Source organism: Tachypleus tridentatus, chromosome 13 (assembly GCF_004210375.1).
Source record: "Tachypleus tridentatus isolate NWPU-2018 chromosome 13, ASM421037v1, whole genome shotgun sequence".
Taxonomy (NCBI): domain Eukaryota; kingdom Metazoa; phylum Arthropoda; class Merostomata; order Xiphosura; family Limulidae; genus Tachypleus; species Tachypleus tridentatus.
This window is the reverse complement of record NC_134837.1, coordinates 202810103-202882191: the sequence shown is the minus strand read 5'-3', so window position 1 is coordinate 202882191 and position 72089 is coordinate 202810103. Positions and strand designations below refer to the sequence as shown.

Sequence of the window (72089 nt, the reverse complement as noted above, 5' to 3'; positions counted from 1 at the left end):
CTTTTACGTATAGACTTAAGGCTTACAGGTTAAACTGTTTCATATAGACAGTACAAGGACAAGAAAGTCATAAAATACTTGTACTTATAAACTCATCTCTTTCAGGTTAAACTATTTTATATAGACTGTATAAGGAGAAGAAAGTCATAAAGGAATTTTACTTATAGACTTAAGGCTTAGAGTTTAAACTGTTTCATATAGACTGTACAAGGACAGGAAAGTCATACAATACTTGTATTTATAGACTTAAGGCTTACAAGTTAAACTGTTTCATATAGACTGTACAAGGACAAGAAAGTCATAAAATACTTGTACTTATAGACTTAAGGCTTACAAGTTAAAACTGTTTCATATACACTATAAAAGGGCAAAAAAGTCATAAAACACTTGTTTTTTAGACTTAAGGCCTATAGGTTAAACCGTTTCATATAGACTGTATAAGGACAAGAAAGTCATTAAATACTTTTACTTATAGACTCATCTTTTTCAGGTTAAACTACTTTATATATAGTGTATAAGGACAGGAAAGTCATAAAGGAATTTTACTTATAGACTTAAGGCTTAGAGTTTAAACTGTTTCATATATGCACTATAAAAGGGCAAGAAAGTCATAAAACACTTGTTTTATAGACTTAAGGCCCACTGTTTGAAACAGAATGTATAAGGACAAGAAAGTAATAAAACACTTTAGTTTTGGATTTAAGGCTTACAAGTTAAACTTTTCATACACACCGTATAAGAACAAGAAAGTAATAAAACACTTATTTTATAGACTTAAAACCTGTAGGTTACATTGTTTCATATAGACTGTATAGAGAACAAGAAAGATATAGAACACTTTTACGTATAGACTTAAGGCTTACAGGTTAAACTGTTTCATATAGACTGTACAAGGACAAGAAAGTCATAAAATACTTTTACTTATAAACTCATCTCTTTCAGGTTAAACTATTTTATATAGACTGTATAAGGACAAGAAAGTCATAAAGTAATTTTACTTATAGACTTAAGGCTTAGAGTTTAAACTGTTTCGTACAGACTGTATAAGGAGAAGAAAGTCATAAAATACTTGTACTTATAGACTTAAGGCCTATAGGTTAAACTGTTTCAAATAGACTGTACAAGGACAAGAAAGTCATAAAATACTTTTACTTATAAACTCATCTCCTTAAACTATTTTATATAGAGTGTATAAGAGCAGGAAAGTCATAAAAGAATTTTACTTATAGACTTAAGGTTTAGAGGTTAAACTGTTTCGTATAGACTGTGTAAAGACAAAATAGTCATAAAACACTTTTACAATAGACTTAAGGCTTATGGATTAAACTCTTTCATATAGAGTGTATAAGGACAAGAAAGTCATAAAACACATTTATTTATAGAGTTACGGCTTACAGGTTAAACTGTTTCATATAGACTGTACAAGGACAAGAAAGTCATAAAATACTTGTACTTATAGACTTAAGGCTTACAACTTAAACTGTTTCATATAGACTGTATAAGGACAAGAAAGTAATAAAACACGTTAGTTTTGGATTTAAGGCTTACAGGTTAAACTTTTCATATACACCGTATAAGGACAAGAAAGTAATAAAACACTTATTTTATAGACTTAAAACCTGTAGGTTACATTGTTTCATATAGATTGTATAAGTACAAACGAGTCATAAAATTCTTGCATTATAAACTTAAGGCCTATAGGTTACACTGTTTCATATAGACTGCATGAGAACAAGAAAGATATAGAACACTTTTACGTATAGACTTAAGGCTTACAGGTTAAACTGTTTCATATAGACTGTACAAGGACAAGAAAGTCATAAAATACTTGTACTTATAGACTTAAGGCTTACAATTTAAACTGTTTCATATACACTATAAAAGGGCAAGAAAGTCATAAAATACTTTTACTTATAAACTCATCTCTTTCAGGTTAAACTATTTTATATAGACTGCATAAGGAGAAGAAAGTCATAAAGGAATTTTACTTATAGACTTAAGGCTTAGAGTTTAACCTGTTTCATATAGACTGTACAAGGACAGGAAAGTCATACAATACTTGTATTTATAGACTTGAGGCTTACAAGTTAAACTGTTTCATATAGACTGTACAAGGACAAGAAAGTCATAAAATACTTGTACTTATAGACTTAAGGCTTACAATTTAAAACTGTTTCATATAATCTATAAAAGGGCAAAAAGGTCATAAAACACTTGTTTTTTAGACTTAAGGCCTATAGGTTAAACCGTTTCATATAGACTGTATAAGGACAAGAAAGTCATTAAATACTTTTACTTATAGACTCATCTTTTTCAGGTTAAACTACTTTATATATAGTGTATAAGGACAGGAAAGTCATAAAGGAATTTTACTTATAGACTTAAGGCTTATGGATTAAACTCTTTCATATAGAGTGTATAAGGACAAGAAAGTCATAAAACACATTTATTTATAGAGTTACGGCTTACAGGTTAAACTGTTTCATATAGACTGTACAAGGACAAGAAGGTCATAAAATACTTGTACTTATAGACTTAAGGCTTACAACTTAAACTGTTTCATATAGACTGTATAAGGACAAGAAAGTCATAAAACACTTGTTTTATAGACTTAAAACCTGTAGGTTACATTGTTTCATATAGACTGTATAAGTATAAACGAGTCATAAAATACTTGCATTATAAACTTAAGCTCTATAGTTTACACTGTTTCATATAGACTGTATGAGAACAAGAAAGATATAGAAAACTTTTACGTATAGACTTAAGGCTTACAGGTTAAACTGTTTCATATAGACTGTACAAGGACAAGAAAGTCATAAAATACTTGTACTTATAGAGTTAAGGCTTACAATTTAAACTGTTTCATATACACAATAAAAGGGCAAGAAAGTCATAAAACACTTGTTTTTTAGACTTAAGGCCTATAGGTTAAACCGTTTCATATAGACTGTATAAGGACAAGAAAGTCATGAAATACTTTTACTTATAGACTCATCTTTTTCAGGTTAAACTACTTTATATATAGTGTATAAGGACAGGAAAGTCATAAAGGAATTTTCTTATAGACTTAAGGCTTAGAGTTTAAACTGTTTCGTATAGGCTGTAAAAGGAGAAAAATGTCATACAATACTTCTATTTATAGACTTAAGGCTTACAAGTTAAACTGTTTCATATATGCACTATAAAAGGGCAAGAAAGTCATAAAACACTTGTTTTATAGACTTAAGGCCCATAGGTTAAACTGTTTCAAACAGAATGTATAAGGACAAGAAAGTAATAAAACACGTTAGTTTTGGATTTAAGGCTTACAGGTTAAACTTTTTATATACACCGTATAAGGACAAGAAAGTAATAAAACACTTATTTTATAGACTTAAAACCTGTAGGTTACATTGTTTCATATAGACTGTATAAGTACAAACGAGTCATAAAATACTTGCATTATAAACTTAAGGCCTATAGGTTACACTGTTTCATATAGACTGCATGAGAACAAGAAAGATATAGAACACTTTTACGTATAGACTTAAGGCTTACAGGTTAAACTGTTTCATATAGACTGTACAAGGACAAGAAAGTCATAAAATACTTGTACTTATAGACTTAAGGCATACAATTTAAACTGTTTCATATACACTATAAAAGGGCAAGAAAGTCATAAAATACTTTTACTTATAAACTCATCTCTTTCAGGTTAAACTATTTTATATAGACTGTATAAGGAGAAGAAAGTCATAAAGGAATTTTACTTATAGACTTAAGGCTTAGAGTTTAAACTGTTTCATATAGACTGTACAAGGACAGGAAAGTCATACAATACTTGTATTTATAGACTTAAGGCTTACAAGTTAAACTGTTTCATATAGACTGTACAAGGACAAGAAAGTCATAAAATACTTTTACTTATAAACTAATCTTTTTCAGGTTAAACCACTTTATATAGACTGTATAAGGACAAGAAAGTCATAAAATACTTTTACTTATAGACTTAAGGCTTAGAGTTTAAACTGTTTCGTATAGGCTGTAAAAGGAGAAGAAAGTCATACAATACTTGTACTTATAGACTTAAGGCTTACAACTTAAACTGTTTCATATAGACTGTATAAGGACAAGAAAGTCATAAAACACTTGTTTTATAGACTTAAAACCTGTAGGTTACATTGTTTCATATAGACTGTATAAGTACAAACGAGTCATAAAATACTTGCATTATAAACTTAAGCTCTATAGTTTACACTGTTTCATATAGACTGTATGAGAACAAGAAAGATATAGAACACTTTTACGTATAGACTTAAGGCTTACAGGTTAAACTGTTTCATATAGACTGTACAAGGACAAGAAAGTCATAAAATACTTGTACTTATAGACTTAAGGCTTACAATTTAAACTGTTTCATATACACAATAAAAGGGCAAGAAAGTCATAAAACACTTGTTTTTTAGACTTAAGGCCTATAGGTTAAACCGTTTCATATAGACTGTATAAGGACAAGAAAGTCATTAAATTCTTTTACTTATAGACTCATCTTTTTCAGGTTAAACTACTTTATATATAGTGTATAAGGACAGGAAAGTCATAAAGGAATTTTCTTATAGACTTAAGGCTTAGAGTTTAAACTGTTTCGTATAGGTTGTAAAAGGAGAAAAATGTCATACAATACTTCTATTTATAGACTTAAGGCTTACAAGTTAAACTATTTCATATATGAACTATAAAAGGGCAAGAAAGTCATAAAACACTTGTTTTATAGACTTAAGGCCCATAGGTTAAACTGTTTCAAACAGAATGTATAAGGACAAGAAAGTAATAAAACACGTTAGTTTTGGATTTAAGGCTTACAGGTTAAACTTTTTATATACACCGTATAAGGACAAGAAAGTAATAAAACACTTATTTTATAGACGTAAAACCTGTAGGTTATATTGTTTCATATAGACTGTATAAGTACAAACGAGTCATAAAATACTTGCATTATAAACTTAAGGCCTATAGGTTACACTGTTTCATATAGACTGCATGAGAACAAGAAAGATATAGAACACTTTTACGTATAGACTTAAGGCTTACAGGTTAAACTGTTTCATATAGACAGTACAAGGACAAGAAAGTCATAAAATACTTGTACTTATAGACTTAAGGCTTACAATTTAAACTGTTTCATATACACTATAAAAAAGCAAGAAAGTCATAAAATACTTTTACTTATAAACTCATCTCTTTCAGGTTAAACTATTTTATATAGACTGTATAAGGAGAAGAAAGTCATAAAGGAATTTTACTTATAGACTTAAGGCTTAGAGTTTAAACTGTTTCATATAGACTGTACAAGGACAGGAAAGTCATACAATACTTGTATTTATAGACTTAAGGCTTACAAGTTAAACTGTTTCATATAGACTGTACAAGGACAAGAAAGTCATAAAATACTTGTACTTATAGACTTAAGGCTTACAAGTTAAAACTGTTTCATATACACTATAAAAGGGCAAAAAAGTCATAAAACACTTGTTTTTTAGACTTAAGGCCTATAGGTTAAACCGTTTCATATAGACTGTATAAGGACAAGAAAGTCATTAAATACTTTTACTTATAGACTCATCTTTTTCAGGTTAAACTACTTTATATATAGTGTATAAGGACAGGAAAGTCATAAAGGAATTTTACTTATAGACTTAAGGCTTAGAGTTTAAACTGTTTCATATATGCACTATAAAAGGGCAAGAAAGTCATAAAACACTTGTTTTATAGACTTAAGGCCCACTGTTTGAAACAGAATGTATAAGGACAAGAAAGTAATAAAACACTTTAGTTTTGGATTTAAGGCTTACAAGTTAAACTTTTCATACACACCGTATAAGAACAAGAAAGTAATAAAACACTTATTTTATAGACTTAAAACCTGTAGGTTACATTGTTTCATATAGACTGTATAAGTACAAACGAGTCATAAAATACTTGCATTATAAACTTAAGCCCTATAGGTTACACTGTTTCATATAGACTGTATGAGAACAAGAAAGATATAGAACACTTTTACGTATAGACTTAAGGCTTACAGGTTAAACTGTTTCATATAGACTGTACAAGGACAAGAAAGTCATAAAATACTTTTACTTATAAACTCATCTCTTTCAGGTTAAACTATTTTATATAGACTGTATAAGGACAAGAAAGTCATAAAGTAATTTTACTTATAGACTTAAGGCTTAGAGTTTAAACTGTTTCGTACAGACTGTATAAGGAGAAGAAAGTCATAAAATACTTGTACTTATAGACTTAAGGCCTATAGGTTAAACTGTTTCAAATAGACTGTACAAGGACAAGAAAGTCATAAAATACTTTTACTTATAAACTCATCTCCTTAAACTATTTTATATAGAGTGTATAAGAGCAGGAAAGTCATAAAAGAATTTTACTTATAGACTTAAGGTTTAGAGGTTAAACTGTTTCGTATAGACTGTGTAAAGACAAAATAGTCATAAAACACTTTTACAATAGACTTAAGGCTTATGGATTAAACTCTTTCATATAGAGTGTATAAGGACAAGAAAGTCATAAAACACATTTATTTATAGAGTTACGGCTTACAGGTTAAACTGTTTCATATAGACTGTACAAGGACAAGAAAGTCATAAAATACTTGTACTTATAGACTTAAGGCTTACAACTTAAACTGTTTCATATAGACTGTATAAGGACAAGAAAGTAATAAAACACGTTAGTTTTGGATTTAAGGCTTACAGGTTAAACTTTTCATATACACCGTATAAGGACAAGAAAGTAATAAAACACTTATTTTATAGACTTAAAACCTGTAGGTTACATTGTTTCATATAGATTGTATAAGTACAAACGAGTCATAAAATTCTTGCATTATAAACTTAAGGCCTATAGGTTACACTGTTTCATATAGACTGCATGAGAACAAGAAAGATATAGAACACTTTTACGTATAGACTTAAGGCTTACAGGTTAAACTGTTTCATATAGAGTGTACAAGGACAAGAAAGTCATAAAATACTTGTACTTATAGACTTAAGGCTTACAATTTAAACTGTTTCATATACACTATAAAAGGGCAAGAAAGTCATAAAATACTTTTACTTATAAACTCATCTCTTTCAGGTTAAACTACTTTATATATAGTGTATAAGGACAGGAAAGTCATAAAGGAATTTTACTTATAGACTTAAGGCTTAGAGTTTAAACTGTTTCCTATAGGCTGTAAAAGGAGAAGAAAGTCATACAATACTTGTACTTATAGACTTAAGGCCTATAGGTTAAACTGTTTCAAATAGACTGTACAAGGACAAAAAAGTCATAAAATACTTTTACTTATAAACTCATCTCCTTAAACTACTTTATATAGAGTGTATAAGAGCAGGAAAGTCATAAAAGAATTTTACTTATAAACTTAAGGTTTAGAGGTTAAACTGTTTCGTATAGACTGTGTAAGGACAAAATAGTCATAAAACACTTACAATAGACTTAAGGCTTATGGATTAAACTCTTTCATATAGAGTGTATAAGGACAAGAAAGTCATAAAACACATTTATTTATAGAGATACGGCTTACAGGTTAAACTGTTTCATATAGACTGTATAAGGACAAGAAAGTCATAAAATACTTGTTTTATAGACTTAAAACCTGTAGGTTACATTGTTTCATATAGACTATATAAGTACAAACGAGTCATAAAATACTTGCATTATAAACTTAAGGCCTATAGGTTACACTGTTTCATATAGACTGCATGAGAACAAGAAAGATATAGAACACTTTTACGTATAGACTTAAGGCTTACAGGTTAAACTGTTTCATATAGACTGTACAAGGAAAAGAAAGTCATAAAATACTTGTACTTATAGACTTAAGGCTTACAATTTAAACTGTTTCATATACAGTATAAAAGGGCAAGAAAGTCATAAAATACTTTTACTTATAAACTCATCTCTTTCAGGTTAAACTATTTTATATAGACTGCATAAGGAGAAAAAAGTCATAAAGGAATTTTACTTATAGACTTAAGGCTTAGAGTTTAAACTGTTTCATATAGACTGTACAAGGACAGGAAAGTCATACAATACTTGTATTTATAGATTTAAGGTTTACAAGTTAAACTGTTTCATATAGACTGTACAAGGACAAGAAAGTCATAAAATACTTGTACTTATAGACTTAAGGCTTACAATTTAAAACTGTTTCATATACACTATAAAAAAGCAAAAAAGTCATAAAACACTTGTTTTTTAGACTTAAGGCCTATAGGTTAAATCGTTTCATATAGACTGTATAAGGACAAGAAAGTCATTAAATACTTTTACTTATAGACTCATCTTTTTCAGGTAAAACTACTTTATATATAGTGTGTAAGGACAGGAAATTCATAAAGGAATTTTAATTATAGACTTAAGGCTTAGAGTTTAAACTGTTTCATATATGCACTATAAAAGGGCAAGAAAGTCATAAAACACTTGTTTTATAGACTTAAGGCCCACTGTTTGAAACAGAATGTATAAGGACAAGAAAGTAATAAAACACGTTAGTTTTGGATTTAAGGCTTACAGGTTAAACTTTTTATACACACCGTATAAGAACAAGAAAGTTATAAAACACTTATTTTATAGACTTAAAACCTGTAGGTTACATTGTTTCATATAGACTGTATAAGTACAAACGAGTCATAAAATACTTGCATTATAAACTTAAGCCCTATAGGTTACACTGTTTCATATAGACTGTATGAGAACAAGAAAGATATAGAACACTTTTACGTATAGACTTAAGGCTTACAGGTTAAACTGTTTCATATAGACTGTACAAGGACAAGAAAGTCATAAAATACTTTTACTTATAAACTCATCTCTTTCAGGTTAAACTATTTTATATAGACTGTATAAGGACAAGAAAGTCATAAAATACTTGTACTTATAGACTTAAGGCCTATAGGTTAAACTGTTTCAAATAGACTATACAAGGACAAGAAAGTCATAAAATACTTGTACTTATAGACTTAAGGCTTACAATTTAAAACTGTTTCATATACACTATAAAAGCAAAAAAAGTCATAAAACACTTGTTTTTTAGACTTAAGGCCTATAGGTTAAACCGTTTCATATAGACTGTATAAGGACAAGAAAGTCATTAAATACTTTTACTTATAGACTCATCTTTTTCAGGTTAAACTACTTTATATATAGTGTATAAGGACAGGAAAGTCATAAAGGAATTTTACTTATAGACTTAAGGCTTAGAGTTTAAACTGTTTCATATATGCACTATAAAAGGGCAAGAAAGTCATAAAACACTTGTTTTATAGACTTAAGGCCCACTGTTTGAAACAGAATGTATAAGGACAAGAAAGTAATAAAACACTTTAGTTTTGGATTTAAGGCTTACAAGTTAAACTTTTCATACACACCGTATAAGAACAAGAAAGTAATAAAACACTTATTTTATAGACTTAAAACCTGTAGGTTACATTGTTTCATATAGACTGTATAAGTACAAACGAGTCATAAAATACTTGCATTATAAACTTAAGCCCTATAGGTTACACTGTTTCATATAGACTGTATGAGAACAAGAAAGATATAGAACACTTTTACGTATAGACTTAAGGCTTACAGGTTAAACTGTTTCATATAGACTGTACAAGGACAAGAAAGTCATAAAATACTTTTACTTATAAACTCATCTCTTTCAGGTTAAACTATTTTATATAGACTGTATAAGGACAAGAAAGTCATAAAGTAATTTTACTTATAGACTTAAGGCTTAGAGTTTAAACTGTTTCGTACAGACTGTATAAGGAGAAGAAAGTCATAAAATACTTGTACTTATAGACTTAAGGCCTATAGGTTAAACTGTTTCAAATAGACTGTACAAGGACAAGAAAGTCATAAAATACTTTTACTTATAAACTCATCTCCTTAAACTATTTTATATAGAGTGTATAAGAGCAGGAAAGTCATAAAAGAATTTTACTTATAGACTTAAGGTTTAGAGGTTAAACTGTTTCGTATAGACTGTGTAAAGACAAAATAGTCATAAAACACTTTTACAATAGACTTAAGGCTTATGGATTAAACTCTTTCATATAGAGTGTATAAGGACAAGAAAGTCATAAAACACATTTATTTATAGAGTTACGGCTTACAGGTTAAACTGTTTCATATAGACTGTACAAGGACAAGAAACTCATAAAATACTTGTACTTATAGACTTAAGGCTTACAACTTAAACTGTTTCATATAGACTGTATAAGGACAAGAAAGTAATAAAACACGTTAGTTTTGGATTTAAGGCTTACAGGTTAAACTTTTCATATACACCGTATAAGGACAAGAAAGTAATAAAACACTTATTTTATAGACTTAAAACCTGTAGGTTACATTGTTTCATATAGATTGTATAAGTACAAACGAGTCATAAAATTCTTGCATTATAAACTTAAGGCCTATAGGTTACACTGTTTCATATAGACTGCATGAGAACAAGAAAGATATAGAACACTTTTACGTATAGACTTAAGGCTTACAGGTTAAACTGTTTCATATAGACTGTACAAGGACAAGAAAGTCATAAAATACTTGTACTTATAGACTTAAGGCTTACAATTTAAACTGTTTCATATACACTATAAAGGGCAAGAAAGTCATAAAATACTTTTACTTATAAACTCATCTCTTTCAGGTTAAACTATTTTATATAGACTGTATAAGGAGAAGAAAGTCATAAAGGAATTTTACTTATAGACTTAAGGCTTAGAGTTTAACCTGTTTCATATAGACTGTACAAGGACAGGAAAGTCATACAATACTTGTATTTATAGACTTGAGGCTTACAAGTTAAACTGTTTCATATAGACTGTACAAGGACAAGAAAGTCATAAAATACTTGTACTTATAGACTTAAGGCTTACAATTTAAAACTGTTTCATATACACTATAAAAGGGCAAAAAAGTCATAAAACACTTGTTTTTTAGACTTAAGGCCTATAGGTTAAACCGTTTCATATAGACTGTATAAGGACAAAAAAGTCATTAAATACTTTTACTTATAGAGTCATCTTTTTTAGGTTAAACTACTTTATATATAGTGTATAAGGACAGGAAAGTCATAAAGGAATTTTACTTATAGACTTAAGGCTTATGGATTAAACTCTTTCATATAGAGTGTATAAGGACAAGAAAGTCATAAAACACATTTATTTATAGAGTTACGGCTTACAGGTTAAACTGTTTCATATAGACTGTACAAGGACAAGAAGGTCATAAAATACTTGTACTTATAGACTTAAGGCTTACAACTTAAACTGTTTCATATAGACTGTATAAGGACAAGAAAGTCATAAAACACTTGTTTTATAGACTTAAAACCTGTAGGTTACATTGTTTCATATAGACTGTATAAGTACAAACGAGTCATAAAATACTTGCATTATAAACTTAAGCTCTATAGTTTACACTGTTTCATATAGACTGTATGAGAACAAGAAAGATATAGAAAACTTTTACGTATAGACTTAAGGCTTACAGGTTAAACTGTTTCATATAGACTGTACAAGGACAAGAAAGTCATAAAATACTTGTACTTATAGACTTAAGGCTTACAATTTAAACTGTTTCATATACACAATAAAAGGGCAAGAAAGTCATAAAACACTTGTTTTTTAGACTTAAGGCCTATAGGTTAAACCGTTTCATATAGACTGTATAAGGACAAGAAAGTCATGAAATACTTTTACTTATAGACTCATCTTTTTCAGGTTAAACTACTTTATATATAGTGTATAAGGACAGGAAAGTCATAAAGGAATTTTCTTATAGACTTAAGGCTTAGAGTTTAAACTGTTTCGTATAGGCTGTAAAAGGAGAAAAATGTCATACAATACTTCTATTTATAGACTTAAGGCTTACAAGTTAAACTATTTCATATATGCACTATAAAAGGGCAAGAAAGTCATAAAACACTTACAATAGACTTAAGGCTTATGGATTAAACTCTTTCATATAGAGTGTATAAGGACAAGAAAGTCATAAAACACATTTATTTATAGAGATACGGCTTACAGGTTAAACTGTTTCATATAGACTGTATAAGGACAAGAAAGTCATAAAACACTTGTTTTATAGACTTAAAACCTGTAGGTTACATTGTTTCATATAGACTATATAAGTACAAACGAGTCATAAAATACTTGCATTATAAACTTAAGGCCTATAGGTTACACTGTTTCATATAGACTGCATGAGAACAAGAAAGATATAGAACACTTTTACGTATAGACTTAAGGCTTACAGGTTAAACTGTTTCATATAGACTGTACAAGGACAAGAAAGTCATAAAATACTTGTACTTATAGACTTAAGGCATGCAATTTAAACTGTTTCATATACACTATAAAAGGGCAAGAAAGTCATAAAATACTTTTACTTATAAACTCATCTCTTTCAGGTTAAACTATTTTATATAGACTGTATAAGGAGAAGAAAGTCATAAAGGAATTTTACTTATAGACTTAAGGCTTAGAGTTTAAACTGTTTCATATAGACTGTACAAGGACAGGAAAGTCATACAATACTTGTATTTATAGACTTAAGGCTTACAAGTTAAACTGTTTCATATAGACTGTACAAGGACAAGAAAGTCATAAAATACTTGTACTTATAGACTTAAGGCTTACAAGTTAAAACTGTTTCATATACACTATAAAAGGGCAAAAAAGTCATAAAACACTTGTTTTTTAGACTTAAGGCCTATAGGTTAAACCGTTTCATATAGACTGTATAAGGACAAGAAAGTCATTAAATACTTTTACTTATAGACTCATCTTTTTCAGGTTAAACTACTTTATATATAGTGTATAAGGACAGGAAAGTCATAAAGGAATTTTACTTATAGACTTAAGGCTTAGAGTTTAAACTGTTTCATATATGCACTATAAAGGGCAAGAAAGTCATAAAACACTTGTTTTATAGACTTAAGGCCCACTGTTTGAAACAGAATGTATAAGGACAAGAAAGTAATAAAACACTTTAGTTTTGGATTTAAGGCTTACAAGTTAAACTTTTCATACACACCGTATAAGAACAAGAAAGTAATAAAACACTTATTTTATAGACTTAAAACCTGTAGGTTACATTGTTTCATATAGACTGTATAAGTACAAACGAGTCATAAAATACTTGCATTATAAACTTAAGCCCTATAGGTTACACTGTTTCATATAGACTGTATGAGAACAAGAAAGATATAGAACACTTTTACGTATAGACTTAAGGCTTACAGGTTAAACTGTTTCATATAGACTGTACAAGGACAAGAAAGTCATAAAATACTTTTACTTATAAACTCATCTCTTTCAGGTTAAACTATTTTATATAGACTGTATAAGGACAAGAAAGTCATAAAGTAATTTTACTTACAGACTTAAGGCTTAGAGTTTAAACTGTTTCGTATAGACTGTATAAGGAGAAGAAAGTCATAAAATACTTGTACTTATAGACTTAAGGCCTATAGGTTAAACTGTTTCAAATAGACTGTACAAGGACAAGAAAGTCATAAAATACTTTTACTTATAAACTCATCTCCTTAAACTATTTTATATAGAGTGTATAAGAGCAGGAAAGTCATAAAAGAATTTTACTTATAGACTTAAGGTTTAGAGGTTAAACTGTTTCGTATAGACTGTGTAAAGACAAAATAGTCATAAAACACTTTTACAATAGACTTAAGGCTTATGGATTAAACTCTTTCATATAGAGTGTATAAGGACAAGAAAGTCATAAAACACATTTATTTATAGAGTTACGGCTTACAGGTTAAACTGTTTCATATAGACTGTACAAGGACAAGAAACTCATAAAATACTTGTACTTATAGACTTAAGGCTTACAACTTAAACTGTTTCAAATATACTGTACAAGGACAAGAAAGTCATAAAATACTTTTACTTATAAACTCATCTCCTTAAACTATTTTATATAGAGTGTATAAGAGCAGGAAAGTCATAAAAGAATTTTACTTATAGACTTAAGGTTTAGAGGTTAAACTGTTTCGTATAGACTGTGTAAAGACAAAATAGTCATAAAACACTTTTACAATAGACTTAAGGCTTATGGATTAAACTCTTTCATATAGAGTGTATAAGGACAAGAAAGTCATAAAACACATTTATTTATAGACTTAAGGCTTACAGGTTAAACTGTTTCATATAGACTGTACAAGGACAAGAAAGTCATAAAATACTTGTACTTATAGACTTAAGGCTTACAACTTAAACTGTTTCATATAGACTGTATAAGGACAAGAAAGTAATAAAACACGTTAGTTTTAGATTTAAGGCTTACAGGTTAAACTTTTCATATACACTGTATAAGGACAAGAAAGTCATAAAACACTTATTTTATAGACTTAAAACCTGTAGGTTACATTGTTTCATATAGACTGTATAAGTACAAACGAGTCATAAAATTCTTGCATTATAAACTTAAGGCTTACAGGTTAAACTGTTTCATACAGACTGTATGAGAACAAGAAAGATATAGAACACTTTTACGTATAGACTTAAGGCTTACAGGTTAAACTGTTTCATATAGACTGTACAAGGACAAGAAAGTCATAAAATACTTGTACTTATAGACTTAAGGCTTACAATTTAAACTGTTTCATATACACTATAAAAGGGCAAGAAAGTCATAAAATACTTTTACTTATAAACTCATCTCTTTCAGGTTAAACTATTTTATATAGACTGTATAAGGAGAAGAAAGTCATAAAGGAATTTTACTTATAGACTTAAGGCTTAGAGTTTAACCTGTTTCATATAGACTGTACAAGGACAGGAAAGTCATACAATACTTGTATTTATAGACTTAAGGCTTACAAGTTAAACTGTTTCATATAGACTGTACAAGGACAAGAAAGTCATAAAATACTTGTACTTATAGACTTAAGGCTTACAATTTAAACTGTTTCATATACACTATAAAAGGGCAAAAAAGTCATAAAACACTTGTTTTTTAGACTTAAGGCCTATAGGTTAAACCGTTTCATATAGACTGTATAAGGACAAGAAAGTCATTAAATACTTTTACTTATAGACTCATCTTTTTCAGGTTAAACTACTTTATATATAGTGTATAAGGACAGGAAAGTCATAAAGGAATTTTACTTATAGACTTAAGGCTTAGAGTTTAAACTGTTTCGTATAGGCTGTAAAAGGAGAAGAAAGTCATACAATACTTGTACTTATAGACTTAAGGCCTATAGGTTAAACTGTTTCAAATAGACTGTACAAGGACAAAAAAGTCATAAAATACTTTTACTTATAAACTCATCTCCTTAAACTACTTTATATAGAGTGTATAAGAGCAGGAAAGTCATAAAATAATTTTACTTATAGACTTAAGGTTTAGAGGTTAAACTGTTTCTTATAGACTGTGTAAGGACAAAATAGTCATAAAACACTTTTACAATAGACTTAAGGCTTATGGATTAAACTCTTTCATATAGAGTGTATAAGGACAAGAAAGTCATAAAACACATTTATTTATAGAGTTACGGCTTACAGGTTAAACTGTTTCATATAGACTGTACAAGGACAAGAAGGTCATAAAATACTTGTACTTATAGACTTAAGGCTTACAACTTAAACTGTTTCATATAGACTGTATAAGGACAAGAAAGTCATAAAACACTTGTTTTATAGACTTAAAACCTGTAGGTTACATTGTTTCATATAGACTGTATAAGTATAAACGAGTCATAAAATACTTGCATTATAAACTTAAGCTCTATAGTTTACACTGTTTCATATAGACTGTATGAGAACAAGAAAGATATAGAAAACTTTTACGTATAGACTTAAGGCTTACAGGTTAAACTGTTTCATATAGACTGTACAAGGACAAGAAAGTCATAAAATACTTGTACTTATAGACTTAAGGCTTACAATTTAAACTGTTTCATATACACAATAAAAGGGCAAGAAAGTCATAAAACACTTGTTTTTTAGACTTAAGGCCTATAGGTTAAACCGTTTCATATAGACTGTATAAGGACAAGAAAGTCATTAAATACTTTTACTTATAGACTCATCTTTTTCAGGTTAAACTACTTTATATATAGTGTATAAGGACAGGAAAGTCATAAAGGAATTTTCTTATAGACTTAAGGCTTAGAGTTTAAACTGTTTCGTATAGGCTGTAAAAGGAGAAAAATGTCATACAATACTTCTATTTATAGACTTAAGGCTTACAAGTTAAACTATTTCATATATGCACTATAAAAGGGCAAGAAAGTCATAAAACACTTGTTTTATAGACTTAAGGCCCATAGGTTAAACTGTTTCAAACAGAATGTATAAGGACAAGAAAGTAATAAAACACGTTAGTTTTGGATTTAAGGCTTACAGGTTAAACTTTTTATATACACCGTATAAGGACAAGAAAGTAATAAAACACTTATTTTATAGACGTAAAACCTGTAGGTTACATTGTTTCATATAGACTGTATAAGTACAAACGAGTCATAAAATACTTGCATTATAAACTTAAGGCCTATAGGTTACACTGTTTCATATAGACTGCATGAGAACAAGAAAGATATAGAACACTTTTACGTATAGACTTAAGGCTTACAGGTTAAACTGTTTCATATAGACTGTACAAGGACAAGAAAGTCATAAAATACTTGTACTTATAGACTTAAGGCTTACAATTTAAACTGTTTCATATACACTATAAAAGGGCAAGAAAGTCATAAAATACTTTTACTTATAAACTCATCTCTTTCAGGTTAAACTATTTTATATAGACTGTATAAGGAGAAGAAAGTCATAAAGGAATTTTACTTATAGACTTAAGGCTTAGAGTTTAAACTGTTTCATATAGACTGTACAAGGACAGGAAAGTCATACAATACTTGTATTTATAGACTTAAGGCTTACAAGTTAAACTGTTTCATATAGACTGTACAAGGACAAGAAAGTCATAAAATACTTTTACTTATAAACTAATCTTTTTCAGGTTAAACCACTTTATATAGACTGTATAAGGACAAGAAAGTCATAAAATACTTTTACTTATAGACTTAAGGCTTAGAGTTTAAACTGTTTCGTATAGGCTGTAAAAGGAGAAGAAAGTCATACAATACTTGTACTTATAGACTTAAGGCTTACAACTTAAACTGTTTCATATAGACTGTATAAGGACAAGAAAGTCATAAAACACTTGTTTTATAGACTTAAAACCTGTAGGTTACATTGTTTCATATAGACTGTATAAGTACAATCGAGTCATAAAATACTTGCATTATAAACTTAAGCTCTATAGTTTACACTGTTTCATATAGACTGTATGAGAACAAGAAAGATATAGAACACTTTTACGTATAGACTTAAGGCTTACAGGTTAAACTGTTTCATATAGACTGTACAAGGACAAGAAAGTCATAAAATACTTGTACTTATAGACTTAAGGCTTACAATTTAAACTGTTTCATATACACAATAAAAGGGCAAGAAAGTCATAAAACACTTGTTTTTTAGACTTAAGGCCTATAGGTTAAACCGTTTCATATAGACTGTATAAGGACAAGAAAGTCATTAAATTCTTTTACTTATAGACTCATCTTTTTCAGGTTAAACTACTTTATATATAGTGTATAAGGACAGAAAAGTCATAAAGGAATTTTCTTATAGACTTAAGGCTTAGAGTTTAAACTGTTTCGTATAGGTTGTAAAGGAGAAAATGTCATACAATACTTCTATTTATAGACTTAAGGCTTAGAGTTTAAACTGTTTCATATATGCACTATAAAAGGGCAAGAAAGTCATAAAACACTTGTTTTATAGACTTAAGGCCCACTGTTTGAAACAGAATGTATAAGGACAAGAAAGTAATAAAACACTTTAGTTTTGGATTTAAGGCTTACAAGTTAAACTTTTCATACACACCGTATAAGAACAAGAAAGTAATAAAACACTTATTTTATAGACTTAAAACCTGTAGGTTACATTGTTTCATATAGACTGTATAAGTACAAACGAGTCATAAAATACTTGCATTATAAACTTAAGCCCTATAGGTTACACTGTTTCATATAGACTGTATGAGAACAAGAAAGATATAGAACACTTTTACGTATAGACTTAAGGCTTATAGGTTAAACTGTTTCATAAAGACTGTACAAGGACAAGAAAGTCATAAAATACTTTTACTTATAAACTCATCTTTTTCAGGTTAAACTACTTTATATATAGTGTATAAGGACAGGAAAGTCATAAAGGAATTTTACTTATAGACTTAAGGCTTAGAGTTTAAACTGTTTCCTATAAACTGTAAAAGGAGAAGAAAGTCATACAATACTTGTACTTATAGACTCAAGGCCTATAGGTTAAACTGTTTCAAATAGACTGTACAAGGACAAAAAAGTCATAAAATACTTTTACTTATAAACTCATCTCCTTAAACTACTTTATATAGAGTGTATAAAAGCAGGAAAGTCATAAAAGAATTTTACTTATAGACTTAAGGTTTAGAGGTTAAACTGTTTCGTATAGACTGTGTAAGGACAAAATAGTCATAAAACACTTTTACAATAGACTTAAGGCTTATGGATTAAACTCTTTCATATAGAGTGTATAAGGACAAGAAAGTCATAAAACACATTTATTTATAGAGATACGGCTTACAGGTTAAACTGTTTCATATAGACTGTATAAGGACAAGAAAGTCATAAAACACTTGTTTTATAGACTTAAAACCTGTAGGTTACATTGTTTCATATAGACTATATAAGTACAAACGAGTCATAAAAGACTTGCATTATAAACTTAAGGCCTATAGGTTACACTGTTTCATATAGACTGTATGAGAACAAGAAAGATATAGAACACTTTTACGTATAGACTTAAGGCTTACAGGTTAAACTGTTTCATATAGACTGTACAAGGAAAAGAAAGTCATAAAATACTTGTACTTATAGACTTAAGGCTTACAATTTAAACTGTTTCATATACAGTATAAAAGGGCAAGAAAGTCATAAAATACTTTTACTTATAAACTCATCTCTTTCAGGTTAAACTATTTTATATAGACTGCATAAGGAGAAAAAAGTCATAAAGGAATTTTACTTATAGACTTAAGGCTTAGAGTTTAAACTGTTTCATATAGACTGTACAAGGACAGGAAAGTCATACAATACTTGTATTTATAGATTTAAGGTTTACAAGTTAAACTGTTTCATATAGACTGTACAAGGACAAGAAAGTCATAAAATACTTGTACTTATAGACTTAAGGCTTACAATTTAAACTGTTATATATACACTATAAAAAAGCAAGAAAGTCATAAAACACTTGTTTTTTAGACTTAAGGCCTATAGGTTAAACCGTTTCATATAGACTGTATAAGGACAAGAAAGTCATTAAATACTTTTACTTATAGACTCATCTTTTTCAGGTTAAACTACTTTATATATAGTGTATAAGGACAGGAAAGTCATAAAGGAATTTTACTTATAGACTTAAGGCTTAGAGTTTAAACTGTTTCGTATAGGCTGTAAAAGGAGAAGAAAGTCATACAATACTTGTACTTATAGACTTAAGGCCTATAGGTTAAACTGTTTCAAATAGACTGTACAAGGACAAAAAAGTCATAAAATACTTTTACTTATAAACTCATCTCCTTAAACTACTTTATATAGAGTGTATAAGAGCAGGAAAGTCATAAAATAATTTTACTTATAGACTTAAGGTTTAGAGGTTAAACTGTTTCGTATAGACTGTGTAAGGACAAAATAGTCATAAAACACTTTTACAATAGACTTAAGGCTTATGGATTAAACTCTTTCATATAGAGTGTATAAGGACAAGAAAGTCATAAAATACTTGTACTTATAGACTTAAGGCTTACAACTTAAACTGTTTCATATAGACTGTATAAGGACAAGAAAGTCATAAAACACTTGTTTTATAGACTTAAAACCTGTAGATTACATTGTTTCATATAGACTGTATAAGTACAAACGAGTCATAAAATACTTGCATTATAAACTTAAGCTCTATAGTTTACACTGTTTCATATAGACTGTATGAGAACAAGAAAGATATAGAACACTTTTACGTATAGACTTAAGGCTTACAGGTTAAACTGTTTCATATAGACTGTACAAGGACAAGAAAGTCATAAAATACTTTTACTTATAAATCGAGCTCTTTCAGGTTAAACTATTTTATATAGACTGTATAAGGACAAGAAAGTCATAAAGGAATTTTACTTATAGACTTAAGGCTTAGAGTTTAAACTGTATCGTATAGACTGTATAAGGACAAAAAAGTCATTAAATACTTTTACTTATAGACTCATCTTTTTCAGGTTAAACTACTTTATATATAGTGTATAAGGACAGGAAAGTCATAAAGGAATTTTACTTATAGACTTAAGGCTTAGAGTTTAAACTGTTTCGTATAGGCTGTAAAAGGAGAAAAAAGTCATACAATACTTCTATTTATAGACTTAAGGCTTACAAGTTAAACTGTTTCATATATGCACTATAAAAGGGCAAGAAAGTCATAAAACACTTGTTTTATAGACTTAAGGCCCATAGGTTAAACTGTTTTAAACAGAATGTATAAGGACAAGAAAGTAATAAAACACTTTAGTTTTGGATTTAAGGCTTACAGGTTAAACTTTTCATATACACCGTATAAGGACAAGAAAGTAATAAAACGCTTATTTTATAGACTTAAAACCTGTAGGTTACATTGTTTCATATAGACTGTATAAGTACAAACGAGTCATAAAATACTTGCATTATAAACTTAAGCTCTATAGTTTACACTGTTTCATATAGACTGTATGAGAACAAGAAAGATATAGAACACTTTTACGTATAGACTTAAGGCTTACAGGTTAAACTGTTTCATATAGACTGTACAAGGACAAGAAAGTCATAAAATACTTTTACTTATAAATCGAGCTCTTTCAGGTTAAACTATTTTATATAGACTGTATAAGGACAAGAAAGTCATAAAGGAATTTTACTTATAGACTTAAGGCTTAGAGTTTAAACTGTTTCGTATAGACTGTATAAGGACAAGAAAGTCATTAAATACTTTTACTTATAGACTCATCTTTTTCAGGTTAAACTACTTTATATATAGTGTATAAGGACAGGAAAGTCATAAAGGAATTTTACTTATAGACTTAAGGCTTAGAGTTTAAACTGTTTCGTATAGGCTGTACAAGGAGAAAAAAGTCATACAATACTTCTATTTATAGACTTAAGGCTTACAAGTTAAACTGTTTCATATATGCACTATAAAAGGGCAAGAAAGTCATAAAATACTTGTTTTATAGACTTAAGGCCCATAGGTTAAACTGTTTTAAACAGAATGTATAAGGACAAGAAAGTAATAAAACACTTTAGTTTTGGATTTAAGGCTTACAGGTTAAACTTTTCATACACACCATATAAGAACAAGAAAGTAATAAAACACTTATTTTATAGACTTAAAACCTGTAGGTTACATTGTTTCATATAGACTGTATAAGTACAAACGAGTCATAAAATACTTGCATTATAAACTTAAGCCCTATAACTTACACTGTTTCATATAGACTGTATGAGAACAAAAAAGATATAGAACACTTTTACGTATAGACTTAGGGCTTACAGGTTAAACTGTTTCATATAGACTGTATGAGAACAAGAAAGATATGGAATACTTTTACGTATAGACTTAAGGCTTACAGGTTAAACTATTTTATATAGACTGTATAAGGAGAAGAAAGTCATAAAGGAATTTTACTTATAGACTTAAGGCTTACAACTTAAACTGTTTCGTATAGACTGTATAAGGAGAAGAAAGTCATAAAATACTTGTACTTATAGACTTAAGGCCTATAGGTTAAACTGTTTCAAATAGACTGTACAAGAACAAGAAAGTCATAAAATACTTTTACTTATAAACTCATCTCCTTAAACTATTTTATATAGAGTGTATAAGAGCAGGAAAGTCATAAAAGAATTTTACTTATAGACTTAAGGTTTAGAAGTTAAACTGTTTCGTATAGGCTGTAAAAGGAGAAAAAAGTCATACAATACTTCTATTTATAGACTTAAGGCTTACAAGTTAAACTGTTTCATATACACTATAAAAGGGCAAGAAAGTCATAAAACACTTGTTTTTTAGACTTAAGGCCTATAGGTTAAACCGTTTCATATAGACTGTATAAGGACAAGAAAGTCATTAAATACTTTTACTTATAGACTCATCTTTTTCAGGTTAAACTACTTTATATATAGTGTATAAGGACAGGAAAGTCATAAAGGAATTTTACTCATAGACTTAAGGCTTAGAGTTTAAACTGTTTCGTATAGGCTGTAAAAGGAGAAAAAAGTCATACAATACTTCTATTTATAGACTTAAGGCTTACAAGTTAAACTGTTTCATATATGCACTATAAAAGGGCAAGAAAGTCATAAAACACCTGTTTTATAGACTTAAGGCCCACTGTTTGAAACAGAATGTATAAGGACAAGAAAGTAATAAAACACTTTAGTTTTGGATTTAAGGCTTACAGGTTAAACTTTTCATACACACCGTATAAGAACAAGAAAGTAATAAAACGCTTATTTTATAGACTTAAAACCTGTAGGTTACATTGTTTCATATAGACTGTATAAGTACAAACGAGTCATAAAATACTTGCATTATAAACTTAAGCCCTATAAGTTACACTGTTTCATATAGACTGTATGAGAACAAGAAAGATATAGAACACTTTTACGTATAGACTTAGGCTTACAGGTTAAACTGTTTCATATAGACTGTACAAGGACAAGAAAGTCATAAAATACTTTTTTACTTATAAATCGAGCTCTTTCAGGTTAAACTATTTTATATAGACTGTATAAGGACAAGAAAGTCATAAAGGAATTTTACTTATAGACTTAAGGCTTAGAGTTTAAACTGTTTCGTATAGACTGTATAAGGACAAGAAAGTCATTAAATACTTTTACTTATAGACTTATCTTTTTCAGGTCAAACTACTTTATATATAGTGTATAAGGAGAGGAAAGTCATAAAGGAATTTTACTTATAGACTTAAGGCTTAGAGTTTAAACTGTTTCGTATAGGCTGTAAAAGGAGAAAAAAAGTCATACAATACTTCTATTTATAGACTTAAGGCTTACAAGTTAAACTGTTTCATATATGCACTATAAAAGGGCAAGAAAGTCATAAAACACTTGTTTTATAGACTTAAGGCCCATAGGTTAAACTGTTTCAAACAGAATGTATAAGGACAAGAAAGTAATAAAACACTTTAGTTTTGGATTTAAGGCTTACAGGTTAAACTTTTCATATACACCGTATAAGGACAAGAAAGTAATAAAACGCTTATTTTATAGACTTAAAACCTGTAGGTTACATTGTTTCATATAGACTGTATAAGTACAAACGAGTCATAAAATACTTGCGTTATAAACTTAAGGCCTATAGGTTACACTGTTTCATATAGACTGCATGAGAACAAGAAAGATATAGAACACCTTTACGTATAGACTTAAGGCTTACAGGTTAAACTGTTTCATATAGACTGTACAAGGACAAGAAAGTCATAAAATACTTTTACTTATAAACTCATGTCTTTCAGGTTAAACTATTTTATATAGACTGTATAAGGACAAGAAAGTCATAAAGGAATTTTACTTATAGACTTAAGGCTTAGAGTTTAAACTGTTTCGTATAGACTGTATAAGAGCAGGAAAGTCATAAAAGAATTTTACTTTTAGACTTAAGGTTTAGAGGTTAAACTGTTTCGTATAGATTGTATAAGGACAAAATAGTCATAAAACACTTTTACAATAAACTTAAGGCTTATGGATTAAACTCTTTCATATAGAGTGTATAAGGACAAGAAAGTCATAGAACACATTTATTTATAGAGTTACGGCTTACAGGTTAAACTGTTTCATATAGACTGTATAAGGACAAGAAAGTCATAAAACACTTGTGTTATAGACTTGAAACCTGTAGGTTACATTGTTTCATATAGACTGTATAAGTACAAACGAGTCATAAAATACTTGCATTATAAACTTAAGGCCTATAGGTTACACTGTTTCATATAGACTGTATGAGAACAAGAAAGATATAGAATACTTTTACGTATAGACTTAAGGCTTACAGGTTAAACTGTTTCATATAGACTGTACAAGGACAAGAAAGTCATAAAATACTTTTACTTATAGACATAAGGCTTACAATTTAAACTGTTTCATATACATTATAAAAGGGCAAGAAAGTCATAAAATACTTTTACTTATAAACTCATCTCTTTCAGGTTAAACTATTTTATATAGACTGTATAAGGAGAAGAAAGTCATAAAGGAATTTTACTTATAGACTTAAGGCTTAGAGTTTAAACTGTTTCATATAGACTGTACAAAGACAAGAAAGTCATACAATACTTGTATTTAAAGACTTAAGGCTTAGAAGTTAAACTGTTTCATATAGACTGTACAAGGACAAGAAAGTCATAAAATACTTGTACTTATAGACTTAAGGCTTACAATTTAAACTGTTTCATATACACTATAAAAGGGCAAGAAAGTCATAAAACACTTGTTTTTTAGACTTAAGGCCTATAGGTTAAACCGTTTCATATAGACTGTATAAGGACAAGAAAGTCATTAAATACTTTTACTTATAGACTCATCTTTTTCAGGTTAAACTACTTTATATATATTGTATAAGCACAGGAAAGTCTTAAAGGAATTTTACTTATAGACTTAAGGCTTAGAGTTTAAACTGTTTCGTATAGGCTGTAAAAGGAGATGAAAGTCATACAATACTTCTATTTATAGACTTAAGGCTTACAATTTAAACTGTTTCATATATGCACTATAAAAGGGCAAGAAAGTCATAAAACACTTGTTTTATAGACTTAAGGCCCACTGTTTGAAACAGAATGTATAAGGACAAGAAAGTAATAAAACACTTTAGTTTTGGATTTAAGGCTTACAGGTTAAACTTTTCATACACACCGTATAAGAACAAGAAAGTAATAAAACACTTATTTTATAGACTTAAAACCTGTAGGTTACATTGTTTCATATAGACTGTATAAGTACAAATAAGTCATAAAATACTTGCATTATAAACTTAAGCCCTATAAGTTACACTGTTTCATATAGACTGTATGAGAACAAGAAAGATATAGAACACTTTTACGTATAGACTTAGGGCTTACAGGTTAAACTGTTTCATATAGACTGTACAAGGACAAAGAAAGTCATAAAATACTTTTACTTATAAATCGAGCTGTTTTAGGTTAAACTATTTTATATAGACTGTATAAGGACAAGAAAGTTATAAAGGAATTTTACTTATAGACTTAAGGCTTAGAGTTTAAACTGTTTCGTATAGACTGTACAAGGACAAGAAAGTCATAAAATACTTTTACTTATAAACTCATCTCTTTCAGGTTAAACTATTTTATATAGACTGTATAAGGACAAGAAAGTCATAAAGGAATTTTACTTATAGACTTAAGGCTTAGAGTTTAAACTGTTTCGTATAGACTGTATAAGGAGAAGAAAGTCATAAAATACTTGTACTTATAGACTTAAGGCCTATAGGTTGAACTGTTTCGTATAGAGTGTATAAGGACAAGAAAGTCATCAAATACTTTTACTTATAGACTTAAGGCTTACAGGTTAAACTGTTTCAAATAGACTGTACAAGGACAAGAAAGTCATAAAATACTTTTACTTATAAACTCATCTCCTTAAACTATTTTATATAGAGTGTATAAGAGTAGGAAAAGTCATAAAAGAATTTTACTTATAGACTTAAGGTTTAGAGGTTAAACTGTTTCGTATAGACTGTATAAGGACAAAATAGTCATAAAACACTTTTACAATAGACTTAAGGCTTATGGATTAAACTGTTTCGTATAGACTGTATAAGGACAAAATAGTCATAAAACACTTTTACAATAGACTTAAGGCTTATGGATTAAACTCTTTCATATAGAGTGTATAAGGACAAGAAAGTCATAGAACACATTTATTTATAGACTTACGGCTTACAGGTTAAACTGTTTCATATAGACTGTACAAGGACAAGAAGGTCATAAAATACTTGTACTTATAGACTTAAGGCTTACAACTTAAACTGTTTCATATAGACTGTATAAGGACAAGAAAGTCATAAAACACTTGTTTTATAGACTTAAGGCCTATAGGTTAAACTGTTTCATATAGAGTGTATAAGGACATAAAAATCATTAAATACTTTTACTTATAGACTCATCTTTTTCAGGTTAAACTACTTTTATATATACTGTATAAGGACAGGAAAGTCATAAAGGAATTTTACTTATAGACTTAAGGCTTAGAGTTTAAACTGTTTCGTATAGGCTGTAAAGGAGAAGAAAGTCATACAATACATGTACTTATAGACTTAAGGCTTACAAGTTAAACTGTTTCATATATGCACTATAAAAGGGCAAGAAAGTCATAAAACACTTGTTTTATAGACTTAAGGCCCATATGTTAAACTGTTTCAAACAGAATGTATAAGGACAAGAAAGTAATAAAACACTTTAGTTTTGGATTTAAGGCTTACAGGTTAAACTTTTCGTATACACCGTATAAGGACAAGAAAGTAATTAAACACTTGTTTTATAGACTTAAAACCTGTAGGTTACATTGTTTCATATAGACTGTATAAGTACAAACGAGTCATAAAATACTTGCATTATAAACTTAAGGCCTATAGGTTACACTGTTTCATATAGACTGTATGAGAACAAGAAAGATATAGAACACTTTTACGTATAGACTTAAGGCTTACAGGTTAAACTGTTTCATATAGACTGTACAAGGACAAGAAAGTTATAAAATACTTTTACTTATAAACTCATCTCTTTCAGGTTAAACTATTTTATATAGACTGTATAAGGACAAGAAAGTCATAAAGGAATTTTACTTATAGACTTAAGGCTTAGAGTTTAAACTGTTTCTATATAGACTGTATAAGGACAAGAAAGTCATAAAACACTTGTGTTATAGACTTAAGGCCTATAGATTAAATTGTTTCATATAGAGTGCATAGAGACAAGAAAGTCATAAAATCCTTGTACTTATAGACTTGAGGCTTACAGGTTAAACTGTTTCAAATAGACTGTTCAAGGACAAGAAAGTCATAAAATACTTTTACTTATAAACTCATCTCCTTAAACTATTTTATATAGAGTGTATAAGAGCAGGAAAGTCATAAAAGAATTTTACTTATAGACTTAAGGTTTAGAGATAAACTGTTTCATATAGACTGTATAAGGACAAGAAAGTCATAAAACACTTGTTTTATAGACTTAAGGCCTATAGATTAAATTGTTTCATATAGAGTGCATAAAGACAAGAAAGTAATAAAATCCTTGTACTTATAGACTTAAGGCTTACAGGTTAAACTGTTTCATATAGACTGTACAGGGGCAAGAAAGTCATAAAATACTTTTACTTATAGACTCATCTCTTTCAGGTTAAACTATTTTATATAAAGTGTATAAGAACAGGAAAGTCATAAAAGAATTTTACTTATAGACTTAAGGTTTAGAGGTTAAACTGTTTCGTATAGACTGTATAAGGACAAAATAGTCATAAAACACTTTTACAATAGACTTAAGGCTTATGGGTTAAACTCTTTCATATAGAGTGTATAAGGACAAGAAAGTCATAAAACACATTTATTTATAGAGTTATGGCTTACAGGTTAAATCGTTCACTACAGATTGTATAAGGACAGGAAAGTCATAAAAACACTTTTACAACAGACTTAAGGCTTACAGGTTAAACTGTTTCATATATATTGTATATGGACAAGAAAGGTATAAGACACTTTTGTTACAGACTCATGTCATAAAAACAGTAACAGAATATTAAAAAGTAAGTTTTATTACAACTAATTTTTGCAGTGTGTTATAAATAAGTATTATAGTTTTCGTAATGAAAGTTGTGTTTCTAATTTATATAGTAAACTGTAAAGTGCACATACATTGTTGCAACTATATATATGTTTTAGTTGTCATGGAAATAGGTATATCGTTTCTTTCGACTCGCATTGAAGAGAAAAATGACATGTGGCTTTAGCAACATAAGTTATTATTTTAGCACGTGAGATATTGTCAACGCGTATCTCAAAGTTATCGTGGGAACAATGTAGAAACCTTTGCAACGCGAGTAGTTTCGCAGTTTTCAAGGCACGCCCCCTATGTATCGATCATAGAACTTGTATTTTAAAGCAAGACCACACTATCTTTTATCACTGAAGAACCGGACTCTGAACCAAAGAAACTATTGTGACAAGCAAAGAAGCCTACAATGAGAAAATCCTAGTTTAGGTAAAACAAAATCAGTTTTTAGTTCATTTACTCTCTAAGAAGATCTGTGACTCCTTTTAAATATTTTCACTGTTATAAAACCAGACTACTGTGAATACTTAGCCTTCACAACATATTTAAAGAACGGTGTTTAAACATAGACTACAGATTGTCAACATTAATTCACATACAAATTTTAAAAAATTGTAGGTAGTGATAGTTTATTGCAAAAGTTCATTAACTTATTAGTGTCGTATTTTAAACAAGTATTTTGATCCAGTAATCTCATAATTCGTTTTCATTAGGCTATTATATTAGAACTTATTTAAGTTTATTGCAAAAGTTCATTAACTTATTAGTGTCGTATTTTAAACAAGTATTTTGATCCAGTAATCTCATAATTCGTTTTCATTAGGCTATTATATTAGAACTTATTTAAGCCAAGTATTTTGGTGGGTCAGCGAAGTTTATGGAGTTTAAACGCTGAAATTTGGGGATTGATTACTAGCGTTAGACAGATAGCAGATAATGTATTGCACAGCTTTGTGCTGAGGCAAACAAGCGCCTATATAAGTCAATTTCTTGCTTCAAGTACCTTAAAAATGTGTATTGACCAATTGAAACAAATGTGAATATATCTGGTATGTTATGAATTTGTATTGATCAGTTGTAAACAAAAGTGAACATATTAGGTACGTTAAGAATATGTATTGGCCATTTGTATATAAATGTGAATATATCAGGTACGTTAATAATATATATCGGCCATTTGTAAATAAATGTGAATATGTCAGGTACATTAAGAATGTATATTGACAAGTTGTAAACAAAAGTAAATACATCAGGTACGTTAAGAATGTAACTGATCAGTTGTAAACAAATGTGAATATATTAGGTTCGTTATGAATACATATTGACAAGCTGTAGACAAAAGTAAATACATCAGGTACGTTAAGAATGTATACTGACAAGTTGTAAACAAATGTAAATATATCAGGTACGTGACGATTGTGCAGTACTGTGCAAAATTGTTATAATAAAGTCAAAAATTAGATTTCAGGCTACTTTCAAAGAACAACTGTTGGTAAATGGCAGGTGAAATATCAAAATTATATTAATCTTCATATTTAGTACAGCAGAAACTCAATGGAAGTGCTTGAATTCAGCAAACAGTTAACATTTTGTGTCTCCTTTTCCTGCAGACAGTCTTTCAGGTATTGTTACAATATATTTAATCAAAATGTGTCTAATACAGTCTCATAAAGTTTCTTTTGAAGTAACTTTGATTTGTCAAGTTTGTACCTATCAAGACTCTAGAACTGCTTAATTTGGTTGAGATTGGGGTTCGGTGGGAACCATTGCATCATTTAAATGACTCCAGCGTCTTCTTTCTTAGTTACGTAATTTCTTCATAGGTTGGATGAGTGTTTGGGGTCATTATTATTGGTACTAGAATCTTTACAAATAATACACAAACCACTCGGTACACCATGTTGGATCAGTATCTGATGGTACATGTGCTGGTCCATTATTTCATCTATTTTGCAAATATATTCTGTCGCCTCAGCAGAACAACACACCCAAACCATCACACACCCTGCTTCACGGTACGTGCTATGCAATTTTGTAAGTATTTTTCACCTTTCTTCTGCCAGAGATACAATCTACGCTTTGAACCAAATATTTCGAGTTCAGATTTTGTGCTTTTGAGCAAAGTTCAGTGATGTAACAACATATGGAGATCAAAATAAAGGTTTTTTTTAACTGCTATACGATCAAATATTCCATTCTCGATCTGGACACTTTTCTGTCATTTGGTACATGGTCGTTCATCTCATGCTTGAAATCAGTGGTAGTCTTTCTTCCGTTCCAAAGGCTGCATAAGTGAAAATAATTAACATCAATGTCACCAAACTTAGGTCTTCTGCCTTTTACTTTCCTATTTTCAAATAAGCCTATCTATGTCTCACAATCTAGGGTGTAGTAGACAGTGTCTAGGAATCATTTCAAGTCTGCAGCAATTTGTTCGAGAGTCCAACCACCACCAGGAAAAGCTTTTATGTATCTCTGCTCTACTGACAATTCTCCGCGTGTTTAGGGTGTGGTACGACAACAAAACGTAATATATTGTGTTAAATACTGTTTTTATCCAAAGTTTATTTCTGGAGTGGTATTCAACTGATTTCTTCTGATATATACCGGTGCCATAAGCTAGCTCCTTTCTATATAGTTAAGACACTGCATGGGGTACCATGACAGTTATTTCAAACACTAAATTTGATCAATATGTTCATTCAAACAGAACCCTTATGACAAGTATATGGGAATACTAATGAAGATAAGTATTCTCACCTTGGTTTATTCAACTGTCAATACGAATTAGTGAAGCGTTACCATAGTGTTGAAATTTACATTATGTAATAGTATAGAAGAATTAGCTCCATAGACTGTAAAGAATGAAAAATATTCTCTTGTTCTAACATTTTTACACAATTCTGTATATTGACCAGTTGGATACAAAAGTGGATGAATCAGGTAAGTTATAAATGTATACTGACTAGACGGAAACAAAACAGAAGTGAATACCTCAGGTACCTTTAAATTTTCGGAAAATTATGAACATTCCATCATGGATGGTCTCTTGACGCTAAGCACGTGTTTTAAGCAAAACTACGAGAAAGTGCTTGGACGACATTGGACTGAGATATCGGTAAGAACAGGGCTGTTATATATGTGAATACACGCTATACGTGCTCATATACGTGACAACCAACTGGTAAATATTTATATACGTATCGTCATGGTACATATTGATGGTACACTTTGAAAGTCGTATTGTATTTTGTTTTGTAATATGTTAAGGCAGTAGTTTTATTACCAGTTTCGTAACATGTAATCGTAGTAGTTTTGTCTTTGGTTACCAGTTTTAATATAGTAATAGTTTTATTGTTGATTACTAGTTTTGCAATATGTTTATCAGCAGGTTTTAACAGATTATTTAGATAAAATACTTATAATGCGTTTCGGGGAACTGACGCCATCTGGTTACATGAAGACTATAGAGTGACGATTATCGAAAAGTCGTTCTCTATAATTTCATTCGTTTACACCAGACGACTACGTCAGTTAGATATAGTGGTTTACTTTGTTGTTTTATTGTGTTTAAAATTGAGACACTGCATAACAGTATATAACGATTTTATTCTTTGACTTGATATACCCTTTCCAAAAGGTTCGTGTTTTGGTTTTGTGTATTTTAAATATTTTCTGATACGAAGTTACATTTTTTGTTTATCCAGTTATTTGTTTGTCTAGTTATCTGTTAGGTTTCTTGTTTGTCTAGTTGTTTGTTATGTTTTTTGTTTGTCCAGTTGTTTGTTATGTTTCTCGTTTGTCGAGTTATATGTAAGGTTGTTTGTTTGTCCAGTTGTTTGTTAGGTTTCTCGTTTGTCAAGTTGTTTGTTAGATTTCTCATTTGTCCAGTTATTTGTTAGGTTTCTCGTTTGTCCAGTTGTTTGTCGGGTTTCTCGCTTGTTCAGCTGTTTGTTGGGTTTCTCGCTTGTCTAGTTGTTTGTTAGGTTTCTTGTTTGTCCAGTTGTTTGCTGGGTTTCTTGTTTGTCCAGTTGTTTGTTAGGTTTCTTGTTTGTCCAGTTCTTTTCTATAATTATTACTTCATTCCCAGATCTCCAAAATATTCTTTATATTTAAATCTATAAAATATTCTTTATCAACCAAACCTTCTATGATGACATAGAAAGTACTATAATATTATAGAAACTATTATCTGATCTGTACTAACATACCAAGTATTATATCATCATAATAACTGTATATGTTGTCTACTCTATATTAACGTATCTAGTATTATAACATCATAATAACTGTATATGTTGTCTGCTATATATTAACGTATCTAGTATTATAACATCATAATAACTGTATATGTTGTCTGCATATATTAACGTATCTATTATTATAACATCATAATAACTGTATATGTTGTCTGCTATATATTAACGTATCTATTATTATAACATCATAATAACTGTATATGTTGTCTGCTCTGCTCGTATATATTATAACATCCAATAACTGTATACGCTCTATATCTATTATTATAACATCATAATAACTGAATGTGTTGTCTGCTCTGTATTAACGTATCTATTATTATAACATCATAATAACTGTTATGTTGTCTGCTCTTATTAACATCTATTATTATAACATCATAATACTGTATATGTTGTCTGCTCTATATTAACGTATCTATTATTATAACATCATAATAACTGTATATGTTGTCTGCTCTATATTAACGTATCTATTATTATAACATCATAATAACTGTATATGTTGTCTGCTCTATATTAACGTATCTATTATTATAACATCATAATAACTGTATATGTCTGCTCTATATTAACGTATCTAGTATTATAACACATCATATATTAACGTATCTATTATTATAACATCATAATAACTGAATGTGTTGTCTGCTCTGTATTAACGTATCTATTATTATAACATCATAATAACTGTATATGTTGTCTGCTCTATATTAACGTATCTATTATTATAACATCATAATAACTGAATGTGTTGTCTGCTCTGTATTAACGTATCTATTATTATAACATCATAATAACTGTATATGTTGTCTGCTCTATATTAACGTATCTATTATTATAACATCATAATAACTGTATATGTTGTCTGCTCTATATTAATGTATCTATTATTATAACATCATAATAACTGAGTGTGTTGTCTACTCTATGTTGGCAATATTATTTGGATGAAATGTACTGATGTATCCTAGTCCACTTTAATTACCTTAACATATACAGTTGTTTTTACTTTTTACATATATTTATACGTTTTGTCCATGTAGAGAGATTAATCTTGCCTGTATACATATTTGATAACAGGTGTATGAACGAAAATTTGGACAACAGAATCGAGAACGAAATATCGACTTTTAAAGAATCATAAGAAAAAAAATATTAGTTGAGCTGTCGTGATGTGGTGAACATTTCAACTTGTAAAGCACTCAGTTTAATGAGAAACAAGAATAACTTTTATATATAGTGCAAAGACTTTTCACGCTTATGGCGAAAACATTCGATCAATTCACGGAAATGCGACTTGGTTCACGGTAAAACATATTGTTTATGGTTATAAATAGATGGATTTTATTTGATCAGTCAACTCTTTCATAGTTTAATATTTTTAAAAAATAAATCTACAATTTGAACTACCTAGTCATATAATTACTAACTTGACATTTTATAATGAAGGTATAGTTTAAACTACGCATTTTAAAATAAAACCACAGTTAAACTGAACTATCAACTCTTCATTAGCAGCTTGAGATCTTTTAAGTAAAGATATAGTTTAAACTTTCAACTCTTTTCCTTAGTAGCTTGACATTTTCCAAATAAAACCATAGTTTAGCTTATAGTAATTTTTATTAATAGTTGGCATTTTTTAAAAATGAAGACCTAGCCCTAGTTAACTTGCAAAAGAAATAGTTTAGGCCAGGTGATAAATTTGTATGGGTTAGTTAAAAAAACCAACAAAAAACAGGCGTTACTGTTATTTCCAGAACTAGTGAAAAGTCTACCTGCTTGTTCTTGCAGTTTGAGTTTGCAGACACCAAACTCTTGTTTGATCAAATAGAGGGATTCGTCTCTCATTCTAACAATCTCTGGTTCGAGTGCTAGAATCCTATCATGGAACGTCCTTGCTACTTCAGCAACACATGACGATCCGTCCTACTCTGTATTGGTAAAATATTAGCCCAAGAGATGGTGGTGACTAGCTGTCTTCCCTCTATTCTGCCACTGTTAAATTAGAAACGGCTGACGAGAATAGCCCCCGTGTAACTTTGCACGAAATTTAAAATAAACTCAAACGTATTTAAATATTGTAAATATTGGAATAGAAACTCTATATTGGAAAACAATGTTAGTTTGAACTGCAATTTGTTTGTAAAGCACTACTTCTCAGATACCTTACCTAGATATAATAGACCTGGAGCTAACTACGACCTCACATTACAAAGTTTGTTTTGGATATAACAAGCCTAAACATTGAATAACTCAATCTTTATTTGATTATAAAGTACTTTGTTTTAAGATTCTTACCTAGATGTAGAGGCATTAAGATCTCAACTTTAATGCAGCTAAAGTTTAATATAATGTTTTTAGGTATGAAATCTATATGTATGGGTGATTTCGGGTATATAATGTACTATTAATTTATTAGCCTCGTGTGTCAAATTCATTGACCAATGGCATCCTTTCGTGTCGATGAAGATGATGACTCAAAACAGGTGGCTTTGAACTTCCTAGATTTTAGTAAATTAAAGATCCGTACAAGGGAAGACTTAAATTCTGCACTTTGGAAGCTACCAGAACTTCGGCTTCGGCAGGAGCATGTTTCTGAGTCAGACATCATTATTCTTGATAAGGTCACTTCTGGGCCATCAGAACACTTTACTGATCCTATTCCAGAAGCCATGCGAAATATCAGGATCAGAGACCTTAGTCAAGTTGATATTGACTGGAAAATGTTGACCTTAGCACGACCATTGTCCAAACTGGAAGAAGATGCCTTTAGCAGGTTAGTGATCTTGATATGATTTAAGTTTCAGCAGCTGAGTAACCTTGACAGAGTTTCAGTTTTGGCACATGATTGACCTTGATTTAATTTCAGTTTTAGCAAATGAGTGACCTTGATATAGTTTCAGTTTTAACAGGTGAGTGACCTTGATTACATTTCAGTTTTGACAGGTGAGTGACCTTTATATAGTTTCAGGTTTAACAGGTGAGTGACCTTGATATAGTTTCAGTTTTAACAGGTGAGTGTCCTTGATATAATTTTAGTTTTAGCACATGATTGACCTTTATTAAATTTCAGTTTTAGCAGATGAGTGACCTTGATATAGTTTCAGTTTTAACAGGTGAGTGACCTTGATATAATTTCAGTTTTAACAGGTGAGTACCCTTGATATAGTTTGTTTTAGCAAATGAGAGACCTTGATATAATTTCAGTTTTAACAGGTGAGTGACCTTGATTAAATTTCAGTTTTGACAGATGAGTGACCTTGATATAGTTTCAGGCTTAACAGGTGAGTGACCTTGATATAGTTTCAGGTTTAACAGGTGAGTGACCTTGATACAGTTTCAGTTTTAACAGGTGAGTGTCCTTGATATAATTTTAGTTTTAGCACATGATTGACCTTTATTAAATTTCAGTTTTAGCAGATGAGTGACCTTGATATAATTTCAGTTTTAACAGGTGAGTGCCCTTGATATAGTTTGTTTTAGCAAATGAGTGACCTTGATATAATTTCAGTTTTAACAGGTGAGTGACCTTGATTAAATTTCAGTTTTGACAGGTGAGTGACCTTGATATAGTTTCAGGTTTAACAGGTGAGTGACCTTGATATATTTGTCCAATGTTGGACAAATACTGTTGTGGTGGACAAGTGCAATGAACCAAATTTTCGCATATCGTATTAATATATCAGAAATACGGTTATAATTTATCTTTAATAGGATTTAATTGAGAACCACAGGAATTCAATTATACTTGTATGAACTAGGCCTAGCAGAATTCAACATGGGATGTGTATATTACAGTATAGGGTAGTTGCACTGTAGGGGTGTTGCGTGTAAAGCTATTTCATGACTATCATTGAGGGTTGAAATATTACCTCACATTTCAAATCGTACTAAGCCTGTAGGCTTTCAAAATATTTCTCAAATTTTATAACTTATGTAATTTAAACTTCCTGTTCACTTCTCGCTTAGAGAGCGAATCAACTCTTGTAAATGGCTGATTATATCCACCTTACAGTTCACATTTCCTGTAAAGTACAGATGCTTTAGAGAGAGTACTTATTGCAATTTATTATTTACTGATTAAATATAGTAATTACTGTAAATTATTGATCAATTTTATTTAGATTTGCTGTGACGTAATGGATTATTTATAGCTTAGAGAGAGAGCACTTACTGTAAATTATTGATCAATTTTATTTCAGAAAGTTTAGATTTGCTGTGACGTAATGGATTATTTATAGCTTAAAGAGAGCACTTACTGTAAATTATTGATCAATTTTATTTCAGAAAGTTCAGACTTGCTGTGACGTAATGGATTATTTATAGCTTAGAGAGAGCACTTACTGTAAATTATTGATCATTTCTATGGTAAAAAGTTCAGACTTAAACTTAATTCTGTACAAGGACATCAGAGGAAAAGAAATATAGACAGGTTATGTGGTGTAAGTTAGTAGAAGTGGACGAATTTCGTGATATCTATTCTATATTTATAGATGTGAGGAAACATGGTTATTGGTTGCATTCTTGGTTCATAGACTTTGACGAATTTATTTAATTTTAAAAGGGATAATAAATATTAGATGAATCCAATGGTATATTTATTCTCAAGATCGATAAATTTTTTCCATTCTTTGTTAGAACACTTGGATAAACATAATTACTTTTTCTGTTTCAAGTTTTTAAGAGATAAGCAAACTTAGTACTTATGTTAAGCGTGTTAAAATACCAATATTCCTGTTTCAGGTTTAAGTCTATAAGTGGTATTGAAGGTTTGTAGCATTAAGTTGGTAATGTATTTAACTAATATATTGTTTTAGGTTTATAGAGCTGGATAAACTTAATGTAAAAACAATGGCTGCAGACAGTACGTCCGCAAGTAGAAGGAACTTCAGCCAAGATAGAATCTTTCATCCACTGAAACCCAAACCTGGTTTAAACATAAAATCTTATTCCCATTTAAAGAGAAATAAATTCTGTTTTGAGGATTTAGAAGAAGAAAAAGAGCACGCAATGAACCAAGAATTTACTTATAGTTTTTACGAAAGGGAATGCAAGGAGGAAGAAAATCAAGACCTACCTGAACTCTTAGCCCTAACTGAGAATCTCTTGAAGCCTTCGAAACAAAAAGGAACAAGTAATCATGCTGGAAATCAAGAATGTCATACTTCAAAAAAAAAAAACCGAGAAAAATTTAAAGAAGAAACTTTCACCATCTAAATCCAGAAAATCAAAGAAATTCAACATATCGGGCAAAAATGGATTATCAAAGGCCGTTTCCAATCAATCGCGAAGTGCAATTACTCCACCTAGAGCTAATAAACTAAAACAAGGTAGCATGTTTAAAAAAGGTAGAAAATTAAGCACAAGAGAAAAAACACCAATTAAGCAAAAGTAACAATATCAAAAAAAGAACGAAATATAAAATATATAATTTAATTATTTCAAATTGGTACAAATGGCGCTAGGAATGTAATTACTTCGAACCTTAACGAGACTTACATTCCTGCATTATATAATTATTTAAGATTTTATAATAATATACGTTTTATGTTGTTATACGCTTTAAACATGATATATAATAATATGTTCTCACAACTTTAAAGGAAGGTTTAACAACGAATATTATTTCACCCTTATGATGTATTTTTCCTGTGATTGGACGAGAAACATCATGTAGTATGAATTATTTTCAATGTTGCATTGAATTCTGGACAAAAAATTGCGCCAATGTTGTCCGGTTGTCAGGGCTATAGCCATAAGTCATATCGAAGCAGACGTTTGCAGTAGACATTTTTTGCAACACAGTGTAAACACTCTGCTTTATTAAAAACTAATTACAAACAAGTTACTCAAACTAGTAAAATGTTGTATTTTATGACATAAAGTTTCAATCGCTCACGGATGAAGAGTTGCAGAATTCTTCAGAGAGCAGACGACAATCTTTCGCAACACGGTGGAAACATTTAGATTTAGTTTACAAACAACATCAGAAATCCCGCCAGCATTCTAAGCAAATTTTATGCTAACTTTAAACAATTGCGTATTATTTATTATAAGCTATATTTAAACGTTGTAATTCAGATATTAACTAGAGCGAACTTCCAGTATTAATTATAACATCAAAAACAAAAATTTTAATAAGAAAAGTCTAGACTTTCTAGATAGTTCTAAACATATAACGTATTTTTTTTCTTAAATAATTGAAATTAGATTACAAATATGAGATATCTGTAAAGTATATATATATATATATATTTTAAGATGGAGAGTTGAATCAGTCAGTGTGTTTCCTTGAAGTAGTTGAATTTATTTTGTTATCGGCATATTGAATTGCTTCGTACAAATAAGTTTATTTGTTTTACATTAGTTAATGTCATTTATAACATGAGACTACAACAACTTACAGCAGTGTTCTAGTCTGTAGAAATGTCAAACAAGGAAATAAACTAGTATGCGATTGTTATATGGACTGAAATTTGAATTGTTTTCACGAGATAATTTCAAAGAATCCATCAACGAAAGGACAACATTACAACACTTGGTGTGACAAGTAACATACTGTTTTGTTGAAAATAAAATAGAGCTTTGAGAACAAACAAAAAGAGACTGACAGTTTAAGCATCAAGAAGAAATAGCTAAAAAGTTAACAAAAAGATATAGAAGATTAAACCAAAACCAAAAATACATTTACAGAAAATTATAAGATCCAGAGGAAAGAGAGTGGAGTTATGAGAAAAAAAATGTACTTTTGACGAAGTATAAAAATGAAGCTGATTGAAGACAAGATCAATGAAACTATTGGACATGCAGAGAAAAATGGAAAGTCGTAGTGACAAAATTGAAGAATTACAACAGGAATGTGGTGACAAAATCTACGATGTCAAAAACAAAGTGCATAAGAACACAAGCGAAGTAAAGAATGACACGCATTAATGATGTAGGAAAGAGTATCATTGAAGTAGAAAAAATCTATGAATTATTAAATGTGAAGAGTAAACCAGTTACACTTCTTTTTGCATTAGTTCAAACATTTCAGCAGAAAATATTACCTACTACTAGAAATGGAATAGAAGAAATAGTTTTGTCTACATCTATTACCACTACTGTTGTATTACTTGTTACTGAAGGATCTTTTTGGACTACTTCAACCATTAAAATTCTAAACCCAATTCCAGAAGTTAGTTGGCCAGTTCGTCATCGGCTGATAGAGAAACGAATGAACTATAATGGTTAGGTATTATGGGTGTCATACCAAGCTCAGTTTGAAATCAGTTCCAGAGTAAAAGTGTGAAGAGCAAGCTATAATCCATGTTGCCATTTAAAATTACCTTCTTTGACAGCATTAATATCCTTTCAGCTGAGAGTCGCAACATTTATCATTGGTGACCACCCCATTTAACAGGCTTGAAGTGTTGCACCAGAAAACACTACCAAGCAAAAATGTTCAGAATAAAATATGAAGGAAAGAAGAGATAATAATCAAACTTGCAAAGGATTGGAAAAGGCTAGTCCAGTTATCTTACCTGGATACTGAATGTGAAATCATAGATTCGTTGGTATGTGACCTCATCATAGCAGATGAAGATAGAATTAGGCTGAAGCAAAGTAGGTGTACCTCATTAAAGGACACTCTGCAGTTGTTGATGGGTCTAGATTTCACTAAAGTTTCACATAACTGACCGAAGACGCCATCTTTAAATTATAGGATCATCAGCTAGAGTAGTCAACTCTGCTGACTATAGCAATTGTGTATTCTCGAAAAGAACATATGAAATATTCTCATATCTAATAATAAATTAATTTTTGGCTTAAATTTACATGTAATATCTCTATACATAACACTACGTAACACAAATTTTGTTCCTGGATAGTATATGCTATTTCTTAATTGCTTATATTGTAAAGTACAGCAAATGGCCATTATTCTCTTTAAACTTTGCTTTTGTGACCTGGATAATGAAATTTAGAAATTAACTTATTTTCTATGTAAAACGGGCAAATTGCAAATTTTCATTTACATAAGGTCTGAATAAAACAACATATACATAAAAATTTACATGTATTTATACTAAAGTCATACAAAAATGAACAAAAATGTTTAAAAGTGAGTAGTTATTCGAGATTTGCGACTGTAATGTAAATCACTTTCACGTATTAGTCCCCAAATATAGTCTCTCATCATGTTTTCGTTATACACTCCCAGGTCACGAAAGTAAAGTTTGAAGAGAAAAATAGGTCTTTTTCACTTACTTTAGGCATAAGCAATTGGGAAATAACACTTTCTGCCCAGGAACAAGAAAAATTAAAAATTTTGTTACATAGTGTAATTAAGTGTTTGTTTCCTTCAGTTTATTGTGCTGAAACTATTCATGGTCCTCATATATTTCTCGTTGTTATTTATTACATAAGTCAGAAAAACAATGTTTTCGATTGTCACCCCAAAACGATTTCAGTCTATCGAATTGTTTTAGAGAGCAGCATGTTACCCTCATGATATGGTACCATTTAAGAAATGGGGGTATAACAATAATACCAGCGAAACTAAAAACCCATCACCGATAGTTCTATCACAATCTTTCATGCATTTAAGTAAGTATAATACCAAATGAAACTAAAACGAATCGATCATCAAAAGCTGTATAACAATGTTTCATTAATTTAATTCAGTATAATACCAAGTGAACCTAAAAAAAAACAACATCACCGGAAGTGGTATGACGATGTTTCATCAATTGAAGTTGGTAAAAACAATGAAACTAAAACAGTCACCATCAGTAGTGGTATAAAAATATTTTAATTTTAAGTTTAATAATATCAAGTGAAACTAAAACAGCGCCTACATCGGAAGAACAAGTTATGTGCAGTTTTCTGACTAACTTAGTTTTATTTAAAGTAATATAAGCGAATATGCTGAAAACTGTCAAATTAAATGATATAAAAAAAGCGACTGATACAACACTTGAAATACACGATGAGAGAATAATAGATGTACACTGTGGGATTACCACAGCTTTGTTTATTGAAACGTGTTAATAGTACCTGAAAGGAGATTGTTAAGATCGTCAATGGTAATTTCTTCAGGCATTCTGTCAGCATAAACAACTCCATTTTATTAACACATCTTACCTGTCAGTCAGTTTACCTCTTAGAATGTTCATCATTAACTTTACGTACTTCTCTCTCTTCGTATGGATCTGGTACTGAAAACCAGGGAGGGTTAGGTGCGTTTGACCTCTTCCTCTCTCCTGCATGTGTTGCTTATGAAGTAATGCTATTTTATATACTACGAGAAAGTCAGAGCTAATTACGCGTATTTGCTCTGCCTCCTTTGAAGGCCATGTCCACTCGGTTAAGTAAAGTAACATCAGATTCATCAAACATACTGCTGCATATAGTCCTCTACTTAACAAACATTTACAATGATGTTTTAGTATTATAAACACATTTAAGTTAAGATGAAATAATTTCCATAAACACCCTACAATAAATGACTTAAAATTATGTTAGATTTCAAGTGTGCAGCGATATATATTTACGAGGAAATTTCTTAGGGCTATTAACACGCACGTTAAAATCCGGGGTTTAATGTTCCTGGTAGTAAAAACACGGATGATATAAAGTGTATTTTTTTGCTAAAACAAACAGAAAATTATAATTTTTTGCAACTATATAAAAACAAATAATGGATTCAGAGTTTGTGTTAAAAACTGATCTTCATTAAATCCAGCATGAATTATTGCAATGTGTCGGTTTGGTGCTTTACATGTCTAACAGATTTATTAATTACGTAAAAGGGAGTGAACCATCCTACGAACACTTTCAGTGAGGAATCTCCGTTGTATAAATATGTTTATCCTAGAACACTTAAGTTTCTTGGATTCTGTCCATAGGAGACATTGTTATTGTATGTTATATTTTTAGTTCGCTTTGTTCACGCTAATACATGGTAGGGCGCACATACATCGAGCACAACTCCTGGCACAAAAACAGTGGCCCCTAGTGCTACTTGATGATACTAGTATTGGATTTAAGTTTCACGTCTGTCTCTTACGTAAAATATGTCTGGCATAGAGAATAAAATATCCTCTTACTTATGCCTTTATAAAGTGATCACCTAAAACTTTTTTTGTACAATAAAAATCTAATTTATACAAATTATTATAATACATTCTGGCATGTTTCGTTATTAAACACTCAAAATATTTTAAGGCCAACTATCAAATAATGTGTAGGTGTGTTTGCATAACTTCAGATAATAAGTGTTTTTCTTAAAGTGGAGGTATTTTACCCACAATGCATCGCATAAAACAGTTACTACATGTATATGATAAATTGAATAGTTCTACAACGAGGATATTAACAAGTATACAACGTATTTAATAAACTGTATGTTTAAAGAAGGACCTACACGAACATATTAAATCCAGACTATGGGAAGTAAAATTTACATTTTTATTTTCTAAACTGTCTTCCCTTACTTGGTTATTTTTGGTAACGACCTTTTTTTTCTTTCTTTTATTTGAAAAGTAAATAATCATTTATCATCAGAACAAAGACTGAAGAAAGAAAACAAACCCAAACTTATTCACCATTCATCAAGTATTGAAACCAGTTAGTTTAATGTGCAAGATCTGTAAATACCCTGAGCTCAAGGATAACCTCAGCCAAAAATAAAATACAAACGTATCTTGCGCTCGGAATGTGACGTTACGTTGGTGTGCAGATCGAGGGAAGGAAGCAGAAAAGAGCTTAGCTGCAGCGCTGGCTGGTAGAGTTAGATTCCGACAGGGCACTGAAGCTTGTATTTAAAGCTAGTCTGAATCTCTATAACTTGTCAGAGAGTTCGAAATACAAGTTAGGGTTAACAATGGCCCCCAAGGGATTTTGGCGACGACCCCTTACTCAGATGTACAATCGAAATTATCAGTACGGGACAGGCTTATACTCTGGTGCTCTGGAGGACATAGAGAAACGCTACTCCGATTCCATGTCTAGAACTCGCTTTGCAGCTGACCGACTGGACACTGGACTGAACGTCCCCACCGAAACGTTAGCCAGAAGTCGTTCTCCTCGAGCGGAGATTAATGCGGCTACTACTAGCCGTCCTCAGTCCTTCCATGACACAACCTCCGCACCTGATACTTATGACATCAGAAAATCTCGAACATTCGACGACTTCGATTCTTTTCGGAAAAGGGTTTTAGAAGAGGAAAACCCATCTTCTCATGTCTACTTCCCCCATCGTTCCACTTACTATGGGACATATAACATCGAAGAAGATGCTGAGACCCGCGGGAGGGGACAAAGGAAACATCAGGAGTTTTCTGACCTCAACCCACACGAGCCACTATCTAACCCAACAACGAATTCTGCCCAGTGGATGGACAGATGGTACGTGATAACTTCAGTGCAGAAAACTAAAGTACTAAAACATTTATCTGGCCGTAGTACTGTTATTTTTATAGTTTCATAAGTTTAATTGTGTTCTCGTTTACAGGCATTTTTGTATAAAACAGTTTCAGTTTGATCCTTTATGAACAAATAATTAATATTTTCCTAACCCTTCATATCCATATTCTTCCTGTTTCCTATTTTGTAAAATAAAGCTGAAATAATTCTTTGATAGATTGTTTAGGCAGAGTGTTCATGATGCAACTTTGTAGAATGGACAGCAGTTGCTGAAATAATTTATGTTAAGCTGATTGAAAAACATACGGAAACAAAATTACCGACAGAAAACATAGCCATATCCTATTTAAAACTTACATTCCTGGGACTCGAATAAACAAACAAATTCCAAATTGATAACTTTAGGTAGTGAATAACTTTCTAGAGTTTTGTGAAATAAAGTATTCGTTAGATTTACAGAAGTGATGATTTGTTGACTTATGTGTAATTCAATTTTAATAAACGTTCTATTTTTGATGTAATATATTAATAATTTTTAATACAGTGCTGCACATAGGTAAGTCAATCGACGCATGACTAGTGCAAACTACTGTATTTAGGTAACTCAATCGACGTATGACTACTGGAAACCACTGTGTTGAGGTAAGTCGATCGACCATGACTAGTACAAACTGCTGTATTTAGGTAACTCAGTTGACTCATGACTACTGAAAACCGCTGTGTTGAGGTAAGTCAATCGACCATGACTAGTACAAACTGCTGTATTTAGGTAACTCAGTTGACTCATTACTACTGAAAACCGCTGTATTGAGGTAAGTCAATCGATGCATGACTAGTACAAACTGATATATTGAGGTAATTCAATTATTGCTTGAAGGGTAATTAATAGCTGTCGTAGTGATATAGCTCAATTCACACTTATGATAACTCTTGTTCTGATGTAACTAGACCCACAGAGACGAGTTAGCTCTATTTGTTTTATTTAAGTAACTAAATCCTCTCACGACGAGTGAAAATTGTATATCAGAGAAGGAGTTCTGTTTGACCTAATTGCTATATCGTGATTTTACAAGTCAAAAATAAGTAATATTGAAAACAATTTTCGAATAGTAAATGGGAAACACGCGGTAAAGTAAGTTTGTATATAAGCACGTAGTTTTCAGGATTTTAAGTGTTTTTTTTTATAAACCAGAAAGAAGTTTGAGAAATAGAATACACATGCTAAGACTGGAAAATCGTGTGGCAAAACAAAATACTTAGTACAAGAATTAGCTATAGTCATCAACACACACACAGCTTCAATAATAGCTTTAGTTAAAATTGAGATCGATAGTTGAATAATCTGGCATGGTGGTTAGGGCTTTCCTAAGCTGCTACATCAAACATGCTCGTCCTTTAGCTGTGGGGACGTTATAATATGACGCTCAATCCCATCATTAGTGGTAAAAGAGTAGCCCAAGCGTTGATACAGATAGCCGTCGAATAGCAAAATTCAAAATAAATTAGCAGTTTTTAACTCGGTAATGTATGTATTTTTAACCATACATTTACCAGTGACTGTAAACGTCACAGAGCGTTTGGACAAATAAGAACATTATACATATAATAAACACGCCACAACCAGATGAAGCAAAGAGTTGATTTTTTTATATGTCTTCGTTACGAATCCATAATAGTTCACCGACAATGGTGATTCAAATGAAGATCTGACTTTATATTTGAGTTTTGTTTAAATTGTTATGTTTGTGTGTTATTACAAAACTCGTAACAAACAAAATCATGGACTCGCGTGCATGGGCTTAAATAAAGAGCAGTCCACATAAACCCCACTAGTATTTAAGGTCTAAGATAAATGGCATTTTTTCTTTTCTTTATAAAAAGGCTGAACATATGTTTCTAAAAGGTTTCAACTGGTTTATAGAAATCTTAAGAACTGAAATATGAAGAAACCGAAAACAGATTTGAAAATTACCTTCGTTTGACTTTAGAGAGGCAGATAAAGAACTTATCTGTTCTTTATACTGTTATACTGTTCATATCATGGATTAAATTGAATATAATGTACTGCTCATATCGTTGATTAATTTAAATACAATATACTGTTGATATCGTGGGTTAAGTTAAATTCATATTATTTATATAGTGTATCAAGTTAAGCTCTTTACACTGTTGATGTCGTGGGTTAAGATAAATACAACATACTATTGATATCGTTGGTTAGCTTAAGCACAGCTAATTACTGATAGCATGGTTTAAGTCAAACATACCTAATTATTGATAGCGTAAGGTTAAGTCAAACTGTTAACTATTAATAACGTGATTTAAGTTAAATACAGATTCATGGCGTATTTTAAGTTAAACACAGCTCACTATTAATAACGTGGTTTAAGTTACGTACAGATTCATAGAGTAGTTTAAGTTAAATACAGATAACTACTAATATTGTGGGTTAAGTTATACCCAGTTAACTGCTGATACCATAGTTTAATTTAAACACAGATAACTACTGAAGCGTGGGTTAAGTGCAGATAACTGCTGATAACATGGATTAAGTTCAACACAGATAACTACAGATAACAGGGATTAAGTTATACACAAATAACTACAGATAACGTGGATTAAGTTATACACAGATGACTACAGATAACACGGATTAAGTTATACACAGGTAACTACTGATAGAATTCTATATTAGCTTGGAAGCTAATAATTTCTTGCTTTAATTCCGGATAAGATGGAAACATATGACTACAGACTGGTAATCTTTTCCACTATTAACTAACTACCAAGAATGTGAATGTATTTTTAGCTAGTCATAGTCGGTCGTGCTTTTTTTCTCATGATTTGCCCGAGAAAACAACCTTTGCTACCACACATCTCAGCCCTTGAAATAACTTCCTGTGTAGGTGAGCTTAGTCAATTTAATAGCCGGAGTTTTACTCGTTGTGTGTACTTTTTAGTTAATTTAATAGCTGGTGTTTCACTGCGTGTAAGTTTTGTTAATTTAATAGGTGGGATTTCACTGTGTGTAAGTTTTGTTAATTTAATAGCTGGGGTTTCACTGTGTGTAAGTTTTGTTAATTTAATAGCTGAGGTTTCACGTTAGCGGTGATTTAATACCCAGTATTGAAAATAGCTGTATAAACAATGAAGAATGTTAATTATTTGTGTCAAAACATATACTAATGTATTGAATCAGTTGTGTAGTGACATAATGATAGTCTGTCATCAAACTCAGAATGTGCCTCAACGGTAACGGTTAAAACGGAGTGGTCAGACACAAATACCCCACTGTGTAACTTGGCACTTAATAACAAACAAACCGAAAGTAGCACGTCGGTACATATGTGTCTATATATAGCCCTTAAAATTTGTCACTCGTGATAAACTCAGTAACAGTAGCGTAAATCCTAAGGCTGCATAACATGATTGTAAAAATAAAAACTTCAGTTGTTGAACCCTACGTTAGCAGATATACATAAAACTATGATGATGGTGTGTGTTTCAGTGAGTGTTATATAAGATCAGAGAGTTAATCGGTCCTAACATAATATTTATTAATTAAACTTGACTTAAGAAACCAGGTGGTAAAACTGTACTAATATCTTAGTTATTAACGAATTTTACTGAACAACACCAGCTTTGTGGTTTCTATTGTGACTCTAGCAATGATTAAAATTGCTTAAAATTAATTCTTCCAACAGACATGATAACTCATCAACAGATGAAACAGATTCTGCTCGACTTATAACTCCTGTAACTCACACCTCCATCCTTACCAGTAGGCATTAATAATCCATCCAACGAAGGAAAAACCTGGATGGAAATGTGAATCCTACAAAAATTACCTCAAATTGGACGTACGGTTAAACTTCTTAGTACCCAAGGGAAACTATTGTCCTTTTATCCATGCAAACTATATTTACGAGGCTGTGAAGAGGTTTATTCTATCAGACCTTTTCTCTAGTTGGCTTTACAGACAAATTAAAGTTGATTTACGATGTAGTTTGTATCTACTTTCTAAACGTATAAACAGGAATCTTTATGAGATTAACATTTTCCTATGTTTGTTGTCCATTGTAACTAAAATTCATAAACAAATCCATGCTATTTCAATAATAGAACTTGGTTACAGCCGTGAACTACAGAAGCAGATAGAACAACTGACACAGCGCGTGAGTGATGCTGAAACAAATGTGAAAACTGAGGTAAAGGAGATGAAAAACAAGATGCAAATGGAGATTGTAGAGGTTGGAAGGTTATTGGAAGAAACATTGAAACAAAATGAGGAACAACAGAAAGTAATCAAGAAACAAGCTACAAGATTAGCTGTAAGTAAAATATATAAGGATATAACTATTGTAACAGAAACAAGACACAAGATCAGCTGTATGTAAACTATATAAGGATATAACTATTGTAACAAAAACAAACCACAAAATTAGCTGAACACCCTAAAGAGGAGTTTTTTTCTTAAATGAACTGCATAACAAGTGTTCAGATCGTGCTATTTTCTGATAGGCAAGTTATTGCCTCAAAATGATTCAATGTAAGTTGAAAACTTTCACAAGTTTTACTGATTTAAACTTTAATTTTTTATGTATTAAATGTTGTACCTTTTATTGAAAAATAAGTTTTAAAAACTCGAGTTTCTCAGTATTACGTTTAAATTTCACCTATAAAATATAATTATACTTTATTATATAAAGTAGCTGTTGCACATGTTATTTGGTTTAATATGAAATTTGTATTTACTTTTGTTTGGGGTGTTATTCACTAGATAACCCAGAAGTTTTGGTTGCATATGTAGGCAGTGATTTACACGCTACGCACATTATACAAGATTATTAAAAATATATATGTTTATTTTAGGAACTTGAATCTCGTTATAACGAAGTTCAGCGCCATCTAGAAGAAACCAATGAACTTTTAGCTTCATCTCAACTTAGATGTAAGACCCTGCATGAAGAAGTTACCAATTTAAATCGTGTCATGGACTATGTAAGTAGAGGTTTTACTATGTAACCCATTCACTAGCTTAATATATAAAAATTGTGTTCTGAATTTACTATTTAACAGTGATAACATGAGAAAGCAGATAAGTAATATATAAATTAACTATTTGAGAGAGAAAAGTGTTATTAACCTGAAAAGGTTGTTTTGACTTTACAAGTGATACACAAGAGAACTTAATTAACGTTACACCCTTATGATAAGTTTTGATTTACCTTTTATCAAAGAAAAACAGGATTAAACGTCACATTAATATCTTACCCTGAGAAATAAAAGAGCAAGTATGGTCTGACGGGATTGGAACCCATGACACGCACAATGGGAGTGCAATACTATGACTCACAAAACCTTTTAGTTAAATTTATTGTTGAACTGGTATTGACAATAAATAAGTTTTAAAACTGCTGATGAACTGGAATTATTATATAAACAATTGTTCCAATGCATCTAATTCAAGGAGTATTTCTCACTGGTGATAATTATTTTATTTTGTATGACTGTATATTTTCTTTCTCAGTGTTAGGACAATCCTGTGACGTAGAGCAATGAGAAACATCAGTTATGAAAGTTTTAGTTTAAAAGGTAGGTAATTATTTTTCATTGAGAAGTAAAATAATATTTTCATACGCGTTGTCAAGTAAAGTAAGTAGGTTTCTCGAATAAAACAATTATTTTGAGCGTGTGTTTAGAAGTATTTTTATAACAATTAGTATAATAATTTTTCAATACCATTGTCCACTTATTAATTGTTACCTAAACGATAATGTTTTTAGTTGAGTATAGAAGTTAGATTTTATATATGGTCCAAAATTTATTTGTTCATTGCCTATAGTAAATTAATACACAAACTATTCTATGGAGATACATTCGTAGGAGGATTTTCGGTTAACTGCCTTTAATGAGAATAATCAGTAGTACAATTAAATTATATTTACAATACATTGAAGGAAAATTAATGTTGTTGTTTTTTTCAGAGATCCAACAACTGCAACTAACTCAATCATCCTCACCCTGTAAAGCCTTGACGCTATCTACCCCATGGATTGATAAATTAGTTTTAGGATTTCCGATTTTAAATTTCTTTCGTGACTTGCAAATCAAACGACTGATTGTTTTTTGGGTGTGTTTTAGGTTTAAGCTTTCACTACTTCCATAACATGATCATTTGTAGTATTCTAGTAAAGAGAAATAAAAGATGCAGTAAAAAACTCTGAAGAGCTGAAATGGCTAAGCCTAAGAACCCTACAGACTTCACTGTTTACTTAAACTGTCATAAGTACAGAGAAATAATACAATATTATTTCAGAAGTCATTAAATGAGTTGATACTCAGTAACTTTAAACAATTTATCATTGCTTAAAAGAACTGACGATTAAACTAAATGAATTCATTTGATTTATCAGTTTGATTATATCATGTAAATGTCACGAATATTAAGACCTTCGTGTAATTACATTAAACTAGCATTTTTTCAATACCTTATTATGATAACCGACAGAAGTTTTACGAAAATTAGAAAATTTCTTCTGAATTTTTTTTTCATTTAGTACTTAGTCAAGTGATTCGGTAATACATTTTAAAAGTGTTAGGACAAGAGAATACTTTGCCATACTTTCCATTTCATGGGGTTGATTCTTCCATACTATTACAGAATGTAAATTACAACACTAATTCGTATTGACAGTTGAATGAACCAAGGTGAGAATACCTTCTTTCGTATTCCCATATAGTTGTCATGAGGGTTCTGTTTGAATGAGCATACTGATCAAATTTAGTGTTTGAAATAACCGTTATGGTGCCCCATGCAGTGTCTTAACTACATAGAAAGAAGCCAGCATATGGTACTGGTATACACTGGAAGAAATCAGTTTAATGGCACTCCAGAAATAAACTTTGGATAAACACTATTGCTAAATGTTTATGATCATATAAATCTCATTCCCAATAAGAGGAGCTTATGAATAATAAGTAGTAAACCCAAAGTAAGTACAACGAAGGGTAAAAACACACAAAAACATTAGTGATATTTAGGACGTTATTATTTTATTACTTACCTCTTTCTGACGAAGTTCAGCAGGATACAGATGTGTTTTCTAATCGTTAGACTGCCTGTATTTGGCGTTAAACTAAATAAAAAAATTATTTTTTTAAGTAATCGAGTAAAGCGCGGACCTTGGTTAACGTGCCAGATTAGGGATCACGAGAGCTATCTGCGTTAGCCGTCCCTACTTTAGCAGTGTAAGACTAGAGGGAATGCAGCTAATCATTACCACCCACAGCCAACTCTTGGGCTACTTAATATTTTACCAACGAATAGTGGGATTGACCATCACATTATAATGCCCCCACGGCTGAAAGAGCGAGCATGCTTGGTGCGACAAGGATTCGAACCCGCGGCCCTCAGATTACGAGTCGAACGCCTTAACCTACCTGGCCATGCTGCCCCTTGAGAATTTAAGGTAGAAGTAAAAATCTCATGTCAGTACGAGGCCATTAATTTATCCCTAAATATTGGGCTACATTTTTACTGAGGAATAGTGCAATGAACTGTACATGCTCCCTATTGTCGAAAAAAACAGTATCTTGCAAACACACGTAATTAAATAAGGTTTTATATCCGTTAAATATTTTATTCAACAAAACATCTTTCAGGAAATTCCAACTTTAGTGAGTAAATTTTGACAAAGCTTTAAAAATTCAAAGATAAGGCCTCATATATTGTTCGGTGCATATTATATGAATGGCTTGTTTAGACGGCTTTTACTCCTGCAGTCCTGCATCCATTATGTCTTCTTCCCTCTCTCAGTATCTTTTCAACAGATTGGTGTGGTATATTTTGGTATTCCCGTCTAATTTCACTTTACTGTCCATTCTGTTGAAAACTTGTTGCACTTCAAAAGGATCTTTCCACTTCAAGGTGAATTTGTTGTTGTTAGTGTGTAGCGGAACCAAGACCTACTGTCTGACCTAGAAAGTCAATCTCTACACAGAATAGAAGTGCTCCCGACTGCCTCTGATGTGATTAGCTTTACCACTAGAACCGTTACCACTAGGAAAGTTGGTGTTAAGTTTTTACGTATTTACTTGTAAAATAAACCCGATCAGCTATGAGAAGTTGGTATCAGGTTAATAGTATGTATTTACTTGTAAAATAGACAGGATCAGCTAAGGTAAGTTAGTGTCAATTTAATAATACGCAATTAGTTGTAAAACAAATATGTTCAGCTAAAAAGTCGGTCAGCTCTTTAACTTCACTAAAAATTTTGATAAAGTAAATGTTCACATGACCACTGTAATGAGTTAGTGAAAGGTCAGACCACTTACGTAACTGGTTTATTAAGAGTCTAGTTTTGAGTTGGCATAGGTAAATAATTATGACAAGTTCAAAGGTATATTAAGTTATCACAAAACTTCTCTTGCACTAATGCAAAAACTATAAAAAGACCGTTTAGAAAAGAAAATTGTTAATTTTAGGGAACATTAACCATATCAGTAATTAGTACAATGATAATAATAATAAAGTAATTTTATAGAATATTAACCATATCAGTAATTAGTACAATGACAATAATAATAAAGTAATTTTATAGAATATTAACCATATCAGTAATTATTACAATGATAATAATAATAATTTTACAGAATATTAACCATATCAGTAATTAATACAATGATAATAATTTTACAGAATATTAACCATATCAGTAATTAGTAGAAAGATAATAATAATAATTTTACAGAATATTAACCATATCAGTAATTAGTAGAAAGATAATAATAATAATTTTACAGAATATTAACCATATCAGTAATTAGTAGAAAGATAATAATAATAATTTTACAGAATATTAACCATATCAGTAATTATTACAATGATAAGAATAATAATTTTATAGAATATTAATCATATCAGTGATTAGTACAATGATGATAATAATTTTACACAATATTAACCATATCAGTAATCAGTACAATGATAATAATTTTACATAACATTAACCATATCAGTAATTATTACAATGATAATATTAATTTTACAGAATATTAACCATATCAGTAATTAGTACAATGATAATAATAATTTTACAGAATATTAACCATATCAGTAATTATTACAATGATAATAATTTTACAGAATATTAACTATATCAGTAATTAGTATGGAAGTCAGTGAGCACACATACTTTAAATTATGGTTAAAGGATGTTTTTAGTAAACTTAGAATGTTGGGAATTAAGTTAGAGAAAGAAGTAACAGTGTTTGACATCTAATAGAAATGTTTTTCATGTACAGATAGAACTAAGGAGAGATTTGTGGATTGGTATTTACTGGCCATTGTTTTATATTTGATAATACTGGGTTTGTTTTTGCTATCTAATAACGTTGATTCCGGCTATAGCATGTGGCAATTTGTTTATTTCTTAGGTTTGTAGGCTTGTTGAAATAAAGCTTTTATTAGTTGTTCAGGTTTTTGGACATCCTGTATTTTAGGATACAGGAACTGAAATAACTAACTAACTATATTTGTTAATGTTTTATACTTGCAGTGAAAAATGTATCACTTTCATAAGGTGGTAGATGTCAAGAGAAAGTTCAAATTGCAGTCATGGGTTTAAATATTAGTGACTTTGTTTTAAATAGTTCCTTTCATGAAAATATTTGCACTGAGACAAAAAGAGTAAAGCTTGTTTTTATTCAGTAGAGTCAGATGAGTATGTTAATTAAACAAGTGGTAACTAAATTGGTAAAATTTAGAGAAAAGCATTAAAATGGTTAAAGAATTCTTAATGCTGGTAAAACTTCATTCTTTAACAACACTGAAGATATAGATAACTTTCTGTATAGAAGGTTGACATTAAACAATCACAAGTGTGTTCTTTAATAATTTAAAAGTTGTGTTCTATATGCAATTTCCACACAAGATTGTTTAAAGAATAAAATATTGTCTAATGATCAGATTAATAAGCATTGTCAAAATATATGCCATAAAGCAATAATATCTGTGATACATGATTTATCATATCATGAAAATGTAGAGTTTAAAAAATAACAAGAAATTAACAAAACCTTAGGACAAATTCTAAACCAACTACAGATCTAGCTAAGATATGACACAAGTTGATGTTTCATAAAGTTTACAGAGGGAAGACTTAGACAAAATATAGTTATATGACACAAGACACTTTTCCATTTCTCTTACAGAACAAAAAATCTCCTTTAGCTCTAACTGAGAAGTATTTAATGGTACATAAATGAATAGTTTACATTTCAAGAAATCTGTTAACCTGAGCACTTTATAGAAAAAAACGTGTTTTTAAGAACAACAACAACAAAACCTGCTTTTGTAAAGGAGTTGGTATACCACTCAGCTTGGGAAGGATGAAAACAGTTTAAAATAAATCCCCATGATACAGATATCTGTTTGTCTGGTTTAATTCCTACAAGCATTACCACTAAGGTAACATCAACCTCCAAGGTTTCTACACAGACATAAATACTCTGCAAAAGAAATAATAATTTCTAATCAAAGAGAATGTTGCTATGTAATTTAATTACTTTATCATTTGTCACCAAAATAACATTATTCTTCAAAGTGTACATACAACATAAAGAATATTTCTAATAATACAAAAAGATAGCATCTGGTTTAATTACTGCATAGTTCATCATCAATTTAACAATTTCCAATCTTGCTACACGTACATAAACATTCTAAAGAAGTACATACATACAAATGCAAGAAACTAAAACCAGATGGAAATGTACAAGATTATTTTTAAATGCTGGTTTATCAATAAGCTCAAAACTAACCTGACTTGACTTGCATAGTGTTGAATATTTTTAAACGTTTACTTTCAGCTATTTAAAATATCAGATTTGCAGAGACAATATTTAACAAGTTTACTATAAAGCAGTAGCAATTTACATCTAAACTTTAAGACAAAATGCACTACTACATGAGGACAATGTATACATTCCCTATACACTTATCAAGTGTATTTCTCCCAGATAGATAGATACCTCTCTTCACACAATAGCTACTCCTCAAGTGCCTGTTGTTGAGATTTTGCACATACAACCATCTCTCACATAAATCAGATGTGAACATTTTAGTACATAATGTGATAGTCATGCAGTAATTGTTCTCCACCAAAAGTAATGTGACAAATCCTCCATGAACATCACACTTTTATAAGCACCTGTAATGAAAATTAACATCAATCCTTCATGAGGTGAGAATAACATACACCAGCAATGAGGAGAAATAGTGAAAAGGTGTTCAAACAGGTTGGTATCTATCAAATATAAATATTCAGGTTGTGAAAATGTTAACTTATGAAATTATTTCTCTGCACACAGTAGCCAGAATTGCACAGTGATGGGTGAAAGGACTGTTGAAAAACAGAAAACCTACATGATCTCCATTCAGAGAAGAGAAACAAAAGGGGACAGCTTATACAGCATGACCCCCAGTAATGAGGGATTACTAAAGTGACACCATTCATGAGAAATTGCATCTTTCTCAGACAGTACTTTGTGCTTGGATTGGATTATTAGAGCAGGAAGAAAAAAAATGTGTGAAAGTGCCATGGGTTTGGGAAAATTTATATGACAAACTAAGCATTTACAAACAACAAGCTAGATAGACATGAGGTGTGACATGGCTAGAGAATTAATTGGACTGTACGGTTTGGTATGTGTTCCATTGTACACTTTACAGGAGAAGAAGAGTTAGGCCCCTTACTGCCTCCTAGTAGAAATTTGTAGAAACCAACAGGAAATTGATGTAATAAAATAGGTGGGGCCCTACTCTATACTAACTTGGTCATCCCTGCCCTACTGTCCACTGCATTATGCTACCCACTCAGATGTTAAAGAACTGCACAACTAATGAAGGATTCTCCAAGTCAACTACCCTAGATCCTGAAGCCTGAAAGCAGGGGATACCTGATTTATGTGTAGGAAAGGGTCTTCTGTGTTCCACTCTTAGAACTGGAGGTAGATTGATGCTTTGAAAAAGTGGCTGCACACAACTCGACCTTAGCAAAGCAAAGGTCATTTACTAAAGAAAGTGAAGTATTTTGAAAAGTCATCATGCATGAATCAGGAAACTGAACAAGCTTTTCATCCAGTGCTAGCTTTTCCCATGGTAATCAACAGAAAGTATAAACATATATGCTCTGTGAGGCAACAATAGATACTGGGTGGGTTTCAAAGTAGAGATGAGACTTTTATTAAAAGTAGGCAAAGAAATAAATTAAGTACTCACACCATTAAAATATGCATGTAAAATGGATAATGGTGACTAGATGGAAAAGTTGAAATGGATATGAAACTGTCAGATGATGAAGAAGGTACGTTAGATGTTGCCCATCTCTCTGTCTTTAAAATCTTATCCAATTCCCACCATGAAATAACAGAGTGAGTAAAGAACAAATATTATGAGAAGTAACATGATATAATCTGAAAATGTCATCCCTTAGGGAAGAATAAATGACCTGATAAAAGTAGTGAACAAAAGATCCCTGGATAAGAAAGGGCCACACAGCAAGAACAGATGAATATGAACAACCCAAAATGGGGCACAAAATCACTCTGGTTGAAAAAATGACAGAAGAGCTTCCCACGTGCAGGGAAGGAAAGTGTGTTATACGAGGTCTGTTCAAAAATATGCGGACTGTTTGAATTGCGGCTCCAGTTGGTTCCAGGGGAATCCGCTTGGTGTCACTAGGTTCGCACAGATCAGCTGATTACGACGCCATTTCCCAATTGCAGATATCTTCATTTGTGTATTAGCTACGTGGTTTTAAGTGAAGTGCGATTTTTTCGTTTGGCGGATTTCAGAATGAATGACCTGAAGGAGCAACGACTTGCTGTGAAATTTTGTGTTAAACTTGGACAATCTGCAACTGAAACTTTTGCTATGCTTAACACGGCTTACGGTGATGTTGCTATGAAGTGTACGGCATGTTTCAAGTGGCATGAACGTTTTAAGGATGGTTGACAGTCCATTGAAGATGATGAGCGTCCTGGACGTCCTTCCACGTCAACTGACGACCCACATGTCGACAAAATCAATACCCTGGTGCGGGCAAATTGACGTCTGACTGTCAGGGAGCTTGCTGAAGAGTGTGGGATATCAGTTGGATCTTGTTACGAGATTTTGACCGAAAAATTGAAGATGCACCGCGTTGCTGCGAAATTTGTGCCTCAGAACTCGTGAGTTTTTGGCCAAACACTCGATCACTGTTCTTCCCCACCTCCCCTACTCACCTGACCTTGCTCCTTGCGATTTTTTCTTGTTCTCCAAACTCAAAAGACCCTTGAAAGGAAGAAGATTTGAGACGATTCCCGAGATTAAGGCAAATGCGACAAAGGAGCTGGAGGACATTACAAAAGAAGCGTACCAGGACTGTTTCAACAAGTGGAAACACCGTTGGAATAAGTGTGTGCGTTGGGGAGGAGAGTACTTTGAAGGGGTCCCAGACCTGTAACTTCTAAATAAAGTACATTTTGTTTTATGACGTCAGTCCGCGTATTTTTTTAACAGCCCTCGTAGAACAAGAGGGACTACAATTTGTAAAATAATGTACAGGAGGCATATAAGGCATAAATATCAGAATGACAACAACCTAAACCCAGAAGAAGAAGAAGAGAAGACTTCAAGGAAAAGTGACATAACAAACAAGTGGCCAGGAATTCAAATAATATATGGATGAAAATGTAAAGAACAACAAGAAAGCTCCAGTCAAGCAAATTACCAAATCAGAGAAAAAGGGGGAAGGAATGTAATACGGTAGAAGAGTAATAGAAGAAAAGAGTAAACTATAGTAAAGAAGGTCAAAAGATGGCTGACAATGATGCACAATATCCTGCTAAGGTGTACATCATCAATCTCTGGTCAAAAAGACTGATAAAGAAGTCAAATGACAAGCAACAGAAGAACAACCTGGAGGCAGAGAGTGGTGTTTCAGGGAACAGAGAGAATTACAGGAAGAAGCAAGCAATACAAATGGATGATAATGCAATACTAGAAATTGCTATCAAGGAATGAATGGATAATCCTATATATAAAAGATGAAGTGACAATACTACCAGATGAAAGAATGATGTGGAAAGTTAGAGCAAGAGATACCTTGAAGATGGAAGGCAAAGAGATACTTGTCTGTAGAGAAGAGAAAACCAAGACAGTGCTGGTCAATAAGGTGCTAGCAACAGGACTTGACAAGAAGTGTTGTAGAATAATGCCAAGATATGGGAGAAGGCAGATAGCAGGGATCATATTCCCGATTAACAGCTCCTTGAAGGATAATGGATGTGAATATAGTAAAGGTCTATTGAGTAGGAGTGCACAAGAATGAATGGAAATGAAGGTTGGTTGGTTGATTTAGTGTTTTATGGCACAAAGCAGCTAGGCTATCTGTGCCAAACATCCAGTAAAAAGGTAAAAGTAAATTCAGTAAAATTCATAAAAACAACTTAAGGTAAAACAAAACAAAGTTAAAAAATAACTAAATAAATAGCATACAACCAATTTTTACATCTAGTCTACAACGTCAAGAGAAAAACTACAGTAATTCAAGTTGTAAAGGATTTTCTGTAGTGTGACTGTAATAATCATAACTTGCCAGGAAGACTAACAGGTAAGTACAAAAACAACCATCAGTCACCTGAAGTTGGCCTTTTCAGTCCCGGTTTCGAGTTACTTAATGTTATGGTCAGTTTTAATTTCAAACTGAACTAGATGAACTGTGATTTTTAAAAGGGAGGCACATTAAAAAGGTGTAAAGTATATATTAAAAAAACTTAAATGGCATTCAAATGAAGGCTGAGACAACAGATGTGGAAAGCAAAGGCCCTTATGACTTGGATAAAGACATAATAAGTGAAAGCCATAGGCTGAAGCAAATCATACAACAATATGTTGAGTAGATTAAAACAAATTATACTACAATATACTGAGTAGACTGGAATAAGTTATACTACAATATACTAAGAAGACTGAAATAAATTATAAAAACAACACTGAGAATATATCCTGAAATTACAAACTGTACCATGATGGACAAATGGAAGGGAATGTTGTGATGGGAGGGCTACTGGAATTTAAAGAAAGGTGTCCAAGACATGGAATGTCTTCATTCAAAGGCCAGGAGAAAATAATTCCTTTCACCTGAAATAGGAGAATCATTAGAAGTGGTTCATAAAAGTACAATGGGAGGATGTAAGTCATGAGGATTCAAAGGGATAATGGAGAGACACAATTAGTAAACAAGAGAAGTCTAGGTGACACAATATGACAATCAAAAACCAAGAGATCTGACAATGTGTCCTCAAGATTGTGGAGGTGCTAAGAGTTAGAAGGTGGAAAAAAAAACAATGGAAAAGAAGAAAACAAGAGAAGAGAAATGTGTAAGAACCTGAGTGACCCAATAATTGGTTATGAAGAAAATCCACACATTAGCAAAGGTAAAAAAGATGTGCCCCATATGATCCAAGGAACATGAGAAGATACAAAGGAAATGGGTAAAATAGAAAACTAAAGAAGTTAATGAAAATTCGTTTCAAGAATCCAAGACGTGGGGAACACACCCCAAAGACCCTTGTCAGTTAGAATTTGCATTTTAGTGGAATGCTCATAAAGAAGCTGCAAAGCTGAGTATCCAGTTAAAAAACAACAAATTTTAGTGTTTTAAAATTGTTTATTTGTAACATTAAAACATAAAATAATACATCATAATAGATTAAAACTGCTCTGTATTTCCATTAGTTATAAATAATATAAAAATGCCAGAGCTAGTTGTAAGAGAAAGAGGATGTGATAGGGAAGACTATGCAAGTGAAGCTATTTATATTTTGAATTATATTAAAATTTTTAGTAATCTGAAAACATAAATAAAAGTGCTAGCTGGAAACAAAACAACAAGCATATCAAGATGAATAGGAAAACTATTTTGCAGACAAAAGACAAAAAAATACAAGTTAAACACAACAGATAAATGAGAAAAAATTGGATAAGGAAAAACTAAAAGAACTGAATAATGAAAAATATGTAGAACAAAATATCTCAATGGAAGAAAATATATGGAACTATTATCCACAATGTTTTTTAATATAAAACTAACAAACTAGAAAAATGCACATCATATTTTCACCCAAAATTTCAAACTGGTGGTTCCATCAAAAAGAGATGAGCACAATTTACGGCTCTCATAGATGAAAAGATGTTTTAATTTTGTGGGTTTAATATAGACACATTACAAATACCAATTTAGCATATATATTAAAATTAGATTTTTAGCCTTATGTCACAGAAATGTTTTCATATCACAGTTTATACACTGTAAGACCAGCTGGAAAGAAAAGTGTTAAGGTGTTACACTACTTGTGTAGATCATAATCTAATGGTGTAGAAAATACAACAGTAAACTTTCATTTTTACATTTTTAGACACATCATTACACTTTAGGGTATTAATCTTACCTAGTTGTTTTGATATATCTTAAATGCACAGCAGAAGACCATGCCATTCCACTAGAAAAAAGCTGAGCTCTGATTAATCAAACAGCTTAAGAAAGTAGCAGTAATGCATTATACAGTCTCTATGTTCCATATTTCTAGTGGGCAAACAATACTTACATACCTGATTAAAGATGATCCATGTTAGTTGATTGTAAGTTCGATTGGCTTTAAATTAAGGACTTTTCTAAGATCTACCAAAAACTGATTGTTTGTTGCATCAAAAAGTGAGGTTCTAAGTTGGTATTCATGAGATTTTTCATTCTAAAAAGAAATAACCACTATTTCATAGTATCAGAGCTCAATGGTATCAAATTTATATAAACTTACACATTAACCTATGAATGTTATATTTTTCCTGAATGAAAATGAATATCTAATAACTACTTCCCTCTCCTGACATGATTAGATTTTCTTGTTTTGTGCTGCCTTCAATTTACAAACTTTTTAAATTCATGCAATAAGCTTTCTACCCTCCCTTGGTTTGGATCCAAAATTTCAACACATCTCTGATGTAAATCATTATGCATCAAATTTCCACCAACAGGAGAGCAACACTATCATATGACACATGTGGCTCCCTCTTTACATCTCCACTGAACTCTCACTTCAAACTTTGGCAAAAAATGCAAGCACTTAATAATAGTTGGGAGGAAGGATAGGAAGTGTAAGTGGAGGGAAGTACCTATTGGAAACACTGAAAAATAGTGGGGAAGAAGGACAGGAAGTGTAAGTGGAGGGAAGTACCTATTGGAAACACTGAAAAATAGTGGGGAGGAAGGATGGTTGGGGAAATGGAGGGAATTACCTATCAGAAACACTAAAAAATAGTTAGGAGGAAGGATGGGAAGTGTCAGTGGAGGGAAATACCTATTGAAAACACTGAAAAAGTGGGGAAGAAGGACAGGAAGTGTAAGTGGAGGGAAGTACCTATTGGAAACACATTTTCAATTACAAAAATTATAACTTCCAACATGATACTTTTTCTCTGCTCGCAAGATTAGTTTGAATCCCAAACTGAATTAGAGAAAGAACCATTGTGAAGAAAGCTTAGGCATATTCCCTGTAACCATCCAAAGAACACCCCTTAATTGAAAAGAACAGATAGCAAGATCCAAGGAGGGGCACTGCACCACATCTGAGCCAGATATCTCTTCCCTATGAAATGAAATAAGGTTAGAAGGAGCAGACATGGTGGAAAAAGAAGAGAGCACATCTGCATGGGAAAGGATGGTGCAACAAAGAGATATAAAAGAAGTAGAATCACTTGATTCAACAATGGAAGGGGGATAAGAGATATGTTCCAACATGTAGAGTGGGTAGAGCATAACAGACAACAATCAGCAGATCAACTACATCCAAAGTCTCACTTGCTGGGTACCGACATCCTCACAAGGGTAAAATGAGGAACTCTACCATCTTCACCTCAAGTCCTAAACTCCAGAGGAAACCTCTAAGAAAATTCCATGAACACAAAGGGTGGCCTAATACCAGGAACCCAGCAATGTGTCATCTGGAATCTGAAGGAAGACCCTTGCACGCATTCAACCCCTAAGACCGTGAACAAATCTAAAATGACCTAGGTCATCAACAGCCTTATAATAAGGAAAAACCCAGGACAGAAAGACAAACATTCTACGAAGATCATCTGAACAATCAAGAGGGAAAGATGGAAGACCCAAAAAGTGCATGAGGAGTTTTGTAATGGGTTTACTCAATCTTCAAAACCTTACACTCTAAGTACTAACATCCATGCAAGAGTAGAAAGAAGGTATCCAATTGGATAGATGAACTGCATTTGAATGTTCCAAGGGGTATGACAGGTGCCAGAGGTGATCACCATTCCAGTTATATAGAATCTTGCCACTAGGAAGTAAAGGAGCAGACTGGTCAGTCCACATAGCCAGCTCCACAGAATAGAGTCTGAGAGTAGAAAATATAACATCAGTGAGATAGGTGTTGAATAAAACATACAGATGTATGAAGTGTTGGGGAGGACAAAGGAAGGACATTTCCAAAATGATCAACTATCCCACCTGTACAGCTTCGAGAAGTAAAACTGATAAGTAGAGGTGGCCAACTCCTATTTGGAAATGGCAAAAAGATACCTGTTGTCCATGTACATGTGGAAGCACAGTCCCCAAGGTATGAGAATATGCTAAGTAAGGAGCCAACATAGATAGCACAGAAGCAAGACTGAAGGACAGAGCCTTAAAAGGTGCACTATTCCATGACAGGAAAACTGGCAGCAATAAAACCCACACAGAGCAGATATGGAATTTGAGGACAAGGACAAAAAAATATTCAACACTATACTGAGTAGCCTAAAACATATACTACAATACTCTGAGTAAACAGAAAAAAGTTATACTACAATATATATTGAATAGGCTAAAACGAATTACACTGCATTATCTGGACTATACTAAAACAAATTATACTAAAATATACAGAGTAGAGTGAAAAAATCATTAAAATATACTGAGTATAGTAAACAAAATTATTCTAAAATTTAATGTGAAGTCAGAATCAAATTATACTACAGTATACTGAGTAGACTAAAACAAATTATACTAAGTATTCTAAAACAGATTACAGAACAATACATTGAGTATACTAAAACAATTTATACTACAGTGCACTGACTTGCCTTAAAACCTATTACACTGCAATTACTTGGCAGAGTAAAACAAATTCTACTAAAATATACTGAATAGACTAAAATATAATACAACATATTGAGTAGACTAAAAACAAATTATACTAAAATTTATTAAGTAGCCTAACACAAATTATACCACAATATATTAACAGACTAAAACAAATTATGCAACAATATACGGAGTAAACTAAAAAATATATACTAAGTTATTTAAAGTGAACTAAAACAAATTACACAACAATATTCTTAGTAGACTAAAACATATTATACTACAATGTACCGAATTGACTAAAACATTATAGAACAGTATAACGAGTAGATGAAAAAATTATACTACAATATACTGAGTTGACTAAAACAAATTATACTACAATGTACCGAATTGACTAAAACATTATAGAACAGTATAATAAGTAGACTAAAAATTATACTACAATATACTATAGAACAGTATAATGAGTAGACTAAAAAATTATATTACAATATACTGATAATACTGACCCAAATTATACTGCAATATACATTGTACCTTGAAACAATTTATACTATGAGGTAGTGAGTAGACAAAAGAATTATATTACAACATATTGAGTAGACTAAACCAAATAATACTGTAATATACTGGGTAGGTTTAAAACAAATTATAATATACTGAGTAGACAAGAACAAATTATTCTAAATTATACTAAGTAGAGAGAAAGAAATTATACTGGAATATACTGAGTAGACTAACACAAATTATACTGGAATATACTGAGCACAGGAAAACAAACTGTACTAAAATTTAATGAGTTGATTAAAAGAAATTATAGAACAATATAGTAAGTAGACTAAAATCATACTACAATATACTGAGTAGACTAAAAACCAATTATACAACAATGTATTGAGTACACTAAACAAACATACAACAATATACTGAGTACTCTAAAAGATATTGTTTTAGAATACACCAAACAGAATAAAAAATTATACTACAATATACTGAGTAGACTAAAACATATTATACTGCAATATACTAAGTAGACTATACTAAATTATACTGAGTAGCCTAAATCAACTTATACTATAATATAGTGAGTAGACTAAAACAAATTATAGTAAAATATACTAAGTAGAATAATACAAATTATACTATAATATAATGAGTAGACCTAAAAAGTTACACTGAAATATAGTGAATAGACTAAAACATATTATACTACAATATACTGAGTAGACTAAAACAAATCAAACTAAAGTATACTGAGTAGACTAAAACAATTTATACTACAGTGTATTGAGTTGACTAAAACATATCATACTATAATTACTGAGTAGAGTAAAACAAATTATATAAAAATATGCTGAGAAGACTAAAACAAATTATGCTACAATATTCTGAAAAAATTAAAAGAAATCATACTAGAATATTGTAAACAGATTAAAGCAAATTATGCAAAAATATACTGAGTAGACTAAGAAATACTAAAATTTACTGAGTACTCAGAAACAAATTATACTACAATATTCCGAGTAGAATAACAAAAATTAAAGAAAAATATGTCAAGTATAATGAAATAAATTATACTACAATATACTGAGTTGACTAAAACAAATTACAGAACAACTTACTGGGTAGACTAAAACAATGATACTAGAATATGGTGAGTAAACTAAAAACAATTATAGTACAATGTATTGACTGCACTAAAACTAATTATACTAAAATTTAGTGAATTGAGTAAAAGAAATTACAGAATAATAAACTGAGTAGACTAAAACAATTAGACTACAATATACTGAGTTAACTAAAATAAATTATAGAACAATATACTGAGTACACCAAAAGAAATTATACTACAATGTACTGAGAACTCTAAAACATATTATACTACAATATACTGAACAGACTAAAAAATTACACTACAGTATACTGAGTAGATAAAACATATTCTACTACAATATACCGTGTAAACTAAATCAAATTATACTAAATTATACTGAGTAGCCTGAAACAATTATACTACAACATATTGAATAGATTAAAACAAATTATACAGAGTAGCCTGAAACAATTCATACTGCAATATACATATCTTCATCATTAAAGCCTTCTGCAAAGACAGAAATAATGATGCACTTTGTGTATTAAATTTTTAGACACTACTTACGGGATGATTTGATACTCAGTAGACTAAAACAAATTATACCATAACAAAGTGAGTACACTGGAATGTAGAGGTTTAACCCTTTTATTTTAACTTTCATGGAGTCATCTCTGACAGCATATTTTAGTTTAAAAAGTTGTAAATGATGGGCAAAGGATTAGGGATAAAGAAGCACGTGAAAGTCACACACAGGTAACTGTTTCAAATTGACCCAAGTACAAAGTAGTTTGTACGCACAAGAGTTAATGGGGGATGGCAAACATTTCTGGCATAGAAGTTCTCTGATCAAATCAATATTTATAAAGCAATGAAGTGGATAGGAAATCTCTGACTAGAATTTGTTTATCAGTTTCTAAAGATCAATATTATGTATATGGAGCAGTTAGTTCAGAAGCAAATATTAAGGAAGATACTCATTTATGTAGTGCATTTTACAGGTTATAATGAGAAGAGCTTAAAGGATAAAAAAAAAGTTCTTTTTAGGATCTCTTTGGCATATTATGTGTAAACCTGTTATGCCTAAGCATTTAGGCCATAGTTACACACCTCAACTTTTTTGTTGGGGCCAGCTTGGAATGTGACTGATAAATGGAGAGCCATAATATTTCTTCCTCTGAAAAATTTAAGTTTTGTTTGCATTTTCTTCTATTATCTTTTAGCCCATATGTCAAATGTTGTGAACCTCTGAAATTTTAGTCAGAAAAGAACACTTGTCACATATTGGGATCTACTTTAGGTGGATCTAGATAATGTGCAAGGGGTAACACTATAATACTTTATTGAGGACTTTTAAGATTAGCTTAATATAGAAGTAAGAAAACCTCCTCAACCTTTAAAAACCCCACCACAAATCTTAGGAAACAAATGAATTAGTTAAACTTGAGTTAGAAATGTTCATGTCACTTACCATGTTAAACATCATTGATACTAACAGGTTTTAGTAAAGCTATTTAGATTTTAGACCATATTCTTAGTAATAAATACATAGTGTAAATGCAAGAAAAATGGTACTTGTAAACTAGTAGTCAGTGGACTTTGAAATTGGTCTCACTACACAAAAATAGTATCCTTTAAAACCTGTGTCCAATAACAACTGTTATTTTTCATTTAACACCAACATTTTGAGCAACTGTTTTGTCAGCTTTGATATGAAATTGAATGCATTCTTATGTACAAGTAACAAGAAACCATTTGGTACTTCAACATTAAACCTGCATGTCCAGTTAGAAAAAATATTTACTCAAGACTGTCCTATCTCTTACTAATCTTAAACCCATCTCTTCTCTTCCTGTTGCTTTAATAACTTAGTATAACATTATCAGATGCCTTTGTCACCCAAATAATATTATAGAGTTCAATAAAGTTTACTTCTTACCATTTTTCTCAAAATAAAAGTTGAAGGACAACTGATCTCCACAAGATAAAATATCTTAAAACATAAAAGTGCATAATAAACTACATGTAGTGGTTGATAAAAGAGAAAAACAGAAAATATGTTACAGGTATGACCACCAAGGCATTAATCACAAATATATATATATTTAATTTTAACACATACTGATGTTGATACAATATTTCAGGCAATGTTGTATTAATGACATTGAAATACATATATACATCTCTAATTAATATCTTGTTATCTTCAGCTGTTTAACCTATAAACTTCCATCCATAACATTGTCCTCGTAACCTTCCTCTGAACCCTCTCTAATTATTCACCATCTTCAGACAAGCGGACAAAAACTGTAAACAATATTTCACTTGAGACATAAATAGTGACTTCAACAGAGATAACTATCTCTTGTAATCACCAAGTCTATACACACATCCTCAAATTCAATTAGCTTTAATACTAACAATTATGAATAACTTATATTATTAATGCATTTTAAAATAAAAATAGTTGGATAATATAAATGGGGAAAATTTTAATAAAAACTTTGAGATGTTTTCATTAATTTGTTAAATTCAGCAAACACTATTGATGTTAAATCAAAATGTATCTTCTGGCAGATTAGAAATCACTTGGAGAGCTCTTAAAACTAAAGGCTGTATGATAATTCTACCTGATTTTAGTAAAACATACAGGTGAGTTGAAATCATTGACATCAGAGATATTAAAACAAAGTTTTAATTTTTAAAATTTGAAATGTTTGCATTATGAAAAGGATGAAAAAAAAAAAGTTGAAACCTTATGATGTAAAATATTAAAACAGAAGGATCACAAGAAAAATACTTTGGAATATTATATACAAGACAAACATAGGGCCAAATTTCTGAGAAATTTGAAATAAGATCAATATCAAAATTTTGGCAACATATGCTCTTACTGAGCCAACAATAACTGAAAAAGATTACTAAGGTCAGTCGAAATGAACAAACGGAATTCAGGAGAGCAACTCTTTAATATAAAGCTTAAAGTGGAAAAAACAAACAACAAAACAATAAATGTTTAACTAAAACACCAAACTCGACTTGAAGGTGAATGTGTTATTACGTTTGTTCTTCTTATGCAAGTAATAATGTATTATTATAGTTGGTATTGTAGAACTTTTATTGTATTAAACAAGACACAAATATAAATTTTGCAGTTATTCGTATTAATAATAATTTGATTAATTTAAAAATGTACTAGTGGAATAATTTAATAATATTTAACTGCCTATAACTTTTGATCAAATCAGTCTAATACATATATCATAATCAAAATTTAGCGCAATAATAAATAGTGCTAACTCTAATACACCATTCTTCTTTTCTTGTGAGTTGGAGTACGTAAGTTGTAACTGTACATGTACGTCATCGAAAAAATAAAATTTTACAACTTTCAAAACTAGCTGCAGTGAAAATAAGCTTGCTTTTACAAGTAGTCCAGTAATAAAATGAAATGAGAAACGCAACCCCACTATCGTTAGTTTTATCACCCTTTAAATTACTAAGAGATTGTAAAAGTTTACTAGATTTAAATTCAGAATTCCCGACAATTCTATTAACACCATCCCTATTTTTATGAACCATAATGTTAAACAATAAACTTACGGAAACACCACCTAAAGTAATTTTTGTAAACTATTCTTAAAAACATTATTTGTACAATGTTTTAAAAAATACATTCCAAATAATTATTAGTGAACTTTTATTTTAACCGACGCTTCGCCTTTGCTGCTTCTTTAGGGCTAGTACATGAAACTGTATGACACTGTAATATTCGTATGTAACAGTATACACTAAAAATTTTCCAAGATAACAAAACATTATTTCTAGAATATTTTTGCCCCTACCCTCAGTGACATAGTGATAAGTCTGTGGGCTTATAATGCTATAAATCAGGTTTCGATACCTTTAGTGAGCAGAGCAAAAATAGCCCATTGTGTAGCTTTTCTCTTAACTCTTATCTTTGTGAGTTTCTTATTATTATGGAGTAAATGTTTTTTCTAAGATAGCGAAATATCTTTATGAATTACGTCTGTCATAAGACATCTGTATTTAGCTTATTATATTTTTAACGGTACTTTATTTATTCAATCCCTTAAGGTTCTTCAAACATCTTAAAAGGAGATAAAATTGGATATGCGTTTGAGTTATAGGATAGGTCCGCTGAACTTGTATGTTTGCTTCAGCTATTTGTTGTGTCCAAATTCGTATCCCGAAATGTTTGTAAACTCGCATCTCTCTGCCTGGAGAACGATCCACTAAATAGCAAATTATTTTATGAAAATTTCAGCTATAGAGTATTATTAAAGCACTAATTTGACTGCTTCAATGTGAAACATAATAATGACACTAGATAAAAGTATAAAACGGAATGAACAATCTTTATTAAGTGACAAAAATACAGAGTGTGTACTCGCACTTTTGTTACAAATGTAGAACTACCAATTCTCATGCACCTGAACTTATTCTCACGCTCAAAAGCATTCATTTAAAGGACAACTACAACAAAAACAACAACTAACGTTTTGGTCAAATTAGCACCTTGCTATAACGCACTGAGATTATATGAATTCTCTATATAAAGTGGTTACCGTTCAAAGTATCTTGTCCACTGCCAAGTCAGATGCTTTGAACATTTCCCGTGGTGATAGTGACATTCTAGACATCAAACTCTAAGCAGCAGCTACAGATTATATACTTTTATTTATGACATCACTTGCTTAACATCGCATAATCCACAAACATTTTAAAGTTCTCGTTAACGATCTTCTTAGAAAGATTTTCGTTTATAATATGCGTCTAACCTATTCTAACTGTTAACCAAGCCTCAAAGGTTTACTAGCTCGCTCAGAAGTAGAAATTATAAAAAAACCTCATTTCATTCTAAATGCAATAAATGTTTCTAAAATTACTGATTCAAAAATCTTAATATCAGAAACCAAGTAAACCTTTTTTAAAAAAAAATGTTTACACAAAATAATTTACGTGCATCTCAACACGTACCATTTACTACACTATCTGTTCCAGATGCAATAAACTATACATCGATGAAACTTCATGTAGATAGGAATCGATTCTGTGAATATCTTTCAAAAAGATATCATCAAAATCTTACTTTTCACTATCTAAATTCAAACAACCCCTCCCTAGCCATTTATCAGTGTTTTTATTCAAATATGCCTCATCAAACATGACCAAAAGCTCACAAAACGAACACAAATATATTCTTAAACTAAGTGCCAAATAACGTGAACGAACTATTTACATAAATTTATAAACAAATATTTTATCTATTGTTTTAGTGTGCTCATTTACTCTATTTTTACGTACCAAAAATACCCTGTGTACATGGAATACATTATTTAATTTGTACAGTATTTTTATCGTTTTTTTATTTTGTTGTTTGTTAGCTAACAAAACAACACAATAGACTACCTCTGTTCTGCCCATCGAATCCCAGTTTCTAACGATATCAGATCCAAGACACACCAAGTTTGTTTTCGTTGTTAAATGTTTATTGTCTGTCTCCAGTCGTACATTAATTAAAATGAAAAACTGGTGGGTCAATGAAAGTTTCTAAATTTAGAACATTAAAACGCTAGTTCGATTCCAAGAGCACAAACAGCCCATTGTTTAGAATTGCACAAAACGAAAGAAAGTTAAAGTATACTTTTCATGAATTATGTTTTTATATTAAACCTGATGACGAGCAGTTGCAAGAAACGTCATTAGATAAAACTTTACGTTTTAGAGTGATTTCCTTACTTTTTCTTTGATTTGTTTTTATTAACCTCTTTACGTTGTGCGGATTTAAATTCTTCAAATAGTCTAGATTGCTTTGCCATGACATACTGAATACAAATCCAAAATATATATGAGTAATTTATTTTTTTCTACATCATCTCTTACTGAAAAAAAGTCATAACTTACAGAAACAAAACCCAACATTTTATTGGGTCCCAGAAAATCTAGAGTCAGTAAAATACGATTTTGCAAGAATATTTCGTGTTAAGCACGGAAACATTCTCTCTAAGGAAACGGAAATGACGTAGGATACAATGGATAGTCTTGTCTCAACGGTCATAGATTAGATCAAAGTTGTATTAAAAAATTACTGTTAAGTGTTTACAGATGTGCCAGATACCATAAACAAACAGCTCCACGTAGTAACTATACGTTTAATATAGTGACTGAGCAAGACAATGGCTTTCACCTATTTTTCCAACAGGTTTTTTGTTTCCTGGAGACACTATATTAACAGGAAGTTAAGTGTGTGAAGTCAGTTCTGAAAGCGGAAGTTTCAGAATTTGTCGAAAAGAGGCCTAAGGCTAGAGTTTTCTTGAAATTATTACGTAAATTGTTTTTCTTTATAAATCCTACCCCTAGTATATGAGTTAGCTTTGTATGTTCGTTGTCTCCGATGTATAGTTATAAAAAAAATGGTTTAACATATATCTGTTTATATTGACAGCTGGAGTCAAGAGTATCGTAAGTAGCGTAAGGGTAAAATCTAAACGCCAGCTGGTATGTAGGGTGAAATTAATATTCATGACGAATTCAGTAAAAAAATGATGGACACCTTTTTCAATCGTTGCATCGGTTGTGTTCATTCAGTAAACTAAACCTTTACAGTTTCAATATTATCAAGCAACACGGTCAGAAGATCAACAAGGAAAACATCATGTGAAAAGCTTCAAAGGCTCAGAAAAATATTAAACAACACCTTGAAAACATTAGCTCCACAATATATATATGTACATAATATGTTAGCAGATTCAAAGAGTTACTTGTTACGTAAATATAAAAAAACACATTCAGGGAATTAGCTTGACAAAAACAAATGTTTCAGGAGATCCAAAGAGCTATGAAAATATTAAACATCGTCAGAACATTATGTTGATAAAATTAACTGTAAAATATCCAAATAATTACTAAAATCTTCAAAACCCTAAGAAGATTATCTCGATAAAAACTATTCTATGATATTCAAGAGTTAAAATATTAAACAACACCTTCAGATTATTAGTCTGATAAATGGTATTCTAGAAAATTCAAGAGTTAAAGTATTAAACAATACGTTCAGATTATTAGTTTGATAAATGGTATACTAGAAGATTCAAGAGTTAATAAAGTATTAAACAACACGTTCAGATTATTAGTTTAATAATAATATTGTGATTAATTATTTATTTTACGAAAGACAAAGGTCGTAGAAATAAAAACTTCCATACAGCAAAGGAAGAATACAGATTTTTTTTTTCGGCCAATAACGTTTTGTAGATGGATTAATAATAACTATTTTTTTCTTTGTAAACTGAGAAAACTGAAAAGAAACGTTATTTTTTATTTACAAACTATGTTTCATATAACCCATTATTAGAACACTAATAACAATATTGTCTTGAATTTAAAGTATCACAGTTTATAGTATTTATTATGCCTTGGAAGTAAAAAAAGTTAAAAAAGCAGGAAATAATGGTAAGAAGGGATATTGTAGAAGGAAAATTTTGAAGATGAAATGCTAAGATAATAGAGAGTATGTCAGTTTACAATACAAAACCTTAGGCATTTATAATATATATATTTTTAACAACATAAATCTGAAAACGGAATACGAAAACACTCCAACTAGTCGTCTTA

General features: G+C 30.8%; 2 protein-coding genes and 1 long non-coding RNA gene across 7 annotated transcripts; 2 read left to right on the top strand and 1 right to left on the bottom strand.

The window, feature by feature from the left end:
• The first annotated feature begins 28268 nt into the window (after positions 1-28268).
• LOC143239097 (uncharacterized) lies at positions 28269-37673 on the top strand. Of its 3 annotated transcripts, XM_076479918.1 has the most exons (4): positions 30526-31639; positions 33342-33568; positions 34681-35037; positions 37079-37673. In XM_076479918.1, exons 3-4 carry the CDS (start codon positions 34706-34708, stop codon positions 37476-37478), a joined length of 732 nt encoding a protein of 243 aa, XP_076336033.1. In that variant the 5' UTR covers positions 30526-31639; positions 33342-33568; positions 34681-34705; the 3' UTR covers positions 37479-37673. The 3 variants fall into 3 exon arrangements, with proteins under 3 accessions (XP_076336032.1, XP_076336034.1, XP_076336033.1); XM_076479917.1 differs by lacking the exons at positions 30526-31639; positions 33342-33568 and adding an exon at positions 28269-28428; XM_076479919.1 differs by lacking the exon at positions 33342-33568 and having other exon boundaries at positions 30525-31639.
• A 5244-nt stretch (positions 37674-42917) lies between these two features.
• LOC143237350 (uncharacterized) lies at positions 42918-49892 on the top strand. Its single transcript, XM_076476499.1, has 5 exons — positions 42918-43652; positions 47806-48001; positions 48543-48671; positions 49201-49265; positions 49658-49892. Exons 1-4 carry the CDS (start codon positions 43129-43131, stop codon positions 49204-49206), a joined length of 855 nt encoding a protein of 284 aa, XP_076332614.1. The 5' UTR covers positions 42918-43128; the 3' UTR covers positions 49207-49265; positions 49658-49892.
• On the bottom strand, positions 49747-68048 carry LOC143237351 (uncharacterized). Of its 3 annotated transcripts, XR_013020030.1 has the most exons (4): positions 67752-68048; positions 66633-66758; positions 60328-60467; positions 49747-54182 (listed from the first exon to the last, which is right to left on the bottom strand). It is a non-coding gene; the product is annotated as an uncharacterized LOC143237351 (long non-coding RNA). The 3 variants fall into 3 exon arrangements; XR_013020031.1 differs by lacking the exon at positions 60328-60467; XR_013020029.1 differs by lacking the exons at positions 49747-54182; positions 60328-60467 and having other exon boundaries at positions 66539-66758.
• Positions 68049-72089: the final 4041 nt, after the last annotated feature.

Coding starts and splice junctions, on each gene's coding strand:
- LOC143239097 (XM_076479917.1), top strand. CDS start 34,706: ATGGCATCCTTTCGTGTCGATGAAGATGATGACTCAAAACAGGTGGCT. Junction 35,038..37,078: donor GAAGAAGATGCCTTTAGCAG/GTTAGTGATCTT, acceptor ATATTGTTTTAG/GTTTATAGAGCTGGATAAAC.
- LOC143237350 (XM_076476499.1), top strand. CDS start 43,129: ATGGCCCCCAAGGGATTTTGGCGACGACCCCTTACTCAGATGTACAAT. Junction 43,653..47,805: donor GCCCAGTGGATGGACAGATG/GTACGTGATAAC, acceptor ACTTGGTTACAG/CCGTGAACTACAGAAGCAGA. Junction 48,002..48,542: donor AACAAGCTACAAGATTAGCT/GTAAGTAAAATA, acceptor TGTTTATTTTAG/GAACTTGAATCTCGTTATAA.